The 72,089-nt window shown below is 36.3% G+C and overlaps 1 protein-coding gene across 1 annotated transcript; it reads left to right on the top strand.

Moving 5' to 3' along the window:
* Nucleotides 1-19,877: 19,877 nt before the first annotated feature.
* Nucleotides 19,878-21,035, top strand: LOC149259946 (F-box only protein 6-like). Its single transcript, XM_089455878.1, has one exon. The coding sequence runs from the start codon at nt 19,878-19,880 to the stop codon at nt 21,033-21,035; it is 1,158 nt and encodes a 385-aa protein (XP_089312004.1).
* Nucleotides 21,036-72,089: the final 51,054 nt, after the last annotated feature.

The raw sequence follows: 72,089 nt of genomic DNA on the forward strand, positions 1-72,089 counted from the left end.
TGTACAAGGTAATAACACCTATTTTCTGAAGAGTTTGGATGGCACAAATACTGAAGAAGGCCCAGTCAATGGGAGAATGCTCAAACATTATTTTGATCTCCTTTGATGAACAAAACACAGTTGTATGTTGTACATAAATATTTGTATTTCTAGCAGTTTTATTTACAGCAGTTTAATAAGGAATCAAGTGCAGCAAATTTTGAAGAGAAATCAGGAGATTACACCACTTTTGATGTGTATTTTGAGTTCACCACAAGAAATCAAGAAAAGCACTTGGGAAGTATGAAGATGATGATAAATACTCAAAGAAACCAGCAAATATAGAGCTGTAATTTTGCACAGATCAGCTCATAAGTACTGCATACAGGATACAAAGGTTCACATCATTGGTCTCCAAGAGAAGGGATTTTTAGACCACAGCAAAAGTTGAAAAATAAGGCAATCTAACCTACTGTTCTTGGCCTTTCAAAAGGAAAGGCCATCCCCAAGTGGAGCCACTATTAGGTTCCTATGCCAATAGGTTTCATTTTTCATGATTGACAATGGAAGTGCCAAATATGTTCACCTTTAATGCTTCAAAGGTTCTATATTTTGTATAACAGGTAGATGTGTAAGTATTGTTGTTTATCACATGATGGGTGTTCCAACAGTTCAATCTGGACCATTCCATGTTTAAATTACTGTTGTAGAATAGAGAAAGAGCATCTGTCTAAACAGTTCAAGCTTGGCAGATCAGTAGCTAGGTAGAGAAATGAAGGAGCCCAACTGCTTAATTTGGGCCCTTGGAAGAGATAAGGGTAGATTTCAGTAGGAGGGCAGTCAAAAGAAAATAGGATAATCAGGGTTTGCAAGTCTAAGTGCACCCATTCAAAAGGAAGAAAAAATGCTAGGTGTATTAGCCTAGTAGGTAGTTTGAGTTTGCAGAAGCAAGGTTTTGGTCACTTATGGTACTGACCAGGAGAGCTCATTTCATCAGTGACAGAAATGTCGAAGCAGTTGGTTGATTACACAGCTTTGGAAGCATTTCTAATTCCCCTTCACTCACCCTAAAAGTCTTTTACTAACACCCCTGAGGACCTTGGGACCTGCCCAACCAGTCCTGTTTTCACCTCATTCTTGTAAAATATCAAGTCAAGTTTTGACTTTTCTCAATCAAAAGAAGCCACATTTCTTGTGTAAAAATCATTTCTCCACATTCCATTCAATTTCTCTGCCTAAGTTTTATTTCATGAACTTAGCTTCATGCCCCTACACTTTCACTCCACAAAGTCATATTAACTTGTAATCTTATTCTATAGCTCCCTAAATTAGTTTCCCATCCCCACTTCTACAAAAAATCATATAAAAACCCCAAAAAATATTAGATATCCTACCCCTTGGCACTATACCCATAAAGACAAAGTCAAGGAAATGCTATGTCCATTTGGGGCCTTAGCATTAGCCTTACGTGTCCTAACCCTGGGATTAATCTAACCTTTGGTTAGGTTAATAACCTCTACCTATCCATTTACCCATAATATCTTACCATTCTACCCCTCCCAATTCATTTTTCAAAGGTTTGGTGTTTAAAATGTTTTAATTAAACATTAAACTTTGTTCCCCCCGCATAAACCCATAAACGCGCTTTAACCAAAGTTTTCACCCCACCATGGCAAATTATTATTTTAAAACTCAGGCGGGTCCCGCTCCAAAAGTTGCACGTCGCTCTGTTTCCCCCGTCTGCCGTCCGATGTCCCAAGCCGCAGATCTAATGGTGGGCGATCATTTTCATGCCCCGATCCGCCGGAGTTTAGCATCCGAGGGATGGGCAATTTCCCTGCTGTACCCCTGCCACGCGTCATCCTCCCGGCATGTTCGGAGGCCCCCTCCCTAATACCGCTCAGGCTGAAAGGTGGTGCGGGACGAAACCGGAAACCGCCATCCGCTAGTGACTTCAGTACCACGTCACCATGACGTCACCCCCACGTTGACCCACCGCTGCCCTGTGTCACCTCCACCTCATCCGCTCGCATCCGTGCCTGGCCAGCGTGTCCTCTGCCACATCACTGCCTGAGTCAGTTGCCATGTCACCCTGCCGTACCCCCTACCCGCCGGATGACGACATGCTGACATCATCCCAAAAAAGCACCAAAAGCACCGAAGTCCCCAATTTTTATAAAAATAGGCCAATTCGACCATTTTATTTCATTTTTATTGGTCAAGTTTGGAGAGCTACGCGCTATTTCATGTCGTTTACCACTAAAAGTTCAAAATTCGACCAATTGAGCCGCTGCCGCCTGGGATTTCGCCTGCATTTCTTACCATTGTGCCAGCTCAACCACTTCAGCTTCTACAAACCAGGTATTTACTGAATTTCACCCATTAACCCTGTTTTTTCACCATTTTCTCCATTTCACTTGTTTAAATTGCCTGCAAATTCCCAAATTAAAGACTCTGCCGCACCTAAATGCTTCCTAAAATTCACTGATAAACCCCTAGCTCAAAAAGAACCCTGTAAACCTATGCCCATTTGCAAATTCACCCTTGAAAAAACATTTCCAAGTTCATATTCCCGGCAAAACTTCGTATTGCCCGTGCTTTGTCCCCTTTGCTACATTCCACTGCAAGAGACTTCAGTAATTGGGCTGAAATAATCCCCATCCCTTCTGCAATTTGCCCTCACAGTCTTTCAATCCAGAGAATTTATCAAAGAGAAAACAAATCCTTATCCAAACTCTGCAAAGTTTGCCTTTTCCACCATAGTTACAAATATGGAAGACTATTGCCTCATTTGAACTCATTGTGCAACTCATTTGCAAATCCTTAGAAGTAGCTTTCCTTAATCTGTTGTTGTTCTAAATAATATTCCAAGCTCAAGCACAGAAAGACTTCAAGATGGCCACTCCAACAGCTCTAAGCGTCACTCCTATGAGCCCACCCAACAAAGAGCTTGAAGCAATGCCCTTAGCTGATAAAGATTACCTCATTCAAGATTTGGTTGGGGACAGGAATCACTTGCAGACCTTCTGCCAGTTGAGAAACAGTTTTTTAAACAACTGTGACATGTATGGCATATGGGAGTCTAATTTTCCTTTTTACTTCCTCCCCTCTGTTAATATTTCTCCTAAGATTACCCGTCTACGTGCTGAGAACTATGAGCCAACTCAGAGAGCTGTCAAGTCTCCATCTCTGAGCATACTTTTTCATATTACTCCTAACTCTATCAACCAGATGTTAAACTTCAAACAGACTCAGCTATTGTTTCCTTTCTCTATGAACTACTTGCTGGATGAAGGCTCCAAGCTCTCCAGCTCTGAGATTGCAAGAATTGCCAAGACATTTATGAGGGCACACCGCCAACCTACTTAGCCACCTCCATTCATATATGTCAACTTCAATGAGGTGGGCAAGCTGCTTGTAGATATGATTTCCTATGTGCTAGGTTTTAGAACAAGTGAGCACATTGATGAAACAGTGCTGGTTCTATTGTCTGCATACAGCCCAGGACAACCCCCTGCTGTCAAGTATAACTACGCCAAGTTCATAGCCAATAAAATGCATGACCAACTAGTGAAGCTGGATAGGGAGGGAATCTTCAAATATTCATCATATATCTATCATTTTTTCATGTATTACCATTCTGAATGCTTCCAATGTCCATCAAAAAGTTGGATTCAAAGGGTGAAAGAAGATTTGTTATCTTTTGGTCATCAGTTTTTCATGAGGTTCAAAACTCTCCATATTCCTACTGTGAGTTCATTGACCAATTTGTCAACCCAGTCTCTTGTCTCCTAATGAGAACTCCTCCTCCTAGATTATCATATGACATGCAGAAGATCTTGCAGCTGTCCAAGAATTACAAAATAGGTGATTGGTATCTCTACCAAAATCACACTGTCATTAGAATCTATGGCTGTGAGCTCTGTCCTTACAGGCTCCCAAGATATGTACCAATGAGACCTTTTGCCTTAGAATATTACAAGCAACTCATCAATTCAAATCTCACTCATTTTCATAGTGCCAAGAAGAAAGCTCGCCTGAAATTTAGAGACCATCTAGGCCCCTTTATTATGAACAAGAAAGAGGGTTGGCAAGATGCTGACCAAATATTGGAGCAAAAGCTCAAGTTGAAAAGGAGTTTTTGGTGGGTTCCTTATGACCCAGAGGGCTTTATCAGTGCCAGAAGAGTTAAATATAGGCTGACAGCATATGATCATTGTAGAGTCCCACAAATTGAACAATATGCCAACCAAGATGAGTGGGTGGCAGGGACACTAGCTGAGGAGTTTACTCAAGAAGAAATTATGGAGCAAAATGTCAAAGATTTAGAAAAAACTCTTGACTTGGATTCTTTTGACCAGGTAACTTTCAGACTGCCACAGCAAGTCGGAGAAGGTCCATCTACAGCTGCAGCTTCACAAGCTACCCAAAAACGGTCTACACCAGCAACAGGTACAGCAAAATGCAAGGAGTCGATGGATGTAGAATAAGAAAAATTAACAGAACAGCCTGCTACCTCAAAAGAGCAGGGTCAAGGGCAGGCGCCTCCACAGCAAACAGAGGCACTGCAAGTGCCAGCATTTCAAACTCCTGCTAACGAAGAAAGAGGTAAGAAGCGAGACCGGGAAGACTCTACACTTGCTAGTGGGTCTACACAGCAGCCTGAAGCCAAGAGGCAAAGAGTTGATCCTCCAGTTGAGGAGGAAATTAGTGAAGAGGTCCTAGAAAGTCCAAGGAGAGAAAGGGAAGCAAGCCAACACACACCTACTAGCTCTTTCCAACAAGAGCAAGAGAGGCAGCATGGCATGGAGGTGTCCTCCTCAACACAACAGAGCAAGCGGCAACCTAGTATCAAAACTGCTTTCATGGAAATCAAGGCTCAAAATGAACTGTTAAGAGTGCAATTATATGATCAGTTCCTCAAGGAAACACTGGCCAAACAATAGAGGTTAATGGAAGCTTGTGACCTCAAGGAGGAAAAGATGATTCTAAGTCATTTTAAGCCCAAGATATCGCAGCCACAGTCAGCTGCAGATTATGTGAAGACAAATTTAGAGGTCCTTGTCAAGGACATTCACCCCATGGATCAAATAGAGTTGCACAAGCAAATAGGTGAAATGGTTTATGCCACTCTAGCAGATAAGGCCATGCTGGCACATGAATTGAAGGATTCTTTGAAGAAAACAAACACTCAGCTAGATTTGGAAAGAATGTCCTCCTCAGCCAAAGATAACAGAATAAAAACATTGGAGGACATTATTGTGGACCTAGGACATGATCCCAAGGATCATAAGGGTGTCAGAGCCCTTATGAAGAAAAAAGAAGATGATATTGCTGCCCTTAGAAAACAATTCGGGTTGCCTTCTACTATGCACCCTCAAACTGCAGAGTTGGTACAAGAAAAAGATGTTGAGGATAAAATGGATCTACTGATGAGAATGAACCAAAGAATAATTCAAATGGAGAAAGAATTGGAAAGAGTTGTTCAAGGCAAACAGGGAGAGTCGACCTCCCAGCCACCTCAAACAGTTCCAACTGATGTCCCTGTTCCTCCTACACAAGCAGAAGCAATCCCTCCTATCATCCCAGCATCCACAACAGCTTCATCCACCACAGATGCTACAGCAGCAGCAACAACAACAGCACCTGAATCTAGCATGAGCATGGAAGAAATGATGAAAGCAGTTAAAGAGCTAGAACTTCAGGCGACAGAGGTAAAAGAGGCCAAGGAAAAGTTGGACAAACTGGAAGTGAGCTACGATAAGTCCAAGGTGACAGTAGCTGAAAAAATAAGGGAAATTAAGGCCTTCAACGACAAAATAAAGGCCTTGGAGAAGGAGCTGAATTTGGAAAAGACTCTAGCTGAAATAAAAAAGATTTTGTGGGACAAAATTGGCCAATCAATCACTGGACAATGGAAATCGATCCAAACCATTCATGAACATATAGAATTAATAGGCCTGGCTCAATTTGAGAATCAAAGGGCTAGGACAGCATTGGGAAATATGCCTGAGTAGGCTACTAAAATGATTCATTTCCTGCACACTCATACCAAAGAAGAGTTGGCAGCATTGGACATCAGCAACGGGACAGATACTATTTTGACAGCAAAAAAGGTGCTGACTCTAAGAAATTTTGTGCAAAGTCTAGAAAGAAAGTGTCAGGAAATGCAGGCGGAAGTAGATGATTTCAAGCTAAAGCTTGCAGCATTACAAAACAGGGGATTACCCAGCTTGTTAACCAGCACCGGAAGACTGTTGACCCAGGAACAGTATGCCACCAGGATGAATAATTATATTTCAAATGAGATTACAGCATCCACAAGTGCCTCAGAGGAAACAGGACCTCCATCAGGATAGAGCCTTTATGACAAGCTGGAAAACTTATTTTACATTGAGCATGAGACCAATCACTTGTTTGAGGTCCCGCCCAATTTTTACAGATATACCAAGTCAGATGAGACATTATTAAAGATACAAAGACATCAGCTGCCTAGAGAAGATTGGTGGCAAGCAATGCTGGAAATTTTGCCCATGTAATCTCGGTCTTTTTCCTCTTCGTTCAGATTCAGATTTTGGTCAGCTACGAATCAACTACAGGTTACCAAAACTGAGTACGCAGGCATCGGACAAAGAATGAAGACAACAGGCAGAGTAAGTCAAAGCAATGACTCAGTAAAACACTGGAACAGCAAGCCCGAAAAATCACAAATTAAAAACGTAGCCACAGCCGACTTTGTTGCTCCAAAAAAGTCAAAATTTTATGACAAAGAGACAGCTACCACACCAATATTAACTGTAGCATTTATTTCTTTCATCTACTTCCTTGGAAAAGTTGGTGATGTAATTTTTTGCATGAAGACTCATCAACTAGATATTTTCTATCTCATTTTTGTATATATACCTCCCCATAGAACGTATTTGGGGTTGGTGATTTTCTCTCTAAGAGTTGCGCTGTAAATTTTCAGACTTTATAATACAAATGGCTGGTGAATTTCATGGTCTCTGCAATATCTGGATGTAAAAGTGATGAACTACGCTCTGCTACAGAATTCCTGTGTTGTTTAATGGAACAATAAGTTTTCCTAAACCATGTTTTGTCTTTCTGTGTTTGAAAAATTCACATATATGTTTCATGATCTTAGCAATAGAGAAGAAGAATAGCTCAGGACTTGTTTGAATGCACCCTCTGCTCAATCTTTGTTTCTTCAGAATTGGTCATAAATATGAATTCTTAATTGCTCATGTTTGCACTGATTCTTTCATTATGAATGTTGTTTAGGAATTCTTAGTTACTCCTAGATAATATTCTTACACTTTCCCTCTATCAGCATAATGAAATATCCTTGTCTGCCTTTCATTCCTTGATTTCATGCCATCGATTCCCAGATTTGAAGAATTGTTCCATAGATGCCTGCCTGGCTCTGCAGCATTACCCTTTCCCCAGGAAATAGTTTCAGCAGTACACCATCATTGAATCCATTGCCCAATAGTCTAGACTGTTCTGAGACTGCATACCAGTTCTGCCTGAAATCATCATCCAACCAAATTTAAAACAAAACCCTGTACATCATAACTAGCCTAAAATTAATCCAAAATGAAGCTAAAACATAAAGAGAGAGCCCTCTCTGGTTGCAGGTAGGCTAGGACCTGCAGCTAAAAGATTGGTTAGTGGTTACCTCGGTCGTATTCCCTTAGGAGCCAGGGAACAACCTGAGTGTTAACAAATTGCATGGATGGTAAGATGGATGGCATGGATGATAAGATGGAGGAATTGAAGATAAATTTGAATAAGTTGCTACAAAAAGTGGTCACTAATGGTGAAAGAGTAGTAAAGGAAACTCATGATGAGAGCAAAAGAAATGTCAATCATGATTTCATAGACTCTAATGTTGGATGGAATACCCACCATATTCCAAAAATCGATATGAGGAAGTTCAATGGCAAGGATCCCGCAACATGGATACTACAGATGGAGCATTTTTTCGATCTCAATAATGTGCAAAACACACAAAAGGTACATATTGCAACTTTATATTTGGAACCAAATAAGTTTGTATGGTATCAATGGCTTTTCTCTCGTAAATAAATTGTCAATTGGGTAATTTTTACGGAAGAAATGACAGCACATTATGAGAATAAAAAAAGCAACACTTTTTTTAGCCAATTGATAAGTCTCAATCAAAAGGGTTTAATGATGGAGCACATTGAGGAGTTCCAAAAATTGAACATAAGGGTAAAAAATATTCCAGAGGAGCATAGGATTGATGTGTTCATAGCGACTTTAAAGGAAAATATCCAACATGATGTTTGCCTTTGGGACCCTGATTCATTAGAGAAGGCATTCAAGTTAGCAAGAAAAAAGGAAAGAAAAATTATGGAAACAAGGAAGCCTACCACTCACAACTATAAATATGGAAGTGTTGTTTGCCCTAGCCTTCCACAACCTATAAGGTTGACACCACAACCATTGGAAGAGAAAAGAGCAAAAGGGCTTTGTTACAGTTTTGATAGCAAATACACTTTAAAAGATCATAAGTGTGCTGAGAGAAAATATTCTATATAGATTGTGAAGAGGAAGAAGAAAAGGAACAAGAAAGGTCAAAAGAAGAGGATATACTCCAGGAACAAAGCCTAGATAAAGAAGAAATGAATCTGACCATATCTTGTAATGCATTGGCTAGAATTACCACTCCTTAAGCCATCAACATGGAAGGACATATCAAGAAGAAAAAGGCAATACTGTCGATTGATTTAGGAAGTACCCACAATTTGATTCATTGTAAGATAGCAAGAGAATTGAATTGCTTCCTATATCCAGCACCAAAGTGTCAAGTGATGGATGCAAGTGGAGGAATGATAAATTGCTCTACAAAGTGCCATAATATCAAGCTATCCATGGGATAATATGTATTGAATAGCCTAATGCTTTCCATTCCAATGGGAGGTGCTGAAGTTGTACTAGGAGTTCTATGGCTACAATCCTTGGGTGCAATAGCTTTTAACTTTCAAGAACCTTTTATGAAATTTTATGCAGAAGGAAAGGAAGTTGAATTAAGGGGTATTACAGAGAAACCGAGAAAGATAATCAGCTCTAACGGTATGACAAAGCTTCTAAAAAAGGAACAACGAGGTGTAATTGTACAATTATGTTCACTATATGTTTTCACATCGAAATGATCTATTTCTCCAAATCTCCAAAAAGTTTTGGACAATCATTCCAAGGTATTTGAGACTCCCAAAGGTCTCCCACCTATTCATGATCATGATCATGCTATTCATTTGATTCCAGGAAGTGTTCCTCCAAACATCAGGCCATACAGATATCCCTATTCCCAAAAGTGTGAAATTGAACGTATGGTTGCAGAAATGCTATAGGCTAGTATAATTCAACCTAGCCAAAAAATTTCTCTGCTCCAGTAGTATTGGTGCACAAGAAGGATGGATCATGGCGCGTGTGTCCAGATTATAGGGAGCTCAACAAGCTCACTATTAAAGATAATTTTCCCATTCCTATCATTGACGAATTATTGGATGAAATGCATGGATCATTTTACTTCACCAAGTTGGATCTTCATTCAAGATATTATCAAATTAGAATGAAGACTGAAGACATTCCGAAAATAGCATTTAGAACTCATGAGGGTCACTATGAAATTTTGGTCATGCCTTTTGGCCTTACCAATGCACCTTCTAGATTTCAAGGTTTGATGAATTCCATTTTCAAACCCTTCCTTAGAAAATTTGCGTTAGTATTTTTTGATGATATACTAATCTACAACAAGTCTTGGAAGGATCATGTTGAACATGTTGACACGGTGCTACAACTATTGAGGAGAAACAATTATATGCGAAAAGATCCAAATGTATCTTTGGAGTACAAGAGGTGGAATATCTAGGTCATATTGTATCTCATGAAGGAGTTAAGGTAGACTGTAGAAAAATTAAAGCCATTAAGGAATGGAAAATCCCCACATCCATACAGCATTTGCAAGGATTTCTCAGGTTAATAGGGTATTATCACAAGTTTGTTAAGAATTATGGGAAATAGCAGCACCTCTAACAACATTATTGAACAAAGATGAATTTTCATGGACTCTAGAAGCAACAAAGGCCTTCGAACATCTTAAAGAGGCAATGTGCCAAGCATCGGGCTTAACTACACCAGACTTCACAAAAACCTTTATTGTGGAATGTGATGCTTCACGAAATGGAATTGGTGTTGTTTTAATGCAAGATGAAAGAAAGAGACAAAAGGATAAGTTTCTTGCTTCCACACAATAGGCTAAGTCATATTTTTCCTTTCTAAAGGAATCGAAAAACTTGGTTTTCGAAGCGATGGCTAGGGTTTCACAGGGAATGAATTGTGCTACTGACGCACAACAAACCAATGTTCAGAACTACAATGGAACAACAAGGAGTTCAGCAACTGGGATAGCCGAGCATGTTTCTATGTCAATGTTTTGGCCTAGATCTAAATCAGGAAATGAGGCGCATGGGACATATTGACTCATACATTTTCCAAGGGTGGGTTCTCTCTTCCTAGCTTAGGGCAGTTTATATTGGGCAGAATAGGGATCCATACCAGCGGGACAAGGAATGGTAGATATACCTTAACATCAATCAGACCCCACCCTATTTCAAACCGTCGTTCAAAACGATGAGGGAGAAATAGTCAAGTAGGGTAGGGATGCGTGTGAAGGCTTGAAGGCGGTGTGGCTTATTGAAACCCTATCCTCCTTCGGACTGTCCCGTGATAACCAATCCACCATTTTTAGGCAAAACAACAAGGGAGAGGCCGACAAGCAAGAAAGGGGCATGAGCAAAGGGTCAAGGGTCATGCAGTTGTCTATACCCCTGTTCTCCTTCGAACAGACGTGGGCTGATGACATCAAGGGGAAGAAGAAAATCATGACCGAGACTCTCCTTATCAAAAATGCCATACATCGAGAGGTCAAGGATCCCTTGATACAAACAGGAACTTGGGGTATTATGAATGGGCATCTAAAAGGTGACCTCGGGCCTGAATATCTCACTGCTTCAGTGGCCCATATAGTAGAAGGATCTTGGACAAGAACAAAACTAGCCACCAAGGACTTCGGCCAGGAACTGATACAAATTTTTATCAGAACCCTGTTAGGGAGAATGATACACAAGCAAATCTGGGAGGGGAAGCTGATAGAAGATATAAAGTATGAAATACAACCACATACAAGCATATCATCAAACATGCAAAGTTTTATATATGCAGGAAAAATTTTACAGGACCAATACACAGTGCAAGACTATGGAATTGTGCGAGACTCAAACATCATAGTAAGCATGAGGCTGAGAGGTGGAAGCTATGGATCTAGCTCAAAGGTTAAATATTATTTCAAGGATGCCATCAAAGAGAATGGGCAAGCGAGAAAAAAGACAGCACCACCACAAGATCTACCTAGACACTATATTGTGGAGCAAAAAATGCAGACTCCAGTACTGACAATCGCTCTGCCTAAGGTAAACAAATTTTATACTGATTTTTCTACAAAGGTGGTCATATGCAGATTCAATGATTTTTGGCCCAAAACATATGCATTACAACAATGGATCTACTCCACATGCAAAACAAACTATGATTTCCATTTATGTTCCAAAGGTTTCTTTATTGTCAGATTCAACATGGTCAAGGAAAAGGAATATGCCCTCCATGAGGGTCCATGGTTCTAGGGAAATACAAGACTCTTCATGACTCCCTGTTTCCCAGGATTTGATGCCAATACTATGGTGGTTTCCAAAATGCCAGTATGGGTCAGGTTACACAACCTCCCGCTACACTTCTAGCTTCCCAAAGTCTTTGAAGAAATGGGGAATGCTATAGGAAAATACGTCAAGCAAGACATGGAAAGAATTACAAGCGGTATACACACTTTTGCCAGAATTTTTGTAGAAGTAGATCTTAGCCAAGGCTAACCTGACAGCATAATTCTAATCCATAACAACACACAGTGGAATCAACCACTAGACTATGAGAACACGGCCTTCAGGTGCTATGGCTGTTAGAAAACAAGTCACCTTCTTAGTAACTATCCACAAGCCAAAAAAGAAACTAGAAGAAACAAGAAACAAACACAAAAACCAAGAGGCTAGTAGCGCACAGTGAACCCATATGAAGCAGCAGAGGATAAGGAGGCAACTATCCCTCCACCAGATCGTGATTATGTTCCTATTGAGGAGGAAGCTATGAAAACCATCCCCAAAGTGAACAATCAGACACACAAGGTGCCAGAAGTGAGAAATTTGTAGCACACGACTTGATGGATTGTTTGTCAAAGAAGATACCATATACAATGGACACTAGTGGATCCAAAAGACAGCATTCTCTAGATCACTCTGACTCTAATAAGGAAAATACTCACCTAGTAGAGGGCACTTCTCTCATACTTTGTTCATCCTCACCGACTCAAGGGGAATGGTGAAAAGTTGAGAAGAAAAAGGGGAGAAAAGCATGATTTCCTCCCCATTTGTACATTAATTTTTCTGGTTTTTATTTTGACAACAATCTTTTGTTTTGCTTTTTGCATATGAACCTCAGCATCTACAAAATGTAATTTTGTTATCATTAATAAAATTACGATTTTTCCTTATGGGAAAAAAATGCAAGATGAAAGACCCATTGCTTTTGAAAGTCGTCCAATCAAGGGAAAGTATTTACACAAAGCTATTTATGAGAAGGAAATGTTGGCAATACTACATTCACTTAAGAAATGGCAACCCTACCTAATGGGAAGACACTTCAAGGTAAAAACGGATCATGATAGCCTTAAATACTTTTTAGAAGAAAGATTATCCTCTAAAGAACAACAAAAATGGGTCACAAAGATGTTGGGTTATGACTTTGAAATCATCTCCAAAAAAGGGAAGAAAAATGTTGTGGCAGAAGCACTCTCAAGAAAGGATGAGGATGTGGAAGCATTGTTGTGCACCATTTCTATTATCCAACCATATTGGATAAACGAAACAAGGGAGGAATGGAAGAATGATGAATAAGTGTGGGCACTTATTTGAAAGTTACAACAAGATTGTCGTACATCTGATACATTTAGTTGGAAAAATGATTCGTTATGGTACAAAGATTGCTTATACCTCTCTAAGAATTCCCAACTCAAACAAAAGATTCTTCTGGAATTGCACACTTCTCCCTTAGGAGGGTACTCACGATTTTTAAAAACTTACCACAGAGTTAAGAAGGAATTCTTTTGGGATGGCCTTAAATTAGATATTCAAAAGTTTGTGGTAGAATGTTTTGTTTGCCAACAAAACAGAGTTGAAACAATTAAGCCACCAGGTTTATTACAACCTTTATCCATTCCAAGCCAACATTGGGAGGAGGTTTCAATGGATTTTATCACAGGTTTCTCCAATTATGAGGGAAAGAGTGTCATCATGGTGGTAGTTAACAGACTTACCAAGTATGCACACCTTTTTGCATTATCACATCCATTTAAAGCCAGTACAGTTTGTACTACATTTATGGAAATAATTCAAAAGATACATGGAAATCCAAAGATTATTGTAAGTGACAGAGATCCCATTTTTACTGGAAATTTTTGGACATAATTATTTTCTTGTCTTGGTACTCAGTTAGCTCATAGCTCATCATATCATCCTCAATTTGATGGGCAAACTAAGATAGTAAACAAATGTTTGGAAGGATATCTTTGTTGACTTGTATCTGATAAATAGACACAATGGGTCAAATGGTTGCCTCTGTCTGAATGGTGGTATAACACTTCCTTCCATACTGCAACAAAAATGACCCCATTTATGGCACTTTATGGATATCAACCACCATCCATCACATCATATTTAAAATAAAATTCTAAGGTTCAAGCAATGGAACATCACATCGAGCATCAACAACAAGTTCTCCAACTCTTAAAGGATAACCTCATGTTGGCGTAGAGTAGAATGAAACAATAAGAAAATCAACATCGCATCGAAAGAAGTTTTGATGTAGGTGACTGGGTATTCCTACGGCTACAACCATATAAACAAATTGCCCTCAAGCAAGCTAAGAAGGATAATAATTTATCACCAAAGTATTATGGTCCGTACGAGGTGTTGCAAAAGATTGGTACTATGGCATACAAATTGAAGCTTCCTACAGCTTCTCAAGTGCACCCAGTTTTCCATGTTTCATGTTTAAAGAAGGTTATAGGTGAGAAGCTCCCAGTTCAAACAATATTGCCAGAACTTGACGAGGAAGGAAAAATTATATTGGAATCGGAAGCAGTCATAGAAACAAGAACTCGACAACTACGAAATCGATCCATTTCGGAGTATCTCATCAAGTGGAAGAACTTATCCACTGAAGATTGCACATGGAAGGATGAGAATTTTATACAGAAGCTTCTAGAACTACTCAAGCATTGAGGACAACACTTGTCTGAAGGAGAGGGGCATGTTAGGTCCCTATAATACTAGTGATTCCCCCATTACTATTGTAGTTGTATCCCTTATTAATATTGTTGCGCCCCTATTGTCCTCGTATTGTTATTATTGTGTCCCATAGAATCCCTCTATTGTTATTTTTGTGCCTTTATATTATTATTGTTAGGTCGTCTAGGTTATATTGTGACTCCTTAGACTCCTATATATAGAAAGGAGGTTTTTTCATTTGAATCATCTAAGAATTGTTCATTTGTGTAATGTAAAGGAGGTTTCCCCCTCGAAGAGGCTGAATTGTAAGGTGTTAAACTATCTTTTCTATCTTTTTGTGAGTTGGTTTCATAACATCTCCTTTGCTCTTGTTCTTCCCTATGCTTCATCTCTTCTTTCTTCTTCCTTTGTTTCCTCCTCCTTTTTGTTGCTATGGCCACTTTTAGGATGATTGGATCTACTTTCATCTTGCATCTCTAGTCTTCCACTAAAAGGTGTGCAAATTTCCTCTTGACCTTTTTGTGCATTGGGTTGCGCCTTTCTGTGGGTGTTGGCTCTGTAGTGAATTATTTATGAGGAGTAACCTGTGATGTTCCTACGAAGATGACTGGTTCGTATGAATTGGATCCATTGAAACAATTATTCATCTCCTCCTCCTAATGGCTGAGAAATTTCCCGCTTGCCCATTAAAAATGATTCCTTGCATAGTGGTCTTTACAAAAATTCCCAGGCTTGTATTGATTGAAGTCCAAATGACTGAATGCGAATTTATCTATCTCCTTTTCTTTGGTGTCTACAACCTTCAAATTCTTTATCGCATACAATTCAATTTACAAAGGAAGAGTGAGTGAGGGTGTTTTATTCTTCCTGTGAAAAAATGTTGATAACCCTTTGGAAATATGGTAAGCAACTTCTTGCATGACCAATTTATTTTTGGCATACATCGGTAGAAGATGTGGATACTTATTTCCACCAAACACTATGAGGAATGTGTCATCTAGTGAGGCGAACCAATCAGCTATTTATGAAACTACTTCCATTTCCCTGTATGACATACAAGGTGGCTATTACTCAAAGGTTAACTTGTACAATGGAATGATAAAGTGATCATTCAACTTTTCCATTACTCCTTTGTAACTTCACTCTGAAAGCAACTTGTTGTAAATGTGCACGATAGTATCTCTTGGTGACCAGGTCCAATTCATGCCATAAAATGAATTTTGAGCACATATTGCATCTCGTAGTTAGGCAGACATGTATAATCTGGCTTTCTTTTCCTTGGGATTATTCTGGGAATTAGCTGCATGGATCTTCAGTTACTGAGCTAACAAGTCTGACTAGTTGAATATTTTTCCTTCATTCACAATTTGATTAAGCAAAAATGCCGAACCTTCGAGGAAGTTATTGGTACTATGTTGACCATAGATCTTCTAACATAGAACTATCAAGTATTTAAATGCCTTCTTGAGAGATTTTTTCTTGTAAGTGTTAGTGGGTTTATGCAGAAACTTTGTTGGCTTTTCACCCAACATTTGACAACATCCCTTGTACTCAAATAACTGGTGACTACATAGGAGTGGGAATCCATGAGAGATTCTGACTCTGACAAATGCTACACGAGATTGTAATCCGGTGCTAGGAAAGAGGAAATACTAAGAGTCATGGTCTTGGAATCTATATGAGATATTATCCAACTGACAATGTATGCACATGGCAAAGCCGAGTACATGCATGCAAACTTGTGTAACCCTAGCCTTTGGACATTGATATACACGTGCTGATCTTCTAGATCTACTTTCAATATTTTTGTTGAGAACACCTCGTTCACCTTCTCCCATGTAATTTCCGACTCTTTCTCTATGAACAACTAAGTGTTTGATTAAACTAATAAATTCACTGGAGTACTCTCAACTTCCTCCCTCATGTTTCTCTTTGTATTTTCCTTTGAGAAAGATCTCTTAGGAACCATAATGATAGTAACTGATCAAGAGAATTTCTTAAAATTGCAGTACCTGTTGGAGAAAAATGTACTCATAGAAAACATAACTTATCTTAAGAAAACTAACTCACAAAGAAATACCAAGGCAGTAACTACAAAATTGAGAGGGAAAAATACGCAATTTCTGGGCTGAGGGAAGAGACTGGACTCATGAATTGCGCCTGGGGCAGTATCAATAGTTAGGGTGAGGCTTGAGGCTAGAGACTGCATAATGCATAGTCTCAACCTGGGCAAACTAAGGGAGAGACTCTGCATTACATAGTATCAATGGCCAAGGATGAGGCTTGAGCCTTGGAAATACGTAATGCACAGTTGAGTAAGCCAAGGAATTGACATTGCATAATCTTAGAGGCCAATCCTCAGGCCCGAGCCTTGGAATTGTGCAATTCCCAATTGAACATGGCAACTACTAGCCAAGCAAAGGGAAAATCTGCCTTAGAAGAGGATGGGAAAATGGAAAATCTGAGTGATGGTGCAAGTAAGAGTTAATATCTGACTAAGGAAATATAGATAAGTGAATATTAAGTGCAGAAGGTCATTATGCAAAAGGAAAACAAGCATGCATAGGGAGTTACTAAAACGACGACCACTAAGGGGAAAAACAAGAAACCTAATGTGACAGTTATAAAACACGAACGATGGACCAAACAAAGACTTGTATAAGATAATATAATATAAAAAGGCAAAAAATATCAAGATAAACAAGAAAAACAACACTCACAGAAGCAAAATGACAAAAAGCGACAGAAAATGCAACAAAAGTGACAAAAGCAAAACTCACTCGGAAAAGTGCTGCACACTCCACTAAAGGCTCCTTGATCTCCTTGGGAGGGCTAGAGCTCCAAGATTGAGAGTGTAAATGAGCTCTAAGGGTGTCTATCATATATAACTAGACTAGTTAGGGTTTCTGATGTACATGGCTAAAATGAAGGAAAAAGTGCCACTTGGTAAAATGTCAAAAAATAACAATTTAGTCCACTCTTTGAGAAAATAATTGATCGCTCCCTATTTTCTAGGGACTTTTTCCTTTCTTTGGGAACCAACCATTCACACTGCCAAGAACAATTGTGCAGTTATGAACCACAAGGGACTGGGAAACTCCTCCACTCAGTGAATTGTGCAGTTTCTGAGAGCAAGGGAAGCTTTACACAATTTCAAAGCTCAAGGTTAGTTTATCTCCTAGAATTGCACTGTTTCTGAGCTCAAGGATAGCCTACCTATCTAGATTTCGCAATTGCGATCCTCAAGGTTGGACTCCCTGTCTGGATTACGCAATTCAAATCCTCAAGGCTTGTCTGCCTTTCAAAATTGCATAGTTTATGGAGGAAAGACTAACAATGCTACAAGATTAAGACAGAAGCTCGCTCGTGATTGAAAAGATTTAGATCGAGATCAAAATAAGAATGAAAATGCATAACATGAAAAGATAAGTCTTGATCATGGAATGAATACTTGATGACAATGAATGATTAGCTCCTGTAGACAGAAGGGAGACTCCAAAATCAAAGCATGGGAAAATTTTTGGAGGGTTGTTGTAGCAGCTACAACACATTGTAATATTTAAATAATTTTAAGTTTGATTATTTCAATGTTAGTTATTTGATTTTTTTTTTTTTAATGTAAAAGTTAACACAAATCAATATCTTGAATGTAATATTTGAATAATTATGCTGAGAGGCACATCTAATATGGTAGAGATGTTATAATATATTGTTTTGTCCTACGCTGTTTAACCTATTTAACATTTTGACTCAATCGCATTACATAAACATAAAAAATAAAAATAAAATAAAATAAACAATTAAATTTAAATATTTAATTTTGGACTCTAGATTTCGAATATAATATTGTAAAATATAATATTTTATTTTTTAAGAAAATTACTCATTTTTTTTAACATAGGTGGAAGGGATGGAAAGCCACAATCCCAACCACTCCAACTAAGAACCATTGGCGGTTAACTGTAGAAAGTGATGGTATTGATATCCCAACCACTCTAGCTAAGAACCATTGACCCTTAGCTATAGAAAATGATGGTATTGAATCCATGTAGCGAGTAAAGGTATGACATTTTTATGGATTTGTTTTGTATGGATATGTTTGGTATCCCTATCTATTTTTGTATGTTTTGATTCTATAGTTGAATGGATGAATAAAAATGTGTATATATGCATAGAAGCTTGATATTTTCATTTTATATGGTCATATAACAAATACTATAAGTAATGTAGCTTAAAGAGGAGAAATGGAAATTTCATGTTTATAACTCAAATCTAAAAAGTGTATTATACAAAAGGATATTTTTCTCACATAATGGATTATAAAAATATCTCACTTCTATTAATGTAAGTAATTGTTTTAACATTTTTTGAACTCTTTCCATAAGTTTAGAGATGAATCTATGAAATTGAGTTGGGGTGAGGGGAGGCAAATATTAGGTAAAGTGAAATTATTGCATTCTACTTAATATTTGTGCTTCCCTCCATCCACTTTTTACAAGGTTGTGGGAAGTATTGGGTAAAATATAATAATATAAAATTAGTAAATTTTCTTTATGTTTGAAGTTTAAAAATAAATAAACTCAATCATAAAATTAGTACGCGTGAACTTGTGACCAGAAATATTGATTAAAATGTAATATTTAGGTGGGGGATGAGAAATATTATGTAAACGGTAAAATGTAATAATATTGCATTATAATTAGTATTTCTCAGCACCCCACTTTTTAAGAGGTGGTGACAATAAATATCCAGTAAAATATAATACTATAATATTATAATTTTATCCAAGATTTCTCATTACCTAATCCACTTTTTAATATAATTATATATATATATATTTGAGGTTCTTAAATAAATTTAACCTCTATAGTATGGTAAAGTTGTTGTAATGTTTAATATTTTGATTTGGTTAAAAAAACAAACATAAAATTAATAATTACAATTAATAATTAAATAAGGTTAGATTGATTTTAGTATAATATGGTAGAGATCTTGTAATGTTTAACATTTTGATTTAGCTCAAAAAAAACATAAAATTAATAATTATATTTATAATTAAGTAAAGCTAGATCTGCGTTAAATTTTTTTACCAAACTTAAATCCATTAAATTTCTTAATATGCAAATATTTTTTTAAAGTAGCCCGATTTGATCCTCTCCAAAAAAATCAAAATTAAAATAAATATAAACTAGTTTTAAATTTTAGCCTTCCCATTTATTTGAATATTTTAAAATTTATCCAAATATTTAATTATTAAAAATAAAGGAATCCTGATATTTATTATTATAATTATTAAAGACAAAGAAATCCTGATATTTATTATTATAATTATTAAAGACAAAGAAATCCTGATTTTATCATGTAGAGTCGCAGCTAATCGTATCATCAATTTGCAAGATATAAATTCTGTTACATTTATCGTAGAAAACCAAAGCTTTGGAAATTGTTGTCGTGTACGGTCTGATTGTACTTTTGGAAATGGGCGAGGTTGATGTTGGCCAGTTCTCAGACTTCTGTGAATTGCCAGATGATTTAACTGAAGACATATTAGCGTGGCTACCAGTGGATTATCTCTGTAGATTCTCTAGGGTTTGCAAAAAATGGAAAGCACTGTTCTCATCAACCAGATTTATTACTACACAATGGCGTGAGACGCCTCCTAACAAACATCCGTTGCTAATGCTAGTTGCCGCGGATTTCCATCTTGATTCTTTCGCATACTCGTCCTTCACACAAAGTTGGAAGAGCTCCCGTTTATCCCTTTCCTCTCTACAGAAAACAGAAGGTGCAGCTTTCTTTGTTTACATCGCGTCCGGCGCCGGCCTGTTCTTGATTGGAAGCGTGTTCACCGACTCCATCTTTGTCAGCAATCCTTTAACAGGGAAATGCTTTACACTTTCACACCTGACATTCGGCGAACATTATTTAAAGGGCGAGTTAGGGATCGTGCAGGAAGGGAAAGATGGGTACAAAGTGGTGGTGGTGCACAGACCCGGAACGCTGCCACGGCATATAGTGGAAATCTACGACTCATCACACAAGGTTTGGAACACTGCGGGAGCCTTCCAGGAGAATTTGACATTACATTCAGCTGTGAAAGAGTGTGGGGGGTTAGTTTTTTCCGGACTCAACTTCTTCTATAGTTTGGCGTTGTCAGGCGGTGTGGAAGGCATTGTGAGGTTCAACATGCTAGAGGGGACATGCATCTTTGTGCCATTGCCTCCATCGCCAGAAAATAACATCATGTTGTTCAGTTACCTCGTTAGCTGCGGCTCGCGGATCCTGTTGGCCGCGGAGATGAATAACAGAACAGCATTATTCGGTGATATGCGAGTGGTTATATGGGAGTTTATAGGGGACGCAGTACCAAAATGGGAACTGATTGCGACGATGCCTCCAACTGTTTTAGAGCGGAGGCCAACTGTGAGAGAGCTGCGGAGACTTCTTCATTGTGCCGGAATGAGGGACTGCATCTACTTCAGGTTCGGAGGATTTGGATGGAAGCAGATCGCAGTTTACAACTTGGCCCAGAATTCATGGAGTGTGCTGCCCGACTGTACCTTTCCCGGAGCTGAAACTTTCGATTCTCGTCCTCCGTTTGGCTTTGCACCAAGGTTCGACATGAACGTGGATTGATTTGCCAGGATGAAACTCGATTAAAATAACACGGTTTCAAATTTTAACGAAGATATCTGTAGGTCATTATAGTACAGGAGTAAGTCTCAGTTACTAAATTACAAATTTGAGATATATTATAAATTTTTAAAAGAAAACAAATAATTTTAGCTATTAAACTTACTCCAGATTAAATTTTATAATAATTTAAATTTTATAATAATAAATTAATATAAAAATGTTTTAGTTAAGAAATGTTAAAAATATTAAAGTGATGTATGAGATTTCTTTATTTTTGAAATAAAAAATCTAATTATATTTGGTAATTAAAATTATATATCTATATAAAGAAAATTAAGTTATTATAAGAAGATAATTAACCTCACTCACCCTAGAATATCAAAAATAATATCTCTCTATTTTAACTAGCTCAAAGAAGAAAATTAATATAGCAAAGATTAGAACGAATTCTAATGAGCTCCATAGTGAAACAGGTGGTTGGGCAGTTCCTAAAACACAATGGATGGAAAGGATCTACCATATATGTGAGAATAGCAACGTCAAGGATGAAAACCGCTTCCTCTTAGAGTGCCCCGTACAACCACATTAGATCTCACTTTCACAATCTTTGTTAGAGTATTGACCTTCCTGCCTTTTACAATATCAAAATTATAATGAGCTCATGAGGCTTCTCTCCAAGCTTTTTGAGTATAGGAATAAAATCTTAAATCAAAATAAATAATTTGTTTCTTTAGATCCGATAGACCAATGTTTGGTTGTACCTTAACCATCATCATCATCATTATAAACAATACATATTAATACATATTTTATTTATAAATTTAAACCATTTAACCTTTTTAAAAAACAAATAAACGGCTAAACTCAAGTTTTACAATAATTTAAAATATATAAAAATTAAATCATAATATATGATATAATTTATTTTAAATTCTATATATTTTAATATTTTTTGTTTTGTTATTATAAAATGTTCTCTATTTAATACAAATTATTTAATATAAAAAATTAGCTTTGGAAATTTAAAATATTAATAAAACCTCAGAGTTATTATTAATGTTTAAAAAATAAAAATTATTATTAATATTTAACTTTTTTTATTAAATAAAGTAAATAAAAATATTGAGAATTTTAATTTTTCTACTATATATTATAAAAAAAATATTCTCATGATTTATTATTTTATATTATAAAATTATTCTGACTAAATCAAATTACAAGTAATTTTGGATTCTATTTATTAACAAACAAACAATAAATTACAAGTGATTTTGGATTCTATTTATTAACAAACTATAGTTTTTTAAAAGCATGAATTCCAATTAATTTTATTTTTTCAGAAGGCGAGAGCAGTTTCTATATTTCATTATGATTTCGAGGTTTATCGTTATTGAACTTTTATAGATAATGTGATTGCACTTTGTGATATTAACGGTATTAATAATTGTTTTGCAATTTTGAGGAATTAGTGAATGGGATTAAACTAACTCAAAATAAAACTAAATTAATTAGATTTATATTATTATATTTTATTAGAAATAATTTAATTATTATTAATTAATTTATATTATGTTATTTGATCTTTAAAGTTAAGATAGATCTAAAATGGTTTATTAAATATATATTTATTAAGAATTTAACATATGATTTGTAAATTAAATTTAGATCAAGAAAATAATAATGATTGTTTTAGATTACCTAAATTGAAATCAATTACTATCATTATATAAAATGTGGGTGTATGAGTGTGGATATATTCTAGATATATTGAACAAAAAATGATCAGTTGAGCCTTTAGAGTGAATGGCCCCTGGTTTTTAGAATGAACAATATTTCCTTGAACTATAGAGGGTTAACCAATCCCTCCAAAAAATTGACCATAAAATGTCTTGTCGATGTTCACTCTCCAAATATCATCTTTCTTTAGGAAGAGATCTTGGATCGTGAAAAGGATGTCCCATAATTACATACTATTCTCCCTACCTAGAGATTCATGACTCTTGATGCTTTAGACAAATTTAGAGGAATTATGACAAGATGGAAGGATTTCTATGTTTAGTGCTTATGTTCTTGGTCCATACATTCCGTGTTGGATTTGGATTTAAGATTTCCGAGTTATTATTTTCCCATTATAGTTCTAAATATACAGGCCATATTTTAAAAATAATGTGTTTTGGCCTTCTATTACTTAGAATTAGATTTTTCCTATTGCAAAATTTATAATTGGGGAGCATCTAAACTTCTCTCTAGGAACTTGAAAGACTTACTGCCTTGCTACTCTCTCGAACCCTCTATGGACTGCCTCTTTGATATGATTCCTCCAAAGCTTGTTCCTACATGGAAAAACAATAGTGTTGGATATCCCATATTGCAAAAATAATTGAAAGATTTATAATCTCAAATGACCTTTTCAATATATGTTTTTCCCTCTGACAATGGGTCTCAACTAGTGGGGATTTGACTCATCATCCTATTACCCTTGAGTTTTATCATGCTTCCCATAAATGCCTAGTCCCTTCAAAAATAGTCCCTATTTTCTTAAGGCTCCTTCTCTCCTAGAAGTGATCAAAAGGGCCTGGAACCCATACTACAAAAATCTAAGGGAGTATCCTTTGATTTAATTTCAATAGATCTTAAATATTTCAAAGAAACCCATTGCATCATGGGGAAGGAGAAAGAGAGAAGATGATCACAAATCCATTTCTAATATAGAAACTCCCTTCCTTTTACAAGTACAAGGACCTTGACTTAAGAAAATAAGTTGATGGTGAAAGCCATGGAGGACAAAAGGAAAATAATTCCTTTTGTTAGAGAGAAATCTTGGAGAATGAAAGTAGATCCATTTGGTTATAGGATGGAGATGATAACAAAAAGTAATTCCATATAATTTATAGAGATTTTAAAGCAATTAATACGATTTGGGTTATAAAAATGAATGATGGATCCAAGGGCACCTCCTTTGAAGACATTGCAATTAAGGAACACACTTATTTTAACATGGTTTTCCATCAAGACTACATAAAAACTATTGGAAAGATCTTAAAGGTTGCTAGCCTCTTCCCTAGCTATATTTACCAATATGGAAATTATGCTTTGATGGATGAAGTTACAAATCTTGAATAAAAAAGGAATATGCATAGTTTCCAAAAAGAGAAAAGCCTTGGGTTAGATGGTCTCCACATTGAATTTTATCAAGAATTTAAATTTCTTGTTGAAGATCCTTTAAGACTTGTAAATTATTCTAGATCTAAGGAAAACATGTAGGCCTCCTTCAATTCAACTTTCTTATCCATCGTTCTAAAATCTAACAAATTGACCTCTTTTGAAGTAAAGTATATCTCCCTATGTAATGTCATTTATAATATTATAGAAAATAATATTTTCACTTTCCTTAAACCCATTTTATTGCACCATATCTCCCTTGAGAAATTGAGTTTCCTAGAAGATTTCCAAATCCATGAATAAATTGGATTGGCACATGAAGCTATACACACTATCCACATGAAGCATCTTCGAAAAATCATATAAAGGTGGATTTAACAAAATATTTTGACCAAGTCAATTGGATTTATATTGGGCTCTTAATGTTGCATTTTGGGTTCTTCTCCACCTTCTTTCTTGGATTCTTACCCATATCAACTTGTTATCTCTAGCATTATTGATAATTGGAGCTACCTCACCCTTTACTAGCCAAGAAAGAGGACTCATATAAGTATTTCCCTTATTGAATATCATTATCTTCATTTTGGCTGAAGGTCCTGAACAACTCCTCTCACAAGCAAAGTAACCTTTTCAAGGGTATCTCTATCAATCAACATTGTTCCATATCTCACCTATTATTTGTGGACTTCATCTTAATATTTTTGAACGAACATTTGGACCACATACTCTATTTAAAGAACCTTTTGAATACTTTTACAACTTCCTATGCAATGGTTATAATATATATCAAATCCTCATTATATGGAAATGGTCTATTAAAGATTAAAGTTTTAAGCTTGGAGAACATCCTCTATACTAATTCTCACTAGAAGAAATTTGAGCTAAAGTACCTAGGTTTCTTCCTTAAAACAAAACAATTATTAAAAATATGATTAGTCTGAGCTCTTAGCAAAGACTTGAAAAATAATAAATGGTTGGTGCAACATATGGCTCTCTCGTGCAAGAAGACTTGTATTTTGCAAATAAGTAATTAAGGCATTTCCAATTTATTAGAGTTCCCTTTCATGGATTCTTAAATCATGTCCCTTTACTCTCACAACATGGAATTCAATAACCACCGCAAAATTATTAGGAGGACTGTGACTAAAAAAATTTCATTGGTTCTCTAGCACACTTGTGGAAAAAGTTGTATGACATCTCATCCATGGAACTGGGCTCTGGTAAAAATTAATATATGAAAAATATATATATCCTTCATTCATTTTAGAATGGATTAGATCATCAAAAAATAACCCAAGAATGTCATTCCCATTTGGAAAGATATTATTCAAGATTTTCCTATTATTGGAAAGGGTCTTAGATGGAATGTGGGAAGAGGAAACACATCCTCATTCGTAAGGATCTATGGATTGTGAGACTTCAAAATCATATCCTCTCAAACCCCTCGTCCAATTTTTACATCAAGATAGTATCCTCATTTTAAATCAAATCTCTGTGGGGGAGGAGACTCTAGTTTGCAACATTTTATATCATCCAATTACTTAAAATTATGCACAAATCAAATTTAGAGTGAAAAGAATACATCTCAACACCAAATCAATCCCATGTAATTAACATATAATGTTGACATGCTTACCTGGAATCATATTCCCCATGGTTGATACTCCCCAAAGTATTGATATCTTAGCCTGGAATATCCAAAAGGACCTAAATAACCACCTTTATTGGGGAAAAAACGTTTGAAGCTCATATGCCACCCAAAAGCCAAACCTTTTATTTGGCTGCTTATTAGAAACAATGCTCTAATTTGGGATATCTTTTAGAAAATATCCTTCTTGGGACCAAGTACATGCCCCATATGTCTTTCGGCATCTAAAATAATCTCCCATTATGGTTACAAATTTTCGTTTTAGTTAGATGGTATGGGAAGTAATAAAGAATCTAGAAGGCCCCACATATGTTTGAAAATGATCAACTATTGAATATTATCATAAAACATGTTTTTCCACTAGATGAAATTCCCTTCACACGGCTTTGCCTTTGGTGGTGGAATGGGAATATGGGTTTATAAGGATCAAGATTTTTTTGAAAACCAAGGTCCCTATTTCCTCAAAATAGCTTTACATTATTTGGCTCTGTAGAACTCTCTTGACTCCAAACAAAAAACTAATCCTTCTATGCCTTCTTTATAGATAGATATTAAACAAGATATTCCCTAGGATTTCTTTGATGGTGACACTCAAATTAATCCCTTCTCGAGTGGGGCATGAGGTGTCATCTACATGAACAACTCCCACTCTTTCTTTTTCTCTTAAAATATTGTCTAGGCCATGAATAATTATGTTATACTTTTTTCTCTCAACCTTATTAAATTGCTAGCCATCTCAAGAAATAATCTCTCCATTTATATGGGGATTCACAGGTGGTCATAAATTGGATAACCGGAGATGCCCATTTGAGAAATTTCACATTTCTTCTTTATCAAAATAATATACAAAACATTCATGTTATTTACCATATTTTTCTTGACCACATCTAGAATATAAGGAACTTTCTCATGGACATTCTCTCCAACGATGCTCTCGTCTTGGATAGTGAAAGATGGAAAATAAATAAAGAGAAGGATCATCTTTCTCAATTACATATCTAGATCATGATGCTATTGTAGGTGTTTACTTTCTGGCTTTTTGGGTGAAGAACATAGTTCTTCTTTTGGTTCAAGATTTTTGAGATGCTCTATCCATAAATTTTAGAGATAATTTATGGAAATGGATGGTTTTCTTCTTGTCATTATGCAAAGATGAATAAAATGTAATTTCTTTTATATATTTGGTAGTTTCATTTTTTAATGGTTGTATGCCATAGGAATTCCCTTATGCATATGTTGATGTACATGTTTGTTTTACTATATATATATATATATATATATATATATATATATATATATATATATATATATATATATATATATATATATATATATATATATATATATATAGATATAAAGCCATATGCCAAATTTGTGTATGAGATCCCCTTATTTATAATAAAAGCAACCCATCTTCACTTAACGAGTTGACTGCAAAAGTCTATGAAGGCATATGAAATTTACCCCCTTGTATTTGAAAACGTAACCTCTTAATAGAAAACACGTGCTCTTAACCATTAATCCCACTAATACTATATATATAAACATACTTTTATAAAATTCTCATTTATTTATAAATTAATTTTATAAATTTTTTCTAATATAATAATAAGTTGATTAAACTTTCAATAAAATTCAAAAAAATCTTTTGAGAAACAATTTTATAATTGTAAAGGTAATTATAAATTGTTATATTATAAATGATGGAAAGGAAGAAGAGGAAAAACAAAATTCACACACACAAATAAACTTCTATTGATAAAATTTATCACATACACAACTAACCATAGAGTTGTGATTCTTGACTTTCACACATTACAATGACCCAATCATGGGTATATAAGGACCACACTCACTATATATAGAATAATGAAAAATTGTAACTTGAAATTCCTTTGCTCCACTTAACTCTGTTGGGTCCCTATAATACTAGTGATTACCCCGTTACTATTGTAGTTATACCCCCTATTTATATTGTTGTGCCCCTATTACCCCCATATTGTTATTTCTGTGCCCCATAGAATCCCTCTATTGTTATTTTTGTGGCTTTATATTATTATTGTTAGGTCGGCTGGATTATATTGTGACTCCTTAGACTCCTATATATAGAAAGGAGGTTTTGTCATTTGTATCATCCAAGAATTGTTCATTTATGTAATGTAAAGGAGGTTGCCCCCTCGAAGAGGCTGAATTCTAAGGCGTGGATCTCTCTTTTCTATCTTTTTGTGAGCTGGTTTCATAACATTTGGTATCAGAGCTTTGGATTCTAGGGTTTCGTTGCTCCAAACAGGTCATCGTGGCATTTTCGCTATAACTTTTTTTCTGTGACGTTTCAGAAGTCGCAAAAAAAAACCATTTGAGAAGAAATCGCGCTGAACCTTGGGTCCGAATTTCAGAGTTTTTTTCGCGATATTTGCGGAGATATGATCTGAGGAAGTTGGTATTTTTGTAGACTCCTGAATTACATTCAAAATAGGTGACCTGGGGAAAATCATCATAACTTTCTCTCTGGGGATCGGATTGAAGTTTCATAAGAAGGTACAGAAAGAGGACGGACTGTAGTTTCTTGTGGGTGTTTTTCAGATCCAAAGGTCGAAACAGTGACTAGTGGCACGCCGTACAAGTTCGCTCTACTGAACTAGTCTATAATCAAGTCACTGTGGGAGATTTCGCATAACTCTTCCTTGGAGAATCCAATTTGGGTCAGACTTGTGGCATTGGAAAGAGGACATAGAGGGCTACTACAGGTCACAAATTCAGGACTAGATAATCAGAGAGTACAGAGATACATCAGAGGCAATATCGAGCTCCTACAAAGTGAAAAAAGGTGTGTAGATTTTCTTAAATTTTTGCTTAAGCTTGGTTTGAAAATTTATTTTGAAGGAATTCAAAGGGCATAGTAGAGCATTATTATCGGTAACTGATGCCCCGAGGAAAGAAAATGCAAACACCTAGTAAGGAACTTGAAAGCTCTGGCATGACTCATGAAGAAGAGGAAGAAATGCAACATGATATATCAAAATTACAAGACCAAGTGCAACAACTGTCCCTTACACAAAAAGGAACAGAATCTAAGATGGATGGTTTAAAGAAAGGTGTAGAAGCTAAGATGGACTGTTTAAAGAAAGGCGTAGAAGCTAAGATGATTGAAGTGGAAGCTAAGATGGATGATTTGAAGATAGATTTGAAGACAGACATGGAAGAATTGAAGAAGTTGCTACAAGAAAGGGTCACTAATGGTGAAAAGGTAGTAAAGGAAACTCATGATGAGAACAAAAGAAATGTTAATCATGATTCCATAGACTCTAATGTTGGATCGAAGATTCACCATGTTCCAAAAATCGATATGAGGAAGTTTGATGGCAAGGATCCCGCCACATGGATATTACAGATGGAGCAATTCTTCGATCTCAATAATGTGCAAAACACACAAAAGGTACGTATGGCAACTTTATATTTGGAACCAAATCAGTTTGTATGGTATCAATGGCTTTGTTCTCGTAAACAATTTATCACTTGGGCAATTTTTACGGAAGAATTGATAGCACATTATGAGGATACAAAAAGAAACACTTTTTTTAGCCAATTGATAAGTCTCAAACAAAAGGGTTCAATAATGGAGCACATTGAGGAGTTCCAAAAATTGAACATAAGGGTAAAAGATATTCCAGAGGAGCATATGATTGATGTGTTCATAGGGTCTTTAAAGGATAATATCCAACATGATGTGCGCCTTTGGGAACCTGATTCATTAGAGAAGGCATTCAGGTTAGCAAGAAAAATGGAAAGAAAAATTATGGCAACTAGGAAGCATACCATTCACAACTATAAAGATGGAAGTGTTGTTGCCCATAGTCTTCCACAACCTACAAGGTTGACACCACAACAATTGGAAGAAAAAAGAGCAAAAGGGCTTTGTTACAATTGTGATAGCAAATACACAAAAGGTCATAAGTGTGCTGAGAAGAAATTATTCTACATAGATTGTGAAGAGGAAGAAGAAAAGGAGCAAGAAAGGTCAAAAGAAGAGGATATATTCCAGGAACAAAGCCTAGATGAAGAACAAATAAATCCGACCATATCTTGTAATGCATTGGCGGGAATTACCACTCCTCAAACCATCAAGATAGAAGGACAAATCAAGAAGAAAAAGGTAATAGTGTTGATTGATTCAGGAAGCACCCACAATTTTATTCATTGTAGGGTAGCAAAAGAATTGAATTGCTTCCTATATCCAGCACCAGAGTGTCAAGTGATGATTGCAAATGGAGGAACAATAAATTGTTCTGGAAAGTGCCATAATATCAAGCTATCCATGGGAGAATATGTATTGACTAGCCCAATGCTTTCCATTCCAATGGGAGGTGCTGATGTTGTACTAGGAGTCCAATGGCTACAATCCTTGGGTACAATAGCTTTTAATTTTCAAGAACTTTTCATGAAATTTTCTGTGGAAGGAAAGGAAGTTGAATTAAGGGGTATTGCAGGGAAAGCAAGAAAGATAATCAGCTCTAATGGCATGACAAAGCTTCTAAAAAAGGAGCAAAGAGGTGTAATTGCACAATTATGTTCGCTAGATGTTTCCACATTGGAATCATCTATTTCTCCAGATCTCCAAAAAGTCCTGGACAATCATTCCAAGGTATTTGAGACTCCCAAAGGTCTCCCACCTATGCGTGATCATGATCATGTTATTCATCTGATTCCCGGAAGTGTTCCTCCAAACATCAGGCCGTACAGATATCCATATGTCCAAAAAAGTGAAATTGAACGTATGGTTGTAGAAATGCTAGAGGCTGGTATAATTCAACCGAGTCAAAGTTCTTTCTCAGCTCCAGTAGTATTGGTGCACAAGAAGGATGGATCATGGCGCATGTGTCCAGATTATAGGGAGCTCAACAAGCTCACTATTAAAGATAAGTTCCCCATTCCTGTTATTGATGAATTACTGGATGAATTGCATGGATCAATTTACTTCACCAAGTTGGATCTTCGTTCGGGATATCATCAAATTAGAATGAAGATTGAAGACATTCCAAAAATGGCATTTAGAACTCATGAGGGTCATTATGAATTTTTGGTCATGCCTTTTGGCCTTACCAATGCACCTTCAACATTTCAAGGTTTGATGAATTCAATTTTCAAACCATTCCTTAGAAAATTTGTGTTAGTATTTTTTGATGATATAATAATCTACAGCAAGTCTTGGAAGGATCATGTTGAACATGTTGACAGGGTGTTACAACTATTGGAGGAGAAACAATTATATGCAAAAAGATCCAAATGTTTCTTTGGAGTCCAGGAGGTAGAATATTTGGGTCATATTGTATCTCATGAAGGAGTTAAGGTAGACCCTAGCAAAATTAAAGCCATTAAGGAATGGAAAATCCCCACATCCATAAAGCATTTGCGAGGATTTCTTGGGTTGATAGGGTATTATCGCAAGTTTGTTAAGAATTATGGGAGAATAGCAGCACCTCTAACAACATTATTGAAGAAAGATTCATTTTCATGGACTTTGGAAGCAACAAAGGCCTTTGAACATCTTAAAGAGGCAATGTGCCAAGCACCGGTCTTAGCTACGCCGGACTTCACAAAAACCTTTATTGTGGAATGTGATGCTTCAGGAAATGGAATTGGTGCTGTTCTAATGCAAGATGAAAGACCCATTGCTTTTGAAAGTCATCCAATCAAGGGAAAGTTTTTAAGCAAAGCTATTTATGAGAAGGAAATGTTGGCAATACTCCATGCACTTAAGAAATGGCGACCCTACCTAATGGGAAGGCACTTCAAGGTAAAAACGGATCATGATAGCCTTAAATACTTTTTAGAACAAAGATTATCCTCTGAAGAGCAACAAAAGTGGGTCACAAAGATGTTGGGTTATGACTTTGAAATCATCTACAAAAAAGGGAAGCAAAATGTGGTGGCAGATGCACTCTCAAGAAAGGATGAGGATGTGGAAGCATTGTTGTGTGCCATTTCTATTATCCAACCAGATTGGATAAACGAAGCAAGGGAGGAATGGAAGAACGACGAAGAAGTGTGGGCACTTATTCAAAAGCTACAACAAGATTCCAGTACTTCTGATACATTTAGCTGGCAAAATGATTCGTTATGGTACAAAGATCGCTTATACCTCTATAAGAATTCCCAGCTAAAACAAAAGATTCTTATGGAATTGCACACTTCTCCCTTAGGAGGGCACTCAACATTTTTAAAAACTTACCACAGGGTTAAGAAGGAATTTTTTTGGGATGGCCTTAAATCAGATATTCAAAAGTTTGTGGCGGAATGTTTGGTTTGCCAGCAAAATAAAGTTGAAACAATTAAGACACCAGGTCTATTACAACCTTTATCCATTCCAAGCCAACGTTGGGAGGAGGTTTCAATGGATTTTATCACAGGTTTACCCAAGTCTGAGGGAAAGAGTGTCATTATGGTGGTAGTTGACAGACTTACCAAGTATGCACACTTTTGTGCATTATCACATCCATTTAAAGCCAGTACAGTTTCTACTGCATTTATGGAAACAGTTCAAAAGCTACATGGAAACCCAAAGATTATTGTAAGTGACAGAGATCCCATTTTCACTGGAAATTTTTGGACAGAATTATTTTCTTGTCTTGGTACTCAGTTAGCTCATAGCTCATCTTATCATCCTCAATCTGATGGGCAAACTGAAATAGTAAACAAATGTTTGGAAGGATATCTTCGTTGCTTTGTATCTGATAAACAGACACAATGGGTCAAATGGTTGCCTTTGGCTGAATGGTGGTATAACACTTCCTTCCATACAGCAACAAAAATGACCCCATTTATGGCACTTTATGGGTATCAACCACCATCCATCACATCATATTTAAGAGAAAATTCTAAGGTTCAGGCAGTGGAACATCACATCGAACATCAGCAACAAGTCCTCCAACTCTTAAAGGATAACCTCGTGTTGGCACAAAATAGAATGAAACAACAGGCAGATCAACATCGCAGTGAAAGAAGTTTTGATGTAGGTGATTGGGTATTCCTACGGCTACAACCATATAAGCAAATGTCCCTAAAGCAAGCTAAGAAGGATAATAAATTATCACCAAAGTATTATGGTCCGTACAAGGTGTTGGAAAAGATTGGTACTATGGCATACAAATTGGAGCTTCCTGCAGCTTCTCGATTGCACCCAGTTTTCCATGTTTCATGTTTAAAGAAGGTTATAGGTGACAAGCTCCCAATTCAAACAATATTGCCAGAACTTGACGAGGAAGGAAAAATTATATTGGAACCGGAAGCAATCACAGAAACAAGAACTCGACAGCTACGAAATCGATCAATTTCAGAGTATCTTATCAAGTGGAAGAACTTATCTGCTGAAGATTCCACATGGGAGGATGAGAATTTTATGCAGAAGTATCCAGAACTGCTCAAGCGTTGAGGACAACACTTTTTTGAAGGAGAGGGGCATGTTGGGTCCCTATAATACTAGTGATTACCCCATTACTATTGTAGTTATACCCCCTATTTATATTGTTGTGCCCCTATTACCCCCATATTGTTATTTCTGTGCCCCATAGAATCCCTCTATTGTTATTTTGTGGCTTTATATTATTATTGTTAGGTCGGCTGGATTATATTGTGACTCCTTAGACTCCTATATATAGAAAGGAGGTTTTGTCATTTGTATCATCCAAGAATTTTTCATTTATGTAATGTAAAGGAGGTTGCCCCCTCGAAGAGGCTGAATTCTAAGGCATGGATCTCTCTTTTCTATCTTTTTGTGAGCTGGTTTCATAACAAACTCACACTTGACAAACTCACACTCGACTTCTAATATTGGGCTCGACTTAACTCAATGCACCTCTCGATGCATTGCATGCATAAGGGAGTAATTTATTATTTCCAACACTCCTCCTTAATTAAGACTAAATGACTCAACATAACTTAAACATTTCCTTTGGTCTAAATCTCAGCTAGGTTACACACAAAATTGACTCAAAAGCTTTTACAATTTTGGATTTTTTTTCTCATTTTTCCAATTTTTATACTTTTGAAACTACTTCATTCTCAATTGTGATTTCTTGTTGTAAGCTCCATATTTCTTCACTTGCTACTGCTACAATTTTTCTTTTACTTCTCTTGTATTTTATAGCTTCCTCTTCAAAGATTCTTTCACTAATGGACTGCTGCCATAACTTTTTATATTCAATATGTGAACTTTGTTTTTCTTCTTGTGTTTCATATTCATAATCTTCCTTCTACCATATTTCTTCATAGAAAAATTTAATATCTTCTCAACTCCATTGCTGAAAGATTGTTTCAATGCATTTTTCTTCATCTCTAGAAATTTCCATGTCCTTTCCTGCATCTTTTTCTTCATCTTCTCTTTCAGCTGGACTATTATCCTATTGATTGACACACCCAAAATCAATGTTAGAAATATCTTCATTATGCTATGCATTGAAATTTTTCTCCTCTTCCTCTTCCTTCTCCGTCTTCTATTCCTTCTCTTCTACTTCTCTACAAACCCCTATTTGCTACAAATATGTTGTATTCCACTTGGCTTCTATACATAGTCACACAAGTGGACTTCTCACACAAAATAACAACATAACAATATGTTATTTCTATTGCATCATGTGCAACCACTCAACCACAGTTAATAGTTCTTCATCAAATTTAACATCAATAATTTTAGTGGTTTGATCCACCAAACCACTTCCTTCTCTATTGGTAGCTTTATCTATTCCAAACTTAGGCATTTCTAGTTCATGCACTTCTTCATGAGCCATTCCAACTTTTGCTTCATAACTTGCTACTATAATGACAACTTCAACCTTGAATTGTTTATTAAGCATGGCTCTTACCATATTTCCATGATCAATCTTTGTTTCAAAAAATATACCACAAATGTCATTAACAAAATGTTCATCCACCATAAGGAGGGATATCCGGGCATGCATTTTCTTATTAATAATTTTACTTCACTAAATTCATGAGTTGCAGTTGGATTCACCAATTCACATCTCACTTTGCAGTCATTATCCACATATGTGTCTTCACAGTGGGATTCACTATCATCTTGACCATCCACTTTACAATGGATTTCTTGAGAATCTATATGTTCTTTCCCTACTTTACATAGAGAGGCTTCAACCTCTCTCTCACTCTCTCTACAATCTTTGTTGCATCTCCTTCAACCACAAACATCTATGCATAATGGGTTTCACTTTTATAGTCTTCACGACCATCATCAACTTTCGAGTGGGATTTTGCAAGCTCTGTTGCCCTCCCATAGTCTTGCTCATCTACTCTTAAATATGTGGCTGACTTCTCTATTGATTTTTCAACAGACTGTGACACAACTTCGTGTTGCATGTCACTTTCCTTGGTATCAAATTTTGATTCCAAGATCTTCCATGCTTGGGAAGAGGTAGTTTTTGCTACCTTGCATAAAAATTCTCATCCAAGGCTTATTTTATAAAATCCAATACTGAAGCATCATATACTTCACCATATGGGTTATTATACTGGTACTCAATGAACTCCTTATATTGAAAGAAAATTTTGCATTTTGACAACCCAAAAATAAAAAAATTTACTAGTAAACTGTGGTAATGTTACCATATCCATCTCGATCCGTACATCCTTGACTTGTTCTGCTTCATTTGCTTGTCTTGTACATTCCTCAGCTACGACGAGAACCTCTATGAGCTCTTCAAAATACTCTGGCTCTTTTTACCGATTTCTTCTTTTAATTTGGTTCAATCTTGCTTTGGGACCCATGATTGTTGTAATTCTTCTATCTTATGGTTGTTTTCCTTATTGCATGAGGCTTCCTTCCATATTGCAGGAAAAATATGATTTTCAATATGTACCATAGTAAAACACAATCTTACAAAAAAAATTTCCAAACCCAAAACAATATCATACTTGACAAACTGAAAAAATTTACAAATTTGAAAAATTTATAAATGAACAAACCTTTACAAAGCCCTAAACTCACTTTCCAATAAAAACCCTTTTCTTTTTTTTTAATTCTCTTTTTAAAAAAAAAAAATCACTTTAAAAATCTCTAGTATAAACTTTGTAAACTTTCTTTTCACACCTTTTAATAAAACTTTTTTTTCAAGTCCTCCAAACTCATTAAACCTTTTCGTGTCACACCGAGTTTAAAAGAAAAAAAAATTAATATGCCTCTTGAATAAACAACCCTTTTAAAATTGTATAACCTCCCTGTAATAAAAAAGCCTTTCTTTTTTTTATACAATAAAGGCATATTTTTCCAAAATAACTCTCAGGATTTAAAGGAACACAAAAAACCTTTGTGACTTTAACCTTAGACTTTGCTTTCTAATACATTATTTTTATGAACCATATAGACTTCCGTTGCGCACTTATTTTTATACCTGCTGACGACAGCTTATATTGTAATTGCAATTGGTTAGCAGTCAAACTTATTTGACTTTAAATAGTTTGTAAAATTTTGAAAGCAATTTATAAAGTTAATTAAAATTTTTATAAAAAATAAATATTAAAATAAATATTTTGAAAAATAAAAATTAATTTTCAATTTTTTAAAATTTAAATTTAAATTTTTTAATTAGTAAACATTAAATATTTTTATGGAATTTTAAAATAAATTGTAAAATAAAAAAATAATATTAAAAAATAAAAAATCTATAAATAATTTATAATAACGATCTTTGTAATTAATTATCATATTGCTCCATTGTAAAGTAATAATCAATGCCCTAAGTACTTTATAATATTTTTTATCCATTCAAATATAATTCCTAGCACTTAGATAATGTACCATTTGACAGAATATAATATTAGTTTCGTTTACATTTAGCTTAGGTCTTTTTTTTCAGAAAAAAAAACCATCATAGATTTATATTAAGAAAATATAAAGATCTTCAATACATATCATGATTTGGTTTGAGGGCAAATAAAATGCCCAGAAACCTATGCTAACAATAGATAAAGATAGTCCGAACCATCCAAATCTAAAATAAAAAAACATATACATCACATATACAAAACTTGCTTGACCAAAATTGTTACAGATCATACAATCACTTGAAGAAACAGCCCCATCAAAAGATTGCAGGCAATAACACACAAGGAAATAGGAGCAGTCGGCTAAGGAGATACCATCATGCAGGAGCAAAGACCTCCAAGATTGCATGCAATAACACATAAGGAAATAGGAGCAGTCGGCTAAGGAGATACCATCACGCAGGAGCAAAGACCTCCAGCATCATATAGCAGGGATTTTTGGCAGAGAGTCATTTTGAGGAAGGGAATCATGGTATGCCAAAATACGCTGAAGAATTGCACGTAAAATATTACATTAGCTTTTTAATTTAATTTGTTTTTTTGGAGTTGTCTAAAAAAAGAGGGGAATTGTTTATAGTTAAAAATAGTCGAAATTTGGGTAATTTTTTTTTAAAACATTTAAAATTATAAATTGATAATTTTTATTTAGATTTACAAAAATTTCTACCAAATTTTTTCAAAATATAACAAGAATTTAAACTACACGTGTTGATTTATCGCTTTATCTCGGTAATTATTTCATATTGAACCAGGAAATTCATTTGCACATCATTCTCACAGTTTTCTCGAATAGTGAACTGACATAGACAGGTGCACGACATCTCAGTTTGGATGTCAATACGTGGTTAGAAATAGTACTAATTTACGAGGATAAAACGTTGGGATGCAAAATTGTGTTGAAATCATAATTAAAGCATATTTATATTTTTTATTATATTATCGCTTAATAAATTCATATAGTTAATGCGTGTTTAGTTGAACTTTGTGGGATAGGATAAGAATGTTGCTATAAAATTTTTTATTACAATTTAAACAAGTATAGATTTTTTTAGTGTAATAAATTTATATATAGATATATTATATTGAAATTATTTTGTTGAGTATTAACCCACCTCAAAGCTAATTAACATAAAATATTACACAATTATCAAATGATTTTTACTCAACTATAAGATTATAAATTTTAAAAATAATATTAGACATGCATTATATAAATCAGATTTAAACAATAGATTCTTATCTAGCTTTTTAAAAATAAAATAATAAATAAAGAGGGTTTTGTTATTCATGCATTTTGAATATATTTTATTTAATATTTTTTAAATAACATATAAATGAGTTCTTATTATTTTTGATTACCAATCAAATTTTTCAAAATGCTAATATTTTTATATAATATATTGAAATTTTTATAAAATATATATACATATAGAATATTTTTTTGACATATTTTATGGTTTTTAATTTATTTTTTTAACTTAATATGCATAACATACATTGTATATATATAAGATTAAATAAAAAAAAATCTATTATGGTAAGAATTCAATTTTTATGTTTTTATTTACTAATTCTAAATATAAAGTTATAAAATGATATGGTTCTATGGATTTTATTGTAAATATCATATTTTTATATGTTTATTAACTAAATTTAAATATGAATTGTACCTAAAAATCTACCCTACTTTAGCATCGACTTTCAATCAAGTCACATCATCTTTATAATTCCTACTACCAAAATCCACTCTTACATTAGCAACAAGGATTCTAAGGCAAGCTTCAATGTAACAGTGATATATTATAAATCTAAGAAATAAATAATACATAAAAAAAATTGTTTAACATGAAACCATGCTCGACCTCGGATATTGATCCCTGTATTAATCTGTGGAAGTCATTAATATTTATTGAATTACCGCCGTAGCACTAGAAAACACTGATTCATATTTCCTATGTGATTTAACATTACACAGTACACGAGGTTTATACGGTGGTCATTGTCTAATGCTCACATGGTCTCCGGTGGGTTAGCCATTACTGCCCAGACTTTGGTTAGTTGGTCCTCGCATGCTCAGACACATGGTATTATCACGACCAAGGATGTTGAATGCATCTGCCAACTGGTTCTAATCTCCTGCACCATTTGTCTTGCTTTATCTCCGTTGATTTCCGCCCAGCGATCCGACGATGGTGAGGGTTTAGGGTTATACCCCTAACCACTTTCTCATGCCCGACACTTGGGGGATTCATTGTTACCATTGACTCGAGGTTTCTTGCTGTTCTACAACAGTCTGGTTTGGTGAAGGTCTCAAACTAGCAACTACTCCTCCTGCGGCTTGCCTTGGTTATGATGGTCAGTTTGGAGAAGGCAAGTAACCTTGGCAATGTGACTTCAAGCAGTGTTGATAGTTTGCATTTTCTGAGTTTGTTTGGAACTTCGTCTAGTATTGAGACTAAAGGGTTGTTGCCTCTGTCCAGGGTATTTCGATGGTCTTCCAAAGCTATGGAAGAGGCTCTGCTACAGGATTTGGGAGGTAAGATCATAAACCCGAAATTTTTCCCTGAGTAATTCATAGTCTTTCGAATTTGAAACCGTTAATCAAGGAGGTTTGATGTATTTGCAGGTGGGTTACTCGATGTGGAAACCCTCTAGTTTTAGGTATGACTTATTTCTCTTTCTAGTATTATGCATTTTGTAATTTTCACTGTGATGCAGGAGCATTCAGCCCAAGGGAAATCATTGTAAATAGTAGATCTAGGGGGTCATGTATTTTTGGAATTTGTTTCCTAAGCTCCAAGTCAGTTTCACATTTAGGCTTTTAAGTATGATTTAATTAGATGTTCTCAAAGAAAATAAATGAGAACATAGAAACTAAGGAGAGCTTTTAGGCATAAAAGCAATAAATGTGGACCATTAAGTGATAAGGAGGCTTTTCGATTTTAAAACAGAGAAAAGATGGAATAAAGCCTCAAGAGGCTTTTTGTCACATGTATGCATGCATTTAGAAGCTTTTGGATTGATCGGACCTTCAAGGATCCAGTTCAATGTTTATTATATATATGTATGTTAGCCTACGGGCAAGAGGGAGGGAGACCACCAGTATTGAGAATCTGGCTTGTGGAAGAGGCCATTAGTGAGGAAAGTTTGACCTGTGTGTGTGGTGTGCGAGAGCCCAAAGGCTCTCGACTGTAACTTGTGCTTTTATATTAATATATACAGAGTTCCTGATTATGTTAGCACGCATGAAATGCCTGCCTGTGATTGTTTATGATGTGTATGGGAATTAATGGCTTCTGTTAATGTGTGTGCGTGTATCAGATAGTCGGTTTACTGTGTATCGAAAGTTGATGATTTTTCCTTAATTTTCCCGCATGATGCTTGATTTATGCATTTAGGGTAGTTTCCCTTTCACTGCTGCTTCCGCAGGCTCTCTAAGTCCTTTTATAAAGCCCAGTGGATATTTCTGCTTACACAGAGGATTAATGATATTTCCCTTAAGCGGACAGGGTGCCGGACGTGAAACCTTATAAGACTGGTTCATACCCTTATCGGGTCCGAACCCAATATCGCATCGGAGAGGGCCTTTAGAACTGTGGAGTGGGTAAGCTCTGACAGTCCGGAGCCGAAATATTACAAAGCGCAGCTCAAAGGGGGCGTCGGGTCTGCAGGACCCATTACATTACAAACCCACCGATAAGGAATCGCCGATATCCCGGACCCGAAGTCATTATAGGAAAGGGCGTAAGAGGTGTTGGGTCCGCGACTATCCCATATATATAATATATAATATATGCGACTATCACATTAGAGGAAGGAAGGCAGCTTAAGTGTTGTTACGATGGCCGATGTGCGGACCCGCCGATATTTTTAAATTCGGGCATATAGAATTTGAAATCCATAAATGTGGATTGGAGCGGGACTTATGGTGTTTTCCCGTGTATTAATATATATATGTGGCCGTGGGGTTTAAGACATCATACATATATTATAATGCTTGGGATGGTTGTAATGTGTGGCCATGGGCTTTAAAGCTCTATTAATAAATAAAGCGGATGGGTGGTGGCTTCCGATGGAAATTAAAGGTGTAACAAAGTTATAAAGCGGGATTCTAATTATAAGTCCATAGTTTGGAGGTTTATAGCCTAGAACGCTTCCAATAGAGCTTTGTGGGTCTTAACCCACAAGTCCAAAGTCTGAGATTTTTAACATGAAAGGGGATTTTGGCCTATAACCAAGATCACTTTTCATCAACTGGTATCAGAGCAGGGACAGTTCTTGTGGGGAGAAAGATTCCAGAGAGGAAAAGTGGTATCAGAGAAGAATTGAGGTTAAAGCAGCATTAATATCAGAACAGAAATGAAGCGGGAAGATTTCTTTGAAAAGAAACATGCACACAGGAAAAGGTAATGTGCTGAATGATAAAAGACTACAGTGGGAGATTATAGCAATTCCAACAGAGGCTTGGATCAAACACGAATAGATAATTCTTTAAAGGAAAGAGAAAGCAAGATTGCTTAATGCAAGTTCTGAAGGAAAAAGGACTTGAGAAACCAACCAGAGGAAAAGCCATTCAAAGTGCAGAAGAATGGGTGAAACAAGATCATGCTGAGATCTTGAAAGAGAGGTAATATGTTATGTTCTATTTTAATTTAAGAATGTGTGTTTTTATGCCAATGCACAGGTGATAGCAAGAGAAGCAATGAGAGAAGAACCAAGTGAGTTCTTAAAGACAGAGTAAGGAGAATACTCTTATCGAGAAGTGGCAGTGAACCTGAAGAATCCAATAAGAAATTGGATAGAGAGGACAACTGAAGTGTTCTCAAGAGAGAGTGGGAGATTGCAGAAGCCTAGAGGGAGCAAAGGTGTTGCTCAGGAAGAGGTTCCAGATAGAGGACCTGTGCTTACCAAAAGACTAAGTGAGGAGAGCTTAGTGAGGTAAGATTGCAGCTAGGAGGACTAGCTATTGCAGAGGCTTGTTGCAAAGGAGCTTATGAAGAAAGAAGAGAAGAAGATGACTACTGATAGTCGTAGCTGAGGTTTAGGAAAAAGCCACAGTAGAGGACATAAGAAAGAGGATGCCAAGGCAAATGGCAAGAAGATGAGTCAAGAGGAAATTGACAAAGAGGTTGCTGAATTAAAAGAACAACTCAATGCATTAAGGAGAATGCTTAAGGAAAGCCAGAGACTAGGTTGGGTCTTAAGTAAGAAGCCAGTAAAGTGGCATAAGTTGCAGAGAAGGTTGCAACAAAAGGAAGTGAAGTGGTTGGAGGGAAAACTCAAGGAAGTTGAAATGGAAGAATCCATTTGTGAACCAGAACAAGGAGAATTTCTGGGAGATAGTGAAGATGAAGACTTGAACACTAAAACTTCAAGTAAGACGAAAGGGTCACATGGTTTTAAATCTGACAATTTGTGTATGTTTACAGGTGAAAGACAATTGACTGATATTGTCATGAAGATGGAAAAAGACCAGCAGAATCAAAATTCTGTTATGGAAGAGCATGAGGTAGTTAGATCTCATATACAGCTGGAGAAGATGATCATGGAGGATCAGAGAAGAGGTTCAGAGGAATGCCATAGAGATGAGATGACTGCAAAAGTTTGAGAAAGAGAGATTGCAGTAATGAAGGTACAATTGCAGGTACTGGAAGAATGGCTGCAAGAGCAGGAAAATCAAAATAGAAAATGGATCTTTCCACTGAAAGGAAAGAGAGTGATTTGGCGACAATTGCAGAGGAGGTTGAGGCAAATTGTGATTGCCTTGTTAAAAATGGAACTTAGAGTTCTTGAGCCAGAGATGGAATTTGAAGATTCCAAATGCAGATTTGTTCAGAAGGAAGTAATGGAGGAAGCAGTCAAGACTGAAAAATCTTGTGATTTAAAAACTAATGAGTTGTGCATGTTTACAGGTACAGTATAGGGAGATGAACAAGCTTTAGAGTTTGTTCAAGAAGAGTTGAATCTAAAGGTTGTTCAGATCGATGATGAGTTAGCAAGATCTCTGAAGGAGATGAAGACGAAGGAGTCTAATCAGGATGTTGATGCAGAAAGAGAAGGACCAGTTGATGATGGGTCAAGCACCAGGGAAGGTATGGAAAATCGTGTGAAGTTTCCAAGTTCTACTCCTAATGAAGTTGTTAAATTGTATAGGAAACTAGATCTCCAGAGAAGAGAGTTGGAGAGACAGAGGACTTATGTGTAGGTTAATTTTCTGAAGAAGCAAGGAAAGAGAGTTTTTATGAATGACAGTCATGAAGCAGAAGATGGTAAGAAGGTGAGACTAGCTAATAGTCTCATGGTGAAGGCAAATAAACATACTTATGTGCTGATAGAGGAGTCAGAAAAGAACTCAGAGCAGCATACTGAAGTGTTGCCAGAGAAAGCTGAGGAGAGAGCCAGTGAAGATTTTCTGAGTCCTGAAAAAGACTTGGAGTTGCAGAGAGAAAACTTGGTGACTGAATTGACAAGTGAGACCAGTGGGTCTTGTGATTTTGATGTTGACAATTTGATTGTGTTTACAGGTAAGAAAGAAGACAGACCATCATTTGGAATTGTCTTGGAAGGAGGAGAATAGTTGCAGAAAAAAGATGAGACAATCATGTCTCATAAGCAGAGGCTTGTTACCATGGGTGACAAAAGAGAGTTGGCTTTTCTGTATAGCCAAAAGAAGATTGGAGGAAATTTTTTTGAAGCTGCTACAGTGGTACAGGATGAAGCTACAGTGGTTAAAGAACTTGATTTGATTTCTAGAATCAATCAAGATGATGATGGACAATTACTGAAGATTGTCGAAGGAGAAGACGAAGGTTATGCTGGAACAAATTTACAGCATGTTGATGAAATGCTTGAAAAGAAATGGCTGAAATGTTTGCTGGAGACATTTGAACCTGAGGAAGAATTTGTAGATACTAGAATAAATTTGCCTGAAGTTGAAAAAGGAGTAGATACTAGTTTGTTAAAATTGATTTTGCTTACTAGTATACAAACAGAGATAAATGGATATGTTACTTCAGGAAGAAAATTAAATGATAGCGTATTTTCTCAAGATAAATTTGCAGGTGATGAACAAAAGAATGTTGCAGAGGGACAGGAAGTTTGGGAGGCAGCAACATCAATGTCAGCAACATTAATGTTAGCAACATCTATAGTGACAGCTGAGGCAACATTGACAGCAGTAGCATCAATGTTGGCAACAAGAAGAGCAGTAACAACAGTCACAGCAAAAGCAACTATAGTAGATGAGTTAACAGAAATTGAGGGCAGCAACAGTAAGCGGGACATAGATATTGAAAGCATCAGAAGACTGATGATGAAGGGGTCTTAGAGGCAGCAGACAATAGCAAGAAAGCAGAAGATACCCTAGTTCAAAGATATGCTGGACATAGAAATTGAAGAATTATGGCAGCAGATGATGAAGCAATTCAAATGGAGAAAAATGGTAGCGACAACAAGCAAGATCAATCAGAGGTTGAACCTGATTGACAAGAAGAAGAAAATGAAACAAAGGACAGTAGAAGTGCAGCGGTAGCAAAGGAATACAGCATTTGGATAGTTGCAGAACAAAGTGTGGGATCCAAGAAGACCAAGACCAGAAAACACATGATCAGGAGATCATGAATATTTTCTACCTTGGGAGTCTGATGCAGGAGCATTCAGCCCAAGGGAAATCATTGTAAATAGTAGACCTAGGGGGTCATGCATTTTTGGAATTTGTTTCCTAAGCTCCAAGTCAGTTTAACATTTAAGCTTTTAAGTATGATTTAATTAGATGTTCTCAAAGTAAATAAATGAGAACATAGAAACTAAGGAGAGCTTTTAGGCATAAAAGCAATGAATGTGGACCATTAAGTGATAAGGAGGCTTTTCTATTTTAAAACAGAGAAAAGATGGAATAAAGCCTCAAGAGGCTTTTTGTCACATGTATGCATGCATGTAGAAGCTTTTGGATTGATCGGACCTTCAAGGATCTGATTCAATGTTTATTATATATATGTATGTAAGCCTACGGGCAAGAGGGAGGGAGGCCACTAGTATTGAGAATCTGGCTTGTGGAAGAGGCCATTAGTGAGGAAAGTCTGACCTGTGTGTGTGGTGTGCGAGAGCCCAAAGTCTCTCGAATGTAACTTGTGATTTTATATTAATATATATAGAGTTCCTAATTATGCTAGCATGCATGAAATGCCTGCCCGTGATTGTTTATGATGTGTATGGGAATTAATGGCTTCTGTTAATGTGTATGCGTGTATCAGATAGTTGGTTTACTATGTATCGAAAGTTGATGAGATTTCCTTAATTTTCCCGCATGATGCTTGATTTATGCATTTAGGGTAGTTTCCCTTTCACTGCTGCTTCCGCAGGCTCTCTAAGTCCTTTTATAAAGCCCAGTGGATATTTTTGCTTACACAGAGGATTAATGATATTTCCCTTAAGCGGACAGGGTGCCGAACATGAAATCTTATAATACTGGTTCATACCCTTATCGAGTCCGAACCCAATATCGCATCGAAGAGGGCCTTTAGAACTGTGGAGTGTGTAAGCTCCGACAGTCCGGAGCCGAAATATTACAAAGCGCAGCTCAAAGGGGGCATCGGGTCCGTAGGACCCATTACATTACAAACCCGCCGATAAGGAATCACCGATATCCCGGACCCGAAGTCATTATAGGAAGGGGTGTAAGAGGTGTCGGGTCCACGACTATCGCATATATAATATATATAATATATGTGACTATCGCACTAGAGGAAGGAAGGCAGCTTAAGTGTTGTTACAATGGCCGATGTGCGGACCCGCCGATATTTTTAAAGGTGGGTGTATAGAATTTGAAATCCATATATGTGGATTGGAGTGGGACTTATGGTGTTTTCCGTGTATTAATATATATATATATATATATGGCCACGGGGTTTAAGACATAATACATATACTATAATGCTTGCGATGGTTGTAATGTGTGGCCGTGGGCTTTAAATCTCTATTAATAAATAAAGCTGATGGGTGGTGGCTTCCGATGGAAATTAAAGGCGCGACAAAGTTATAAAGCGGGACTCTAATTGTAAGTCCATGGTTTGGAGGTTTATAACCTAGAACGCTTCTGATAGAGCTTTGTGGGTCTTAACCCACAGGTCCAAAGTCTGAGATTTTTAACATGAAAGGGGATTTTGGCCTATAACCAAGATCTCTTTTCATCACACTATCAGTTAACCTCACATTAACTTCCTTCTTATTTGTGGTTATTTGTAGGTACCTTCCCCTATCTTCTTAGTTCATGAAAGCTTGGAACATGCTCCTAATAATTTTAAGGGCTTACGATTTTAATGTTCATTTCCAGGTTGGCACAACTTGTCTTTGGTACAAACTATTTATCTTACGAAAGGATTATTTGCTCAATAACCTAGGACCTGTGCATCGAGCCGAGCTATGAAAATTACTTAGATTTATTTTGGTTCTTAGTTAGTTAACTGTTTAATATAACCGACAAACTCTATGCACGGCACGAGAAATTGGGATAAATATCAGTCCTTGATTGACCATGAGTTTTATGGATATTTCATTTTTATGTCTTATTTTTGTATTAAATTATCTGCTTAAAGGGACTGTGAGGGTTTTGGTCACATCGACCCATTTGAATCGTTCTGGAACTATAATCTATTTCTACAGTAAATTATATACATGTAGTTAAACTTATACATTTTCAATTTTTAAATGATATTCTAGTTGTATCGTTTCTGATTTAATGATGGGCCGAAGTTGCCTCTGTTCCTTTACTCAGAGTATTGAGAATTTAGCGACTTGTTTTAGTTTGTTCAGTCCCTCCAAAATAATTTGATTTGAGTTGGTTTATGCTAGGAGTCACCTCGATTACTTCTAGGTTACTGCCGTAGGCCTGCAACTTTTCACATGGTTTATTGTTGTGGATACACCTATACTCGTTCGATATTTCTGAATGGTTCCTTGCTATTATTACATTTTACACTGAGTAACAGGTTTATGGTGCATTATACATTATATGTTTGACTCTAAAGAATAATACGCAAATGAATTGGACAATAATCATATAGGGTTTCACTAGATTGTTCCACTGTTTATTTTGTGAGAAGTACACTTAACATTTGAGTGTATGCTTGTTTAATTACAGTGCAAGGTCATTCTCCATACTGTACTAAAATTACTTGCTAAATCTTTCATGCATTAACCTCATATATTGTCTATTGTTTTATATATTGAGAAATGGATAATTCCTATCCACTGTGTTAATGCACTTTCAAAGAGTTTCTTTATTTAATCATTCTGCATAAAGGCAATTCTTCTAGCGTTAATTCGAAATGAGAAATCCTATTTTGTCATTTACATCATTTTTTCCATCGTCCAACACTAATTCTTAATAAAACGTTCTATGATGCTTATATGTTCAATAATAGCAACCTGTAATATTCAATCCTTTCTGGAAAGTCTCTCCTCCTAGCCACGAGTCTGGAAATTATGTCCAGACCCTCCCCTGAGCACTTTCTTTGGTTCACAGTTAAATATTTCCAGCTACAGTCAAGTACCTTGGGCCTCTGGACTCTTGTCCCGCCTCAAGTCCTATACTCTTTCTGACTGTTCTTGAGAATTCTCCCACTGGTTTATTTCACCCAGCTCTAGGATATCTCCTGGATTCTTTTTCCCTCATCTAAATCTCCCTTCAGGGCAGATGGGTAACTATCTTCTATAACTGTTTCTTTTAATTAATGTAAATAATTTCTATTTTTTTTAAAGTATCATTACCAATAATTTAGGTAACCACAATATATGTTTCTTGGCCTTCCAGCCTCAGTCACTTATTATTTAACATCATAATGTAATAAAACTTAAAGTAACAAATAATAAAGATCAACTTAGTAACCTCAGTAATTTTTATGCATTTTGGGGTGTTACATCTCCCCCCCATATGAGGAACACTGTCCCTGGTGTTCTCTCTACTTTTAGAAAACAATGTCGAATAAGCTTTCCGCATAAATTCCTCTTCTTCCCAGGTGGCCTCATTCGGGCCAAAGTTCTTCCACTGCACTTTAACCTCGGTGATGGCTCACTTCTGCAAGGTGGTTTCTCTCTAATCGAGAGTAAAAAGAGGTTCTTCCAGAGACTCTCCTTTCGGTTCGAACTGCACAAACACATTTCATAGTCACAAATCTTTATTTTTTAAACAGTCTATCCAAAAGTCATATATCCCACTTAACCGATTACCTGAATATTTTCCCAGTTAATGATATGTTGAGGGTTATACACATATTTTTTTAGTAAAGACATGTGGAACACATTGTGGACCCAAATGTGGCTTGGTAGCGCAAGCTTATAGGCCACCGACCCAATTCGTTCCAAGACTTGAAAAGGTCCACAGTATTGGGGTGCTAACTTAGCACAACCCCGCCACTGTAAGGAACTTTTCTGGGGCTTTACTCTTAAATATACGTGATCCCTAGGTTGAAATTCTTTGTATGTCCTATTTTTGTTTGCATACACTTTCTGTCTATCTTGTGTCGCCCTTATATTTTGTCGAACCTTCTTAACAGTCTCCTCCATTTATGTGCAACCCAATGTTATCTTATTAACAGGATTATTCTCATCTATGGGTAGCCTGCACTTTCTTCCATATAACACCTCAAAGGGGATCATGCCCAGTGATTCATGATGTCCATTATTATACACAAATTCCACTAGATGGAGATAATCTTCCCACTTATGTGGCTGCTCAATTACAAACATGCGTAGCATGTCCTCTAGCACTTGATTTACCCGTTCGATCTGTTCGTCCATTTTGGGGGTGGTAGGCAGTACTAAATTGGATCTAAGTACCCAATCCTGAAAAGAGAGTTTTCGAGAAGGTGGATGTAAATTTTACATCCCTATTGGAAATCACCACTTTGGGTATTTCATGTAAATGAAAAATTTCCTTCATAAATATGTCTACGATCACCACAATTTTGTAAGTGGATTTCACACGTATGAAGTGAGCAATTTTACTCAATTTTCCTACTACCACCATAATTGAGTCATGTTGCTTCCTGGTGCAAGGTAAGCCGGTGATGAAGTCTAGGGATATGGTTTCCCATATCCATTTTGGAATGGACAGTGGTTGCAACAAATCTCTGGGATGCTGATGTTTTTCCTTCACTAGCTGACACTACAAAGATTTGGACAAGTACTCTGTAACATCCTCCCTTATCCCGAGCCAAAAATACCCTTTCTTGATGGCTAAAAATAGTTTCTGGTAACCTAGGTGGCCAGCACATGGTTTTCTATGAAATTCATCCAATATCAATTGTTTAACTGAATTTTGGTTAGGAACATAAATTCTGTTCTTAAAAGTAAGAAGGTTGTCGGAATTTATTTCGAACTCTGATTTTTCCTTTTTCAGCAGGGCTTCCTTTGTCTGTTGCCAAAGGAAAGTATACTCCAGATCTTTGATAGATGCTCCCTTTATGATTTTAGGAATATTTGAGCTTACTTGGCTCATTTGGACCTCATAAATACAATGTACTTTTGTGCTCAATGCCTCAGCCACACGGTTTTCCTTCCCTTTAAGATGTTTCATTTTGAAATCGAATTCACTTAAGAATGTTGTCCATCTGGCTTATCGAGTGCTTAACCTAGAATGGTTGAAGAAATTTGTAAGGTTGCTATGATTCGTTAACAAAAGAAATTTCTTCCTCAACAGGTAGTGTCATCACATTTTAAGTGCATGCACTACTGCTGTCAATTCAAGGTCATAAGAAGAATATCATTGTTCATACTCCTTCAACTTCCATGATTCATAAGAAATAACCTTTCCTTCTTGTGTCAACACTCTGCCAACACCCTCTTTACTTGCATCCATGCAAACCACGAAAGACTTTTCCGGATCTGCTACCTTTAACACTAGTGCGGTGGTAAGTAGGTGTTTTAGTTTTTCAAAACTTTGCTGACACTTGGCTGTCCATTGGAAAGCACATCCCTTTTTCTATAAGGAGGTCATTGGAAAGGCAATTTTTGAAAATCCCTCAATGAACCGACGGTAGTACCTGGCCAAACCCAAGAATGATTTGATATCAGTGACATCCCTCAGAGATGTCCATTCCATGATTGTTTTGATCTTCTCCGGGTCTACCGCTATTCCATCTGCTGATATAACGTGACCCAAGTATTGAATCTGATCTTTGAAAAAGTCACACTTGCTGAATTTAGCATATAACTGATTTTCTCGCAGTGTTTGCAATACTATTCTTAGATGTTCTTTATGCTCCTCTTGATTCTTAGAGTATATTAAAATGTCATCAATGAAAATCAGTACAAATTTATCAAGGTAGGGCTAGAAAATACCATGCATTAGACTCATAAAGGTGGCTGGGGAATTTGTGAGGCCAAATGGAAACACTACGAACTCGTAATGACCATAACGAGTACGGAATGTTGTCTTGTAAATTTCCTCCTCTTTTATTCTTATTTGATGGTAGCTGGATCTTAAGTCGATTTTTGAGAATACTTTAGCTCCTTGCACCTGATCAAATAGATCATCGATACGTGGTAAAGGATATTTATTCTTGATGGTTAGTTTGTTTAATTGATGATAATCGATGCATAGTCTTAGGGTCCCATCCTTTTTCCATACAAATAATATGGGAGCTCCCCAAGGGGACACACTGTGACAGATATACTTTTTTTTCTAGAAGCTCCTAAAGTTGCATTTTGAGTTCTGTTAACTCAGGTATGCTCATGTGATAAGGGGCCCTGGATATAGGGGCTACACCCAGAATTAGTTTGATGGTGAAATCAATATCACGCTTTGGTGGTAAACCTAGAATGGATTCAGGGAATACATCAACAAATTCCTAAATGACAGGAATGTTTTCCAAGGAGGTCATTTTATTTTTGGTGTTTGTAAAGCCTACCTAAACAACATATATTTGAAAACCTTTTCTGATACATTTTCCTAGCTGATTAGTAGTAATAGGACGTAACTTGGTATTGGTTTTAATTGCTTGGAGTTCCTTCCTTTGGCCTGTTTTAGCAATAAAACTAACAGTTTTCTGTTTACAATCCAGTAGGGACCAAAATTTTTCCAACTAGTCCTTCTCGATCAAAATGTCATAAGAACCCAAAGGAAGTATTAAAGTCAACATAAATAGGTTGCCTCGAAATTGTTATGGGACAACGTTTTGTTTTTGCAATTACCCTTCTTTTTTTCCCAGTGGCTAATTGAACGAGCCATGGTTTTGAAAACTTACTACTCTACAGTTGACACCTTTCTACCACCTTAGGACTAACATAACTTAAGATAGCACCCAGATAAAATAAAAAAGATATAGGTTGCTTAGCAATCATACCTTCACATTCGATCATGGTGGGATGAAATTATGTCTGATGATCATCCAGAGTAGCATTAATTCTGGGCATGCTCCTTTCCACTTCTCCAACTGTGGATGCTTCTTGCATATTTGATAGTTGTTTTGTCCTTGCCTTATGCGAACATTTTTTGTAATAATGGGGTTCTCTGCATCCCCAACATTGCAGCGACGGTTTTGATTACTGGTCATTAATAGATCTAGTGACTCCTTCTAACTCCCTATTTCTAGAATATGCATCTTTGGGATGATTCTTGGTTGGAAATTTGCTGAGAAGTTTTTTCTGTACATTTCTTCACTAGAAAATTTTGGGTGTCTATTTTGAGTCAGGCTTCTACCTTTCCTATTCAACTCGCCTTTAGGTCCTTCATTCTTCTATTGCATTTGCTGGTAGAAAATGCAGGCTTTCTGCACTACATCATCCATTGTCTTGGGGTAGTCAAACTCCCGTTTTTGATTCATAAAGTTGGGTAGGATGTTGATGAAGCGCTAAATTTTGGCCTTTTCCTCTTGCATGTAAGACACATAACGTAGCTAGGAAGTGAATCGTGTCACATATTCATCCATCGTTAGGCTCCCAATCTTAACTTGTGAAACTCCTTTACTTTTTTGTCATAATGACATTTAGTTAGATACTTGTCTTTGAAATGTTTTTGAAAATTATTCCACATAACATGCTCTTCATCAATTTTTCTTACTGTTTTGATTTCTTCCCACAAAAGGGTAGCCTTACCCCTTAGCTGATAAACTGCTAATCATGCCTTCAGTTTATCAGTGTACTCATAAATCTAAAAATACTTGCCCATATCGATTAACCAGGCCTCCATTGCCTCTTCAGATTCTCCTTCAAAGAGTGATGCTTTAATCTTTTTAATTCTCCTTGTAATTCAGACTTCCGTCTTTTTGTTTTGCGTTGGTTGGAGACATTGTTTGAGTGTCCTTCTTTGTCTTCCCCATGTTTTTCTGCTGACTCAACATTTTCTTCTCCATGCTGAACCATTGGGGTCTTCTCCTGGTCTTCAGCACTGGGGTTTGGATGTCATTGATTCTGTCGATTGGACAGACTTCTTAGAATTTTCTCCTGTTCTAAACGTAGTCATTCATTATTCATTCTTAAATTTGTCATTTCAGCATGCAACTCCTGAACAATTTCGAGTAACACCACATTAGCTTGATGAGATTCCTCGCCCAGCTGTATCCAAATATCTGGATTAGCATTCACATACATTTTTTTGGGCAGGTCGGGTGGTCCTGTGTTATGAAACTAGATCACAAAAAGATAGAAAAGATAGATAAATGCCTTAGAAATAATCCTCTTCGAGGGGGCAACCTCCTTTACATTCCACAAATGAACAATTCTTGGATGATACAAATGACAAGACCTCCTTTCTATATATAAGAGTCTAAAGGGTCATAATATAATGAGAGCCGACATAACAATAATAATGTAAGGGCATAATAATAACAATAGTGGGCTTCTATGGGGCACAATAATAACAATATGGGACTACATGGGCACAAAAATATAATAAGGGGGTTGTACTAATAACAATAAGGTGTTACATTAGTAGTATAGGGACCTATCATGCCCCTCTCCTTCAAAAAGTGTTGTCCTCAACGCTTGAGTAGTTCTTGATGCTTCTATATAAAATTCTTGCCCTCCCATGTGGAATGTTCAGCGAGTAAGTTCTTCCACTTGATGAGATACTCTAAAATTGATCGATTTCATAGTTGTTGGGTTCTTGTTTTTGTGACTGCTCCAGGTTCCAATATGATTTATCCTTCCTCATTAAGTTCCGGAAATATTGTTTGAACTGGGATCTTCAACAACTTTTGAATGAGTGGCGATACTTCTTCATCCTTCTTCCATTCATCCCTTGCTTCGTTTATCCAATCTGGTTGTATAATGGAAATAGCACAAAATAATGCTTCCACATCCTCATCCTTTCTTGAGAGTGCATCTACAACAACATTTTTCTTCCCTTTTTTGTAGATGATTTCAAAATCATAACCCAACATATTTGTGACCCATTTTTTCTTTTCTTCTAAAGATAATAATTGTTCTAAAAAGTATTTTGGACTATCATGATCCAGTTTTACCTTGAAGTGTCTTCCCACTAGGTAAGGTCATCGTTTCTTAAGTGCATGTAGTATTTCCAACATTTCCTTCTCATAAATAACTAGCTTGAGATGTAGCTGTAAAAATACCTAATCGCCTACATCAAAACTTCTTTCACTGCGATGTTGATCTTCCCATTGTTTCATTCGATTCTGCACCAAAGTGGCATTATCCTTTAAAAGTTGGAGAAATTGTTGTTGATGCTCGATGTGATCTTTCATTGCTTGAATCTTTTTCTTCTTGATATGTCCTTCTATCTTGATAGTTTGAGGAGTGGTAATTCCAGCCAATGCATTACAAGATATGGTCAGATTCGTTTCTTCTTTCTCGATGTGATCCTTCACTTCTTGAACATTTTTCTTCTTGATATGTCCTTCTATCTTGCGAGTTTGAGGAGTGGTAATTCTTGCCAATGCTTTACAAGATATGGTTGGATTCATTTCTTCTTTCTCCGGGGTTGGTTCCTGGTGTATATCCTCTTATTTTGATGTTTCTTGATCCTTTTCTTCCTCCTCTTCATAATCTATGTAAAATAATTTCTTCTCAGCACACTTGTGACCTTTAGTGTAATTGCTATCACAATTGTAACAAAGCCCTTTTTCTCTTTTCTATTCCAATTGTTGTGGTGTAAACCTTGTAGGTTGTGGAAGGTTAGGAGAAAAAAAACTTTCATAATTATAGTCGTGACTGGTGGGATTCCTTGTTTCCATAATTTCGCTTTCCAATTTTTCTTGCGAACTTGAATGCCTTCTCCAATGAATCGGGTTCCTAAAGATGAACCTCATGTTGAATGTTATCCTTTAAAGTCCCTATGGAGACATCAATCCTATGCTTCTCTGTAATATCATTTTCAATTATATTCAATTTTTGAAAGTACTCAATGTGCTCTGCTATTGAACACTTTTGTTTGAGATTTATCAATTGGCTAAAGAAGGTGTTTCTCTTTGTATCCTCATAATGTGCTATCATTTCCTCCATGAAAATTGACCACGTAACAAGTGGTTTACAAGAACAAAGCCCTTTATACCATAAAAATTGATCCGGTTCTATATATGAAGATGCAATACATACCTTTTGTAATAGTGGTACACCATGTAGATCAAAATATTTCTCCATCTGTAGTATCCAATTTACCGGATCCTTGCCATCAAACTTTGTCATCTCAATTTTTCTTGATTTTAGGAGCTCGATCTTGAAACGACTGTAACTCTATAATTTTGGATCTTTAAGTTCTAAAATTTCAGCCTGTAATAGCCCTCTGCGTCCTCTTTCTAACTCTACAAGTCTGATCGCAATTGGATTCCCGAAGAAAGATTTTTTCCCAATCTCCTGCAATGACCTAATTATAGACTAATTCAGTAGAGCAAACTTGTACGACATGCCACGTGTCACTATTTCGACCTTAGTACCTGAAACTGATACACAGAAAACTACAGGGTGTCCTCTTTCTGTAACTTCTTATGAAATTTCAATTGGATGCTTAGAGAGTAAGTTATGACGATTTTCCCAAGGTGACCTGTTTGGAATGTAATTTGGGGGTCTACAAAAACCCTACTTCCTCAGACTATATCTCTGAAAATATAGCGAGATAGGATTTGAAATTCAGACCCAAGGTTCAGCAAGATTTCGTCTCAAGTGGGTTTTTTTTTCTTCTGAAACGTTGCAGAAAATTTTTTATAGCAAAAACTCCATGATGACCTGTTCGGAATAGTGAAACCCTAGAATCCAAATCTCTGATACCAAATTTTATGAAAGCAGCTCACAAAAAGATAGAATAGATAGATCAATCCTCTTTGAGGGGGCAACCTACTTTACATTCCACAAATGAATAATTCTTCGATGATACAAATGAAAAGACCTCCTTTCTATATATAGGAGTCTAAGGGGTCATAATATAATGAGAGCCAACATAACAATAATAATGTAAGGGCACAATAATAACAATAGTGTTGAAAATAACACTGAGAGGGGGGGGGGTGAATCAGTATTATCAAATTCTTTTCAATATGCCTTCCATATTTATACTTTAATTTATTCTTCAGATATTGATCATTAATTTGTATGTAAGTGCCATATAATAATGAACAAGAGCAAGAAAAATAGATAAGCACACCAAAGAACACCAGATATAAGGTGGAAACCCAATGTGGCTGAAAACCACCTGCTGCAATATGTCTCTATCTTCTTTCAATTAGAAACTTCTTTTACAAGGATTTTGTACTGGTGCAGTCCTTTACCAGTACGCAAGCTACAACCTGCAGAGAGCTACAACTCTATCTCATTTTCCAGTCTCTCCTAAAAGGGAGCTACAACCCCCTTTGCTCTTCTACTTCTTTAAGGACCACGTTTCATTAATTTTCAGACTGGATCCAAGAAGATCAAATAATCATCAAGTACATGCAAATCACCCAATCTCCTTATACAATCAACCAATGAATCACCCAACTTCCCAGAATGCTGTAAAGAGAAAAGTAATACCAGAAATCTAAACCTAGAACTCTGCAAGAATAAATAAAAGATAGTCAACAAATGTTTTAAGACAGGCCCGCAACTTCACTGATATAAACCTGCAGATATCCGCAGCCTTTCTATGCCTGTAATGCGCATATACGCACCGTATCCTTTTGCTTCTCTGCGTACCAACGCACTTTCTCCTTCTGCTGAACTGCGTAACTCAACTCAGATACGCACTGTACTCTCTGTCTGACTGCGTACCTCCACATTGTTCCTTCTGTGCCTCTGTGTATCTCCGCACCTTGTTTTCTTCTGCGCTGCATACCTCGCACTGCGCCTTTTGTTGCGCTGCGTACCCCCACACTGCGTACCCCCGCAATTACACCGTGGATTGCCTGCGAATCTCTGATTAGGGCCAAATTAACAGTCCTCCAATGTGCGACAGTCAGTCAGATCCACAGATCTGATCATGCGCCCGAGAGATCACGACTTATCAATAGATTCGCCTTAAATTATCTCCTTGATTTAGATCTAGCTTTTAAAACCAATCACCCAAACATTCAAATCTTAAGATATTCAAATTTCACAAGTGTCTAGCCAAGTGATCTCCTTCCCCTTTTTATAGTCAAACCCTTATCCACACCATAAGACAAAACCATCAAAAACCAATACAGGGGATCCAAACCAGGGTTCAATAAATTAGATCCTATACGACGGGCCAAAACCATAGGATCGTAAAAGACGGGCTAAAAACCAAGGGCCAAACATAGGATACCCCACATGAGCGTGCTTCTCTGCATTGGAGTGAGTGAACTGGGGGCCCGCACCTTATGAACGGTGAACCTACGGGTATGTTCGCACTCCCTGGACAGCGAACCTGTGGGTCTGCACCTTTTGAACGATGCACCTGTGAACCTCTTATTTTCCATTATTTTAAGAGCCTGAATAGAGTTTTGCCACTTGAGTGAGTTTCCATCAAGTACAACACCTGTACCATAGAGCCAAACCAGAATCATAATGCCAAAAATCTCCCCCTTTGGACTTGATGGCAACTTCAAGATCCTCATCGTCATTCTCCCCCTTTGACATCAAGGGCAAAGGGTTATGCTCCCCCTGAGACCATGCTTAAATCTTTAATCATGCTCCCCCTGACGGTAAACCAGATCTACAAACCATAATCCACCATACACCATAAGAGAAAGAGATAGAGACATATTGCAGTAATATTTAGATCAGCATCCATGATCTCCTGTTGTGCTACCATAATGCCAACAATGCATTATATGTGCTCCCCCTGAACCTGTTCCATTCGATCTTCGACCAATCCATAAGCCAACAAATGTACGCGTATACCCCATATGAACCTCGCGTACAACCAACAATGTCTGAAACAGATGATTAACGACAAGATGATACATCAACAACCCCAAGCTTTTGCCTGAGGTATTCAAAGGTCTCCCTGAGCAATGGTTTGGTGAGTATATCAGCAACTTGTTCCTTAGAAGGATAAAACTCCAACTTGACCTTTTGTTCAAGCACTTGTTCCCTGAGAAAGTGATACTTGATCGGTATGTGCTTGGTCTTCGAATGCATGACTGGATTCTTTGAAATGCTGATTGCACTTGTATTATCACATAAGATGGAGATAGGTGGAGTACAAGTGATTTGAAAATCCTGCAAGGTCTGCATCATCCAAAGGAGTTGAGTGCAACAAGATGCAGCAGCCACATATTCCGCTTCAGCTGTGGATAAAGCAATCGAACTCTGTTTCTTGCTGAACCAAGATACTAATCTCGAACCCATAAAGAATGCACCACCACTTGTGCTCTTCCTGTCATCCATGCTTCCGGCCCAATCTGCATCTGTATAAGCATGAAGTGTGAGATCTGTATCTCTAGGATACCATAAGCCATAGTTTTGAGTTCCTTGAAGGTACTTAAAAATTCTCTTCACTGCCTGAAGATGAGTTTCCTTTGGATTTGCCTGAAATATTCCAAGTATTCCCATTGCATGCATGATGTCTGGTCGGGTACCTGTTAAATAAAGTAGACTTCCAATCATAGATCTGTAGGTTGGTTGGTGCACTGCTGCTGATTCATCTTTTGCACTGAGGCTACATCCTATGACCATGGGGGTACATACTGGTTTTGCATCTTCCATGCCATATTTCTTCAAAATCTGCATGAGATACTTGGTTTGAGACAAGAAAATCCCACCTTCATTTTGTTGGATTTGCAATCCAAGAAAATATGTTAGTTCTCCAAGCAAAGACATTTCGAATTCTTTCTGCATCACCAAGGCAAAGCTTTGACTCATAACTTCTTCATTTCTGCCAAAGATAATATCATCTACATACACAACAAGTATTAGTAATTTGTCATTTTCAATTTTTATGTAAAGATTGCTATCTGCTGATCCCTTTGAAAAACCTTGTTGATGAAGATATTTGTCCAAATGATAGTACCAAGCCCATGGAGCCTGTTTAAGACCATAGAGAGCCTTCTTTAGTCTACATACGAGATTTGGATCATTCCCAAGGATGAACCCATCTGGTTGCTCAATGTACACTTCTTCTTTTAAGTCCCCTTTCAGAAAGGTTGATTTCACGTCCATTTGAAAAACGTTGAACTTCTGAAAGATTGAGAGAGCAAGGAACATTCAGATGGCCCCAAGTATAGCAACGGGAGCAAAAGTTTCTTCGAAGTCTATTCCTTCTTGTTGAGCATACCCTTTACACACAAGTCTGGCCTTGTTTCTAATTACTTCTCCATTTTCAATCAACTTATTTTTGAAGATCCATTTTGTCCCTATGACATTCTTATCTTTTGGTCTAGGAACCAATTCCCAAGTGTTTTTCTTTTCGATCTGCTCAAGTTCTTCATCCATCGCCTTGACCTAGCATTCATCTTTGCATGCCTCTCTTACATTTTGTGGTTCAATGGAGGAGAGCAATGCCAAATAGCTTGAGGCTTCTGCAATTTTTCTTCTTGTTTGTACACATGCTTCTTTATGCCCCAAAATCTGAGATTCTGGATGATTCTTTTGAATGTACCTGGATGGAGTCTTCTCTTCTATCCTTATTTGCTCCTCAGGTGCCTCTTAACGTTCTTCTTCATCATTTGTCTGATTTGGAGAGTATTCTTCATCCTCTTCGATATTTTCATGATTTACTCCTAGGGATGTATCCTTTTTCATCAACCACTACTTCAATGCTGTCAACAATTCTTCCAAGTCTTTTATTGTAACAGTTATATGCTTTTCTATGGGGAGAATAACCAAGGAGAATGCCTTCATCTGCTCTAGGTTCAAGTTTGCCAAGCTGTTCATCAGTGTTCTTGATATAGCATTTGCTCCCAAAAATTTTGAAATGCTTTACTGAAGGAGTCTCACCATACTAGAGCTCATGAGGAGTTTGATTGTTGTTCACTCGGACATTTGTTTTGTTGAGGATAACAACCGCAGCAAATTCCGCTTCACCCCAGAAGGTTGCGGGAGTCCCAGACTCATCAAGCATAGCACGAGCCATTTGTTGGACCGTTCTGTTCATCCTTTCTACCACTCCATTTTGGTGAGGAGTCCTAGCTGTAGAGAATTCCCTTCTTATTCTATGTTCTTCACAGAAATCGAACAATTCATTTGAGGTAAACTCCCCACCTCTGTTGGACCTGAGGCACTTAATTTTGTGATCTGATTCATTTTCAACCAATGCTTTGAAAGATTTGAATTTTTCGAATGCTTCGTCCTTGTGTTTCATAAGTCCCAACCAAACCATCCTGGAGAAGTCGTCAATGAATAATATAAAGTATTCTTCTCCTCAAAGTGTCCTTGTCCTAAATGGACCACATACATCTGTATGGACTAATTCAAGAGGCCTGCTGGCTGATCCTTCCTTCTCAGGGAAGTTAGTTCTGGTTTGCTTACCAAACTGACATGATTTACATATGGTGTTGTCTGGAATTTTGATATCTGGAAGACCATGAACAGCCTGGTATTTGCATGCTTTCCTTATTTGTGAAAAGCTTAGATGCCCCAACCTCCGGTGCCATAACCAATGTTCATCATCCTTACTCAAATAGCATTGTTGTTGTCCTTCTTCAAATATGTATAGATTATTTGGAGTTCTTCTGCCTTTGATCACTGTTTTTCCTATATCAAGATCACGAACGCTACAACCATTTGATCGAAATATTACCTCGGTTCCTTGATCACACATCTGACTGACACTCAGTAGATTATGCTTCAAGCCATCAACATACAAAACATTTCCAGCTTTGACCTTTTCTTTCAAATGAGCAGTGCCTTTTCCTTTTATGGCTGTAGGGGTATCATTTCCAAAAGAAACTTTCTTACCCTTTTCTAAAGCAGTATATGATTCAAGTTTTTCTTTATCACCTGTCATATGCTTCGAACATCCACTGTCGATGTACCATAGATTTTCCTATCCTTCTGCATAAAAGGCTATCCCACATCTTTCTGGTTGCAGTTCCTTTATTCTCCATGTTCAGGTGTTTGAGGCTTGTTCATTTGTCTGCCGAAACCTGTTCCTGCATTCAGAATCTTCATGACCGAAGTTATTACAAATAGAACATTCAATTTCATTTTCAAGGGCCGAAAAGTTGTTATAGGTCATTTTCGTAATCTCGGTCATACTTCTCTATTTTTGAGCTTCTCTAGTCATGATTGTCTTATAGGCAACACATTGAGCTGCTTTGTGACCAAATTTATGGCAAGAGAAACATTGACCATTGAAGAAACTTCTGCGATTATCAAATCTACCAGCCAAACGACTGTAATTTCTGTTGTCATCCATTCTTGAAGCAAATTGAGAAGTTTTTACCTGTGGCTGGTTGTAGCTTTTGTTCACCATTAAGATGGATTGCCCCTGGTTTACCTAGTGTCTCTGTTTTTCTTGATGTAATTTGTCCTTGCTTTACCTGATGATCTCCATTGGGCTTTTTCTCATTCCTCCTTGCTGCATCAAGATAACTCTTTGAGGTGGATGCTTGAGATGTTTCTCCATTATAACCCAGACCTGTCTTAATTAGAGGAGAATGCTGTACATTGATAATCTCATCTAGAGTTTCAGATCCTTTAACAAACTTAAGATTAAGAACCTTTGTTTTCTCAATTTCTTTTCTAAGGCCAACAATTTCACATTCTAACTTCTCAAGAGATTTTTCTTTTTCATCAAGTTGAAATTGCAAAGTATCAATGATCACATTCTTTTCTTCTAAACATGTCTTGAGTCTAGAAATCTCTTCATAAAATTCATCCACATCTATAGCATCCATGTAATCATCATCTTCAAAAGCCATTAAAAGTTTATAATCATTACCTCGTTCATCTTCGTCACTATTTGATAGGCCATCATTGTCTTCATGAGTGTAGTAATTTTTCTTAGTTGCATTCTGTTTCTTGTTCCATCTAACAGGTTCCTTCCCTTTGTCAATCTTATCCTTGTGAGGACATTTGGCGGCATAGTGACCGACTCTTCCACAAGCAAAGCATTTGAAAGGTAACTTACCTCAGAACCGTCCAGTACCCCGTTGAAGATTTCTGACAAAATTTGATTCTTCTTCTTCTTCTGACACGTGTCCTGACTCGTAGTACTCGCCTTTGCCTGAAGCCTTGAAGGTAGCTTCTCTCCTGTCTGATGGACCTCCTTTCCTCATTCCATAAGCAGTTAGAATTCCATGCAGCTATGACATTTTAAGGCTTTGTAGATTCTCCTTTTCTTCTATAGCAAAAACTTTAGATTCAAACCTAGGGGACAAAGATCTTAGAACTTTTTCAACCACAACAGCCTCTTTTATTTCTTCACCCAAATTTTTGATACAATTAACAATCTCATCTACACGAAGAAAATAGTTAGCCACACTTTCATCATTATACATCCTGAGATTTTCATACTGAATCCTGGGGGTTTGAAGTTTTTCTCGTTTTACCTGATCATCCCCTTCATAGCTCAGAACAATCTTGTCCCATATCTCTAAATTGCAGATTTAAACTGCATTACCTTGACAAATTCTGATTGAGATAGACATCCTAATAGAGTATTGACTGCCTTTGCATTTGTTTCATATTTCTTCTTCTCATCCAGATCTGTAGGAGTTGCTGATGGAAAGGTATACCCTGTATCTATGATATCCCAGACTTCTGTACCAAGAGATTGAAGATAGGCAGCAACTCTTACCTTCCAATAAACGAAGTTTGTCCCATCAAAAATTGGTGGCCTGATTGATGTTTCCCTCTCGTAGTTTCTCATGGCGCAAGATCTTTCTTCAAGCGATCAAGCTTCTTTTGAAGAACCTGCTCCGATACCAATTGTTGAAAATAATACTGAGAGGGGGGTGAATCAGTATTATCAAATTCTTTTCAATATGCCTTCCAGATTTATACTTTAATTTATTCTTCAGATATTGATCATTAATTTGTATGTAAGTGCCATATAATAATGAACAAGAGCAAGAAAAATAGATAAGCACACCAAAGAACACCATATATAAGGTGGAAACCCAATGTGGGTGAAAACCACCTGCTGCAATATGTCTCTATCTTCTTTCAATTAGAAACGTCTTTTACAAGGATTTTGTACTGGTGCAGTCCTTTACCTGTACGCAGGCTACAACCTGCAGAGAGCTACAACTCTCTATCGTTTTCTGGTCTCTCCTAGAAGGGAGCTACAACCCCCTTTGCTCTTCTACTTCTTTAAGGACCACGTTTCATTAATTTTCAGACTGGATCCAAGAAGATCAAATAATCATCAAGTACATGCAAATCACCCAAGCTCCTTATACAATCAACTAATGAATCACCCAACTTCTAAGAATGCTGTAAACAGAAAAGTAATACCAGAAATCTAAACCTAGAACTCTGCAGCAATAGATAAAAGACAGTCAATAAATGTTTTAAGACAGGTCCACAACTTCACTGATATAAACCTGCGGATATCCGCAGCCTTTCTATACCTGTAATGCATAGATACGCACCGTATCTTTCTGCTACTCTGCATACCAACGCACTTTCTCCTTCTGCTGAACTGCGTACCTCAACTTAGATACGCACTGTACTCTCCGTCTGACCGCGTACCTCCACACTGTTCCTTCTATGCCTCTGCGTATCTCCGCACCTTGTTTTCTTCTGCACTGCGTACCTCGCACTGCGCCTTCTGTTGCACTGCATACCCCCGCACTGCTTCTTCTCTTGCACTGCGTACCCCCGCAATTACACTGTGGATCACCTGTGAATCTATGATTAGAGCCAAATTAACAGTCCTCCAATGTGCCACAGTCAGTCAGATCCATAGATCTGATCATGTGCTCGAGAGATCACGACTTATCAATAGATTCGCCTGAAATTTTCTCCTTGATTTAGATCTAGCTTTTAAAACCAATCACCCAAACATTCAGATCTTAAGATATTCAAATTTCACAAGTGTCTAGCCAAGTGATCCCCTTCCCCTTTTTATAGTCAAACCCTTATCCACACCATGAGACAAAACCATCAAAAACCAATACAAGGGATCCAAACCAGGGTTCCATAAATTAGATCCTATACCACGGGCCAAAACCATAGGATCGTAAAAGACGGGCTAAAAACCAAGGGCCAAACATAGGATACCCCACGTGAGTGTGCTTCTCTGCATTGGAGTGAGTGAACTGGGGGACCGCACCTTATGAACGGTGAACCTGCGGGTATGTTCGCACTCCCTGGACGGCGAACCTGCGGGTCCGCACCTTTTGAACGATGCACCTGCGAACCTCTTATTTTCCATTATTTTAAGAGCCTGAATAGAGTTTTGCCACTTGAGTGAGTTGCCATCAAGTACAACACCTGTACAATAGAGCCAAACCAGAATCATAATGCCAACAAATAGTGGACTTCTATGGGGCACAATAATAACAATATGGGGACTACATGGGCACAACAATATAATAAGGGGGTTGTACTAATAATAATAAGGGGTTACACTAGTAGTGTAGGGACCTAACATCTTGTGCTCCTATGCATTTTGACCTTTTTTTTTATTGTTGTGGTCTCTCTGTTCACACATACATTTACTTAGTTATCTATATATATATATATATATATATATGTATGTATATATATCCCAGAGAGCCTCAGTGTATGAACCTGAGCTCTGATACCAACTGGTTCTAATCTCCTACGCCATTCGTCTTGCTCTATCTCTGTTGATTTCTGCCCGGTGATCCGACGGTGGTGAGGGTTTAGGGTTTTACCCCCTAACCACTTTCTCGCGCCCGACACTTGATGGATTCATTGTTGCCATCGACTTGAGGTTTCTTATTGTTCTGCAATGTTTGGTTTGGTGAAGGTCTTAGACTGGCAACTATTCCTCTTGCAGCCTGCCTTGGTTACGATGTTCAGTCCGAAGAAAGCAAGTAACCTTTGCAATGTGACTTCAAGCAGTGTCGATAGTTTTCCTTTTTTGAGTTTGTTTGGAACTTCATCTGATATCGAGACTAAAGGGTTGTTGTCTTTGTCCAGGGTACTTTGAGGGTCTGCCAAAGCTATGGAAGAGGCTCTGCTTCAGGATCTGGGAGGTAAGCTCATAAACCATGAATTTTTCCCTGAGTAATTCATAGTATTTTGAATTTGAAACCATTAATCAAGGAAGTTTGATGTATTTGCAGGTGGTTGATCAGTGTGGAAACCCTTTAGTTTCAAGTATGACTTATTTCTCTTTTTGGTATTATGCATTTTGTAATTTTCACTATCTGTTAACCTCACATTAACTTCCTTCTTGTTTGCGGCTATTTGTAGGTACCTTCCCCTATCTTCTTAGTTCATGAAATCTTGGAACATGCTCCTAAGATTTTTAAGGGCTTACGGTTTTAATGGTCATTTCTAGATTGGCACAACTTGTCTCTAGTGCAAACTACTTAGCTTACGTAAGGATTATTTGCTCAATAATCTAGGACCTGCGCATCGAGCCGAGCTCTGAAAGTTACTTGATTTCTTTTGGTTCTTAATTAGTTAATTGTTTAATAGAACCAACAAACTCTATGCATGGCACAAGCAATTGGGAGAAATATCAGTCCTTGATTGACCATGAGATTTTATGGATATTTAATTTTTGTGTCTTATTTTTGTATCAAATTACCTGCTTAAAGGGACTCTAATGGTTTTGGTCATATCGACCCATTTGAACCGTTCTGGAACTGTAAGCTATTTCTACAGTAAATTATATACATGTAGTTAAGCTTATGCATTTTCATTTTTTAAATGATATTCTAGTTGTATCATTTTTTATTTAATGATGGGCCAAAGTTGCCTCTATTCCTTTACTCAAATTATTGAGAATTTAGCGAATTGTTTTAGTTTGATCGGTCCCTCCAGAATAATTTGATTTGAGTTGGTTAATGCGAGGAGTCACCGGGTTACTTCTAGGTTACTGTCGTAGGCTTGTAACTTTTTGCACGGTTTATTGCTGTGGATACACCTATACTTGTTCGATATTTCCAAATGGTTCCTTATTATTATTAAATTTTACACTGAGTAACTGGTTTATGGTGCATTATCCAGTATACGTTTGATTCTAAAGCATAACACACAAATGAATTGGACAGTAATCATATAGGGTTTCACTAGATTGTTCCACTGTTTATTATGCCAGAAGTACACTTAATATTTTAAGAGCGTATGCTTTTTTAATTGTAGTGTAAGGTCATTCTCCATACTATACTAAAATTACTTGCTAAATCTTTCATGCATTAACCTCATATACTTTCTATTGTTTTATATATTGTCTATTCTTTTATATATTGTGAATTGGATAATTCCTATCTGCTGTCTTAATTCACTTTCAAAGAGTTTCTTTATTTAGTCATTCTGCATAAAGGCAATTCTTCTAGCATTAATTCAAAATGAGAATTCCTATTTTGTCATTTAAATCATTTTTTCCATAGTCCAACACTAATTCTTAATAAAACATTATATGATACTTATCTGTTCAATAATAGCAACCTATAATATTCAATCATTCATTTTTGGAAAGTTTCTCCTCCTAGCCGTGAGTTTGGAAATTACGTCCAGACCCTCCCCCGAGCATTTTCTTTGGTTCATAGTAAAATGTTTCTAGCTACAGTCAAGTACCTTGGGCCTCTTGACTCCTATCCTGCCTTAAGTCCTGTACTCTTTTTGACTGTTCTTGAGAATTCAAGATATCTCCTAGATTCTTTTTCCCTCATCTAAATCTCCCTTCAGGGTAGATGGGTCACTGTTTTCTGTAACTATTTCTTTTAATTAATGTAAAAGTTTCTCTTTTTGTTAAAGTATCATTATCAATAATTTAGGTAACCACAATATTTGTTTCCTGGCCTTCGAGCCTCATTCACTTATTATTTAACATCATATTGTAATAAAACTCAAAGTAACAAATAGTAAAGATCAACTTAGTAACCTCAATAATTTTTATGCATTTTGGGGTGTTACATTCAACCATTTGGATACCTACGGGAAGTTATCTTTCAAAAGCGGCCATAAATCTAAAGTTTGAGGTAATGGGAAAATTGATTTTGTATTATACTCAACATAGTAATCTATCTAGAATTTTTTTAAGTCACTATAAATATAGACAATTTAGTAGTAATATTATTTTTATCCTAGTTACGATAATTTATGTTGTCAATTACTTCTTACATAAGAGGAAAGTACTAAACAACAGCGCTACATATTACACTTGTTTCGTGTTTGACTTTTTTTGGAAGTATGCCATACATTTAGAGGGTGACACCAACACTATAACAAAAAAACATCTGCGCTATAGCAAAAAAATTGGTGAATCATAATTTTGGCTTGTTGAAAACATTGATTTTTTAGGATTTAATCCTACGATGATCATGCCTTAGTATTTTCCAAAATGTCCTTCCAACAAGATTTACTTTGCAACAATCCCCTTCACATTTTTTTTAAAATATCGCAAGCCTTCTCCTTTGGCCTCTTTTGTTAATAGCTTTGCATGCTAATTGGATTTTATAACTCAAGTCTTTGAACTTCACTTTGATACCAATTTGATGGAAAAGAATAGGAGAAATAACACAATTAACATACATAAATAAACTTTAATTGATAAAACTTTTCATATACACAATTAACCATAGATTTGTGACTCTTAGCTTTCACACATTACAATCACCCAATAACAGGTATATAGAGACCATAGTTACTAAACATGGAATCATGAGAAACTCTAACCCAACTTTCCTTTTCTGTGGTTATCTCAGACTTTACAAACACACACTCGACTTCTAATATTGGACTTAACTTAAATCAACACATCTCTCCATGCATTACATGAATACGGGAGTAATTTACTATTTCCAACAATAAATATACTTAATTATGTTAAAAATATCATTTATCTATTATTTTCTTCACAATAATAATAATTATGATAAGAATTAATAAAATTATAGTAGTTTAAAATAAATTATATCTAAAGAAATAATTATAATCCAAATATATTTATTTGTTGTGTAATTTATTATTGTTTCATATATATTGACATAAAAAAAGTGTTATATGTGGTTTATAAAGAATAAAATATAGATGAAAAATTTAAGTGACGTTGATTCTGAAATCCCTTATAATTATATAGAGCTCATGGTTTCTTATGAATTTTAAGGTACTTTCATCAAATATTAATAATAATAATTAAGTGGTATATATTAATTATGTGGATAGGTCTATCTATTTTGGAATAGGGCTTCCAAAATTTTAAATTAATTATCAATAATTATTAGATAGCCGATCAAGATTTAACCTGTAGAATATTCTAAGCAATATACACAAATTAAATGTTGAGATTTATGATATTATAAAAAAACTTATTTACATATTAAAGTGGGAGTGTATATATATATATATATATATATATATATATATATATATATATATATATATATATATATTTTCTCATGGTTTCTTATGAATTTTAAGGTACTTTCATCAAATATTAATAATAATAATAATTAAGTGGTATATATTAATTATGTGGATAGGTCTATCTATTATTTTTATCCTAATTATGATAATTTATATTGTCAATTACTTCTTTCATAAGAGGAAAGTACTAAACAACAACGCTACATATTACACGTGCTTTGTGTTTGACTTTTTTTGAAAGTCTGTCATACATTTAGAGGGTGACACCAACACTATAACAAAAAGACACCCGCGCTATAACAAAAAAAATTGGTGAATCATAATTTTGGGCTGGTCGAAAACATTGAGTTTTTAGGATTTAATACTATGATGATCATGCCTTAGTATTTTCCAAAACATCCTTCAAGTAAGATTTACTTTGCAACAATCCCCTTCACAAAATTTTTAATATGTTGCGAGCCTTCTCCTTTGCCCTCTTTTGTTAATAGCTTTGTATGCTAATTGGATTTTATAACTCAACTCTTTGAACTTCGCTTTGATACCAATTTGATGGAAAAGAATAGGAGAAAAAACACAATTAACATACACAAATAAACTTTAATTGATAAAACTTCTCATATACACAATTAACCATAGATTTGTGACTCCTAGCTTTCACACATTACAATCACCCAATCACAGGTATATAGAGACCAGAGTTACTAAACATGGAATTATGAGAAACTCTAACCTGACTTGCCTTTTTTGTGGTTATCTCACACTTGCAAACTCACACTCAACTTCTAATATTGGACGTGACTTAAATCAACACATCTCTCCATGCATTACATGAATACAGGAGTAATTTACTATTTCCAACAATAAATATATTTAATTATGTTAAAAATAGCATTTATCTATTATTTTCCTCACAATAATAATAATTACTATTATTCTTATCATTAGATAAGAATTAATAAAATTATAGTAGTTTAAAATAAATTATATCTAAATAAATAATTATAATCCAAATATATTTATTTTTTGTGTAATTTTTTATTGTTTCATATGTATTGATATAAAAAAAGTGTTATATGTGGTTTAGGAAGAAGAAAATATAGATGAAAAATTATGTGACGTTGATTCCCAAATCCCTTATAATTATATAGAGCTCATGGTTTCTTATGAATTTCAAGGTACTTTCATCAAATATTATTAATAATAATAATAATTAAGTGGTATATATTAATTATGTTGATAGGTCTATCTATTTTGGAATAGGGCTTCCAAAATTTTAAATTAATTATTAATAATTATTAGACAGTTGATCAAGTTTTAACCTGTAGAATATTCTAAGCAATATGCACAAATTAAAGGTTGAGATTTATGATATTATAAAAAAACTTATTTACTTATTAAGAATTTACATATTAAAGTGGGAGTATATATATATATATATATATATGTATGTGTGTGTGTGTGTATATGTGTGTGTGTGTGTGTGTGTGTGTGTGTGTGTGTAGTTCATGGTTTCTTATGAATTTTAAGGTACTTTCATCAAATATTAATAATAATAATAATTAAGTGGTATATATTAATAATGTGGATAGGTCTATCTATTTTGGAATAGGGCTTCCAAAATTATAAATTAATTATCAATAATTATTAGATAGCTTATCAAGATTTAACCTGTAGAATATTCTAAGAAATATACACAAATTAAAGGTTGAGATTTATGATATTATAAAAAAACTTATTTACATATTAAGAATTTACATATTAAAGTGGGAGTATATATATGTATATATATATATATATATATATATATATATATAGATATATATATATATTTGTGAACCAAAATTTCTATTAATTATCAAAAACATTTACATAGCACAACAAAATACCAGGGGTCTCAGCCCGACTAGGTTTGTTGACCATCGATAACAGACCATTGCAAGATATCCAAAATATACTCAGAATTGTCATCCAAATCCTACTAGGTAAAAACACCAAATACATACAAAATGCATAGCACTCCAGTCACCATAGCTAGTCATCAGAAGTAATGGATGCTCGATTATCGGGCCCTATCCATGGGGGAAGGGGGGGTGGAACTAGAGACTTGCATGCTACTCTAGATGAGACATCCATACCTCTAGTTTATCTAGCTTAGACGATAGAAGAGTCTGGGTGCGCCACACCACAACCACTCGCTCACAAATATGGCTTTAGAAATATTGCATCTTTTGAAGATATTCCATCACTACCTCATGCTCCTTCCGACATGTTCTATCATGAGCCTAAAACATTGCCTACACAGCTTGTACTATAGACCTGGAAGGATCATTACAACTTTGAGTACCCCCGTGACCTTGACCACGCCAAAGCACTCTTCTACTGTCACTCCTATTTTCTCCACCTCCATAGGCATGACTCCCACTTGAAACACTACCACCTCCATGACCATAACCAGCCATAGTACCCCCTCGGCTAGATTTCCTTCTGGGACAAGGCGATGGTGGAGGGCCTCTATCCATGCGAGAGGACCTCGGGATTGGTTTCATGGTTCCTCGTACAACACAAGAAACCCAAAGAATCTAACAATCACATGCACCAGCAATTGGGCTCGTGCCCTCCCGAAACCACTGCGGCCACTGCAATATTCTCAGAGGATGCTCCTTACACTCTATTCGACCACATCTACCAATACTAAAATAAATTGAACAAAGGATCCCCCCTGAAACTGCCACCCACTCACAAGGCCTAGAATTCCCACCTCCCACCAGACATCACTCCACCGTCCCTTTACTTGCCTCAATGTTATGGAACCAGCTCAAGAAAAGATAGAAAAGATAGATCAACGCCTTAGAATTTAGCCTCTTCGAGGGGGCAACCTCCTTTACATTACACAAATGAACAATTCTTGGATGATACAAATGAAAAGACCTCCTTTCTATATATAGGAGTCTAAGGGGTCATAACATAATCAGAGCCGACATAACAATAATAATGTAAGGGCACAATAATAACAATAGTGGGCTTCTATGGGGCACAATAGTAACAATATGGGCACTACATGGGTACATAAATATAATAAGTGGGTTATACTAATAACAATAAGGGGTTACACTAGTAGTATAGGAGCCTAACATGCCCCTCTCCTTCAAAAAGTGTTGTCCTCAACGCTTGAGTAGTTCTTGATGCTTCTGTATAAAATTCTTGTCCTCCCATGTGGAATATTCAGTGGGTAATTTCTTCCACTTGATGAGATACTCTGAAATTGATCGATTTCGTAGCTGTCGGGTTCTTGTTTTTGTGACTGCTCCAGGTTCCAATATGATTTCTCTTTCCTCTTCAATTTTTGGCAATATTGTTTGAATTGGGAACTTTTGCAACTTTTGAATAAGTGGCCATACTTCTTCGTCCTTCTTCCATTCATCCCTTGCTTCGTTTATCCAATCTGGTTGGATAATATAAATAGCACAAAACAATGCTTCCACATCCTCATCCTTGAAGAATCTTCCCATTCGGTAAGGTTGCCATTTTTTAAGTGCATGTAGTATTGCCTACATTTCCTTCTCATAAATAGCTTGCTTGAGATGTAGCGGTAAAAATAACCAATCACCTACATCAAAACATTTTTCACTACGATGTTGATCTACCTGTTGTTTTGTTTGATTTTGCACCGAAGTGTTGTTATCCTTTAAAAGTTGGAGAACTTGTTGTTGATGCTCGATGTGATATTTCACTGCTTGAACCTTTTTCTTCTTGATATGTCCTTCTATCTCTAGAGGTTGATGAGTGGTAATTTCTTCCAGTATGGTCGGATTCATTTCTTGATGCTCGATGTGATCTTTCACTTCTTGAACATTTTTCTTCTTGATATGTCCTTTTATCTTGATAGATTGAGGAGTGGTAATTTCGAACAATGAATTACAAGATATGGTTGGATTCATTTCTTCTTTCTCGATGTGATCTTTCACTTCTTGCACCTTTTTCTTCTTGATATGTCGTTCTATCTTGAGAGTTTGAGGAGTGGTAATTCTTGCCAATGTTTTACAAGATATGGTCTGATTCGTTTCTTCTTTCTCTGGGGTGGGGTCCTGGCGTATATCTTCTTCTTTTAATGTTTCTTGATCCTTTTCTTCCTCCTCTTCATACTCTATGTAAAATAATTTCTTCTCAGTACACTTATGACCTTTAGTGCATTTGCTATCACAATTGTAACAAAGCCCTTTTTCTCTTTTTTCTTTCAATTGTTGTGGTGTAACCCTTGTAGGTTGTGGAAGGCTAGGAGAAACAACAGTTCCATATTTATAGTTGTGAGGGTTACGCTTCCTCGTTTCCATAATTTTGCTTTCCACTATGTCACAAAGACCTTTTACTCTTTCCAATTTTTGTGGTGTTTCTCTAAAGAAGGTGTTGCTCTTTGTATCCTCATAATGTGCTATCATTTCCTCCATGAAAATTGACCACGTAACAAGTTTTTTACGAGAACAAAGCCCTTTGTACCATAAAAATTGATCTGGTTCTAGATATGAAGATGTAATACATACCTTTTGTAACAGTTGTACACCATGTAGATCAAA

This window comes from Pinus tabuliformis, chromosome 6 (genome assembly GCF_031772625.1).
Source record: "Pinus tabuliformis cultivar Carrire ecotype Pingquan chromosome 6, CPIR1, whole genome shotgun sequence".
Classification (NCBI taxonomy): Eukaryota; Viridiplantae; Streptophyta; class Pinopsida; order Pinales; family Pinaceae; genus Pinus; species Pinus tabuliformis.

What these genes read in the sequence shown, in the direction of transcription:
- LOC149259946 (XM_089455878.1), top strand. Translation starts at nt 19,878, where the DNA reads ATGGGCGAGGTTGATGTTGGCCAGTTCTCAGACTTCTGTGAATTGCCA.